This window comes from Salvelinus sp. IW2-2015, linkage group LG9, assembly GCF_002910315.2.
Source record: "Salvelinus sp. IW2-2015 linkage group LG9, ASM291031v2, whole genome shotgun sequence".
Taxonomy (NCBI): domain Eukaryota; kingdom Metazoa; phylum Chordata; class Actinopteri; order Salmoniformes; family Salmonidae; genus Salvelinus; species Salvelinus sp. IW2-2015.
The window spans coordinates 31,313,566-31,382,994 of NC_036849.1; the positions used below are offsets into that span (position 1 = coordinate 31,313,566).

Sequence of the window (69,429 nt, forward strand, 5' to 3'; positions counted from 1 at the left end):
AGAAACTTGGAGGAAAGGGGAAGAAAATTACTTTAGCAATGTGAAGCTCTTTACTAAACCGTTTGTTAAACCGACTCTTTACTAAACTGTTTGTTAAGCAGAAGAGTTACAATTATTTTGTAGAAGAAACGAGTAAGAAAGGAAAATTTAAGTTGTCATTGAGGTTGACATGGATTTTTTTTTTTTACCATTGCAGCAATTCTTCATGTGGATTGAGAGCAACTCCCCTGAGCTCTCCGTGCCCTACCTGTGGACAGAGGAGAAACAGTCAAGTGAGTCTTTCAATCCGATTTACATTGGGGGACGCATGGCAACCCATGAAGTTTAGAGGCTGCTATGCATTGTCGAGATCCCAATTTATGCTCTTGATAGAATTTGCATTAAAAATACAAAATGAATGTAGAGAAAATGGGTAGTTTGAGTGTTTGTGGTTCAGTGGTGGCGGTATAGAGTGCAGTCCCGACTGCAATGTAGTCAATGTCAAAAATGTACTTTGTCTGTCCTCGACAGCATCCATCGGTCAGGCAGTGCACCAGCTGCTCCTGATCCAAGCCTTCCGTCCGGACCGCATGCTGGCCATGGCCCACATCTTTGTATCTAAGGTCCTGGGAGACACCTTCATGGCCATCATCGAGCAGCCCCTTGACCTGGGCAACATCGTGGAGAGCGAGGTAACAGAGCATAGAAACAGAATCTACCATTGTAGTCATTTCATATCTATGGTACAGAAGTCTGGACATCCCTGAATCGACAATCATCTCAGTGTGTTATTTGTACAGTATGTTTTTAAGTGTTTTTAAGGGTCGCTGTTCRGCGTACCATTGCATATTACAACTGCTCATCTCCTCATGAAACGACTACTTGTTCTCCTACCCGCCTAGGTGAAACCCAGTACCCCTGTTCTGATGTGCTCCGTACCCGGGTACGACGCCAGCGGCCTGGTCCGGGACCTGGCAGCCGAGGAAAACAAACACATCACCTCCATCTCCATTGGTAGGTAGCCTACAGCGGGGTTTAATCAGTTCAGTTTGAAAACAGCCCAGGAGTAAGTATGAAACATCTACTGGCATCTTAGAAACCTGGTTCCTCCTCTCTCTCTCCCTCTCTCTCAGGTTCTGCTGAGGGCTTCAACAAGGCCGATCGCGACATCAACACCGCTGTCAAGTCCGGCAGGTGGGTGATGCTGGAGAACGTGCACCTGGCTCCTGGTTGGCTGATGCAGCTGGAGAAGAAGCTCCACTCCATGCAGCCCCACGCCAGCTTCCGTCTCTTCCTCACCATGGAGATCAACCCCAAGGTCACATTCCACTTTCAACTTCCTTAGAAAAATAAACAAGCTAGCGAGTATGACAGTGTTTTACACTCCGTATTGAGGACCATAAACACACAACAGTAATGAAAGGGATTTTTGAAGAAAGTTCAAGCTCACTCAATTGTTGATCAAAATAAAAAACTGATTAAAAAAAATATCCACGTTACTTGAAGTATAACTTATCACTGTGATTGGTTAACCTCAAGCTTTTTCTCGCCATGTGGCACAGTTATTGAATGTCTTGACTATTGAGAGATCTAAATGTGTTTTCTCTGTTCCTCTCAGGTGCCAGTGAACCTGCTGCGTGCTGGACGTATCTTTGTGTTTGAACCTCCTCCCGGTGTCAAGGCCAACATGTTGAGGACCTTCAGCAGCATCCCTGTGGCTCGCATGTGCAAGGTGACCAACACAACTATATATGAATACTGATTTCTCTCTCGCTCCTTCTTTTCTCTCCTGTCACTTTTTGCCTCTGTTCGTCTCACACCTTCGTCCTCCGTAAACTTGGATGAATGATTTCTTTTTACCTTGACTATTAAAGGGTCAATCTGTAATTGTGACTATCATTTTTGAACTTTTAAATGAATTATATATTTATATTATATACCCATAGATTCTTTAAGAATATAACTAAGGCCTATTGAGCTTAGTTTAAGTGTCCTACCCCATCAAGAAACCAAGATATAATCTTGTTTTACTCCATTGTTTGTAAACAATGTAATTGAAAACTAACGTTGTATAGTCTTGAAACAACATGGTTAAAACTATAATTTTAATATTGTGGATGGTCAGTCCTTGCATGCATAGCTCTGTCTGAATTTGAGAGCTCTAACCCCATTCCTCAGTTATTTATCAAAACAGTGGTGGGGTGGCCACTTTGTTTGAACTGCAGATTTCCCCTTTAAAAACAAACTCTTCTCCTTGTCTGTCATCCTCTGCAGGCACCCAACGAGCGTGCCCGCCTCTACTTCCTGTTGGCCTGGTTCCACGCCGTCATCCAGGAGCGTCTGCGCTATGCCCCGCTGGGCTGGTCCAAGAAGTACGAGTTCGGAGAGTCGGACTTGCGCTCGGCCTGCGACACCGTGGACACCTGGCTGGACGACACCGCTAAGGTCAGTCCACACGCTGTTGTCTCTTACGTTGGGTTCTTTCTGTATGCTGAACTTCTCTTACATTAGATGATGAATCTATCCCAAACCTGATTTCATGTGAATGAAACTCTTATACGGATCTGACTTCTGATATGCAATGCACACATAATATATACATTCTTGCAATTAAGAATGAAGTTGAAGGTCACTCAATAAAAACAAAAAATGACTAGTCTCTAAGTTGGATGTGCGTGGTGACAATAGAACAGGTATTTCTATGGTGATAACCTTCCATTCTCCTGTTCCTCCACATCCCCAGGGCCGTCAGAACATCTCCCCAGACAAGATCCCCTGGGCAGCGCTGAAGACCCTGATGGCCCAGTCCATCTACGGCGGCCGCATCGACAACGAGTTTGACCAGCGCCTGCTCAACACCTTCCTGGATCGCATCTTCACCACGGGCAGCTTCGACTCAGAGTTCAAACTGGCCTTCAAGGTGGACGGTCACAAGGACATCAAGATGCCCGATGGCATCCGGTCAGTGGCTGGGGTTGGGTGGTAGTTTTACTTTAATGTTATTACAAAAATATAAACGCACCAGGAGTATTTCTGTCAGAAAGCCCTTTTGTGGGGTAAAACGCATTCTGACTGACTGGACCTGGCTCCCTGCCCAGTCATGTGAAATCCATAGATAATGGCCTATGTATTGACTGATTTCCTTCTATGAACTGTAACGCAGTAAAATCTTTGAAATGGTTGCGTTTATTTTTTTCCTGTGTGTGTATCAACTGAAAACTGAGGTGTAGTATACAAAAAACTATATATTGTGATCAATTCTCAGTGAAATGTTTGTCATAAAGAAATTCAGGGGAAATGCACACATTTTAGGCGATTTTCTACCATTCTCCCTCTCAGTAAAACTTTTCTCTCTCCCTCCTCTCTCCTCCCTCCTCCCTCAGTAACACTGTTCTGTCTTTGGTTCCAGACGTGAGGAGTTCATGCACTGGGTGGAGATGCTGCCAGACACCCAGACCCCGTCCTGGCTGGGCCTGCCTAGCAACGCTGAGAAGGTCCTGCTCACCACTCAGGGTATGCTATTGGCTGCAGCTGCACTCAAGGGGCTTGTCCGGTTTTGTCTGTGGGATCCTTTGTCTGCAGCGAGGAGACTGCCGAAACTCATCACTCATCTTTGGTTTCTCTTCTCTCCATATCTGTTGTAACACATCTTATTTCCACAGGCCTCATTTCCACAAGCCTCATTCTCATCTAACTAGGGAAKTGACTACCGTTGGTGTAGAGCATATTCTAACTTGGGCAAGGATAGGCAACCCTGGTCCTGGAGGGGCCGCAGGCACCATGTTTTTGATTTAACCGACCTGGAAGACCAGGTGTGTTGAATTCAGGAAATCACTGATTTAATTACCTCCGTTGGTATTGTGTGGATCCTAGTTGGAACAAAGTCCTGCAGTACCAGTGGCACTCCAGGAACAGGGTTGCCTACCCCTGAACTACAGGAATGACTACCAGGGCCTAAAATGTACTTTTTGGTCCACCAGCCACTGTGGCAGGTTGGTCCACCAGCCACTTGTATTTTTTACCAGCCCAAATGTTTTTGTCACCTTAATGACATAAAAAACAAACTGATGACCATGTTTCTAAAACAAAAAGTGTATTAAGAAGTAATGTGGTATATTGCTCAATTATTWWWWWAAAWWWWWWWTTWWACCAAAATATCAGATGAGACAAAATATTCAGCTGCCCTTTTTAAGGGCGGGAGGTTAACGGGGTAACAGGGCCACTTGAGTCCTGTCTGTGTGCGTGAGAGAGAGATTTGGGATCTGACTAGGGCGTCTCTAAGCTATCAGTTGAAGCAGCAGACTCAAACTAACGTTGAAAAACAACCAAGCTTGTGAACAAAACAATTGAAATAGCCAAGAAACACAAGGACAAAGTCTCACCTTGTAGACTTTATAGTAAATTAGACAAACTTTGATGCCTGTGCACAGTGCCTCCTAAAATGAACATATCAGCACTTCACTCAGAGCGCACAGCTCTGACAGGTGTGATTTAGCAGCTATGAAACTAAATGGCAGCAGTACTTTGAAAACAGCTACTGCAGCATTTTTTTTTTGTGTTAAATCACAACCAGCACACGTGCTCCTACCCGCCAACGTGGCTAGTAAAATATATGTTCTTACCCACCAACACCTAGCTCTTCCTGCATAAGGCAGGTGTTCATTTTATGCCCTGATGACTACCATTTGATACAGAGCATATTCTCTCACTGCTTCCAGTAATGTGGTTGTAGGCCCCTTTCCTCTCCTTATTCCTTTCCTCATATCAGTTCCAGTGTTCTAACCGAAGGCCCCCGTGTGGTAGCCTTACCCATGTGAATGGGAGTGTTCTGTCCAGCAAGAGGGGTGTTCTCACCCTCCAGCAGCTGTATTTCACATTTATCGTGTCTCGCTTGGCTTCCAGTTCCAACTCCCAGCTGTTGATGCATCCATCCCTCCCCATCCACACCTCAATCCATTCACTCATCCCCTTCATCCATCCACTCATCCCCTTCATCCATCCTTTCCCCTTTGGTTACAGCTGATTTTTTTCTCAGAGAGCCCCAGAAAATGTTTTCACTTCTATATGTCCTCCTTTAAGAAATATTGCATGGTCTCCCTCCATTTTGTTGGTACTGACTTGTTTTTGTCAATGTTGACTTTTGTCGTCTGTCTGTCTTTGACTTTATGTTGTAATCCCTTGTTTTTGATTGTGAAACACAACAACCCTTTTATTAACACTTCTATGAGGATGAGGCAGTACAAGGCTATGTTCTTGGTCCACCGTTGATATCTTCTTCCCACACTCCTCCCCTGGGCTTGTCTCCCCTCCTCCTCTCCTACCCCTCTCCCCTACCCCTCTCCTGCTCCCCTTGCTGGCTGCTTCAGGCACTGACATGATGGGTAAGATGCTGAAAATGCAGATGCTGGAGGATGAGGATGATCTGGCCTACGAGAAGGAGACTAAGCGCGAGCGCACGGCGTCCACCTCGGCTGAAGCCCAGCCCGCATGGATGCGCACGCTGCTCACCACCGCCACCAACTGGCTGACGCTCATCCCGCAGGTGGTCAACCACCTGAAGCGCACCGTGGAGAACATTAAGGTAACGTCCCGGCAACGTCTCATTTGGTCAGCGTGACGCCTGGGATCTGATGGGCGTTGTGATGCCTTTTTCCTGACACTTCTATTTCCAACCTACACACTGCAATCTCTCTTACATAATGCTTTTTTCCCTTTATGCATTAAGTGATGAATCTATCCCAAACCTGATTTCATGTGAATGAAACTCATATGGATCTGACATCTGATATGCAATTCACAAACACTGTGGGTGTCTTCAAGGACTATACAGGTGAAAATATCTTGTTTAATCAACTTCTATACATTTAATCCCCCCCCACACACACACACAGGATCCTCTGTTCCGCTTCTTTGAGCGCGAGGTGAAGATGGGCGCCCGCATGCTGCAGGAAGTGCGTCAGGACCTGACTGATGTGGTGCAGGTGTGCGAGGGCAAGAAGAAACAGACCAACGACCTGCGCACCCTCATCAACGACCTCGTCAAAGGTTCTCCTCTCATTCTCTACACAAGATCATCTTCGTTTCACTATCTAATATGGTTACATAGTGACAATGTGTGAGGATTACAGTAGTAGTCAATGGCTCAAATTCTAATTTAAGATCCATGTGTGGTACTTTTTTGTTTTTATAGAAGTCTTCCATTGACATCAATGGATGTTTTTACTTAGTGGTCAAAAGTTAAACTCATGCAACTCGAGTTAGGAATTTGGCATGTAGTTTCTACAAGGCTTCCCAGTGCTAACGGTGTGTCTCGTCCAGGTATCCTGCCCCGTAGCTGGTGTCGCTACACCGTGCCTGCGTCCATGACTGTTATCCAGTGGGTGGCCGACTTCAGCGAGCGTGTCAAACAGCTGCAGGCCATCTCCCAGGGAGCCGCCAGCGGGGGCGCCAAGGAGCTCAAGGTGCCTTCATCTGACATCCTATATCAAAGGGAAAGGAAGACATAAGTGGATTTGGTGTTGCCTTAAAAGGATTCCATGAACATAGACAGCTGCTTTGCCTAATTCGTTAGGTTGGAATATTAGCATCCCATTGGATTTTATTCATTTAAGTCTGAATGACAAACTACTTTTAAGTCCATGAACAAGTTGTCACTTTTTAAGAGTTAAAAATAAAGCCACTTTGGAAGCAATCCCATTAATGGGTGATTTGCAATGAAATTATACCATAATTGGCCCCGGGAACTTGACATTAGACAAGGTATTGGACTCTAAGCAGTAGTGTTACCCATAACTCTCCACCAACTCTGAATCAGTGTCTTTTCCTGTCCAGAACATCCATGTGTGCCTAGGCAGCCTGTTTGTCCCCGAGGCCTACATCACGGCCACCCGTCAGTACGTGGCCCAGGCCAACAGCTGGTCCCTGGAGGAGCTGTGTCTGGAGGTCAACGTCACCACCGCCCAGGGGGCCGCGCTTGATGCCTGCAGCTTCGGCATCAAAGGTCAGCTCACCAGTATTAGTATACAGTACCAGACAGGGCATTGGGTATTCTCACCCAGAAAGCAAGAATTAAAACCAAAGCTACTTTTAATATAGTTATGGTCTGGCTGTGATCCTCCAGGGCTGGTTTCCTGGACCCATATTAAGTCTAGGCCTGGATTATTAAAATACATTCTCTATCCAATATACATGATCAACCTAAGTGTCCTTTACAAACCCCTCTTTCTCCCCGACAGGTCTGAAGCTGCAGGGAGCCACCCACGGTAACAACAAGCTGTCTCTCTCCAATGACATCTCCACAGAGTTGCCACTGACTCAGCTGCGTTGGGTGAAGCAATTGAGCGCAGAGAAGAAGCACATGGTACATCTGAGCCACATAGAATATCATGTACATGGGAATGCAGAAATGTGAAGCTTTCTTTAGAATTCAATATCCCCTCGGGGGTATTACATATCAATTTTCTCCACATAGACCAGACCTCCCAATTCCCTTCAATAGATGGTTCATAGAATGTTGGGAGCTAGTCATTCTCCAAATACCATGAACATTGTACTGTTAATGACAACTCGCTTGTATATCCGTCATTCCCACAGGTCACTCTCCCCGTGTACCTGAACTTCACCAGAGCTGATCTCATCTTCACCGTGGACTTTGACATCGCCACCAAGGAAGACCCTCACAACTTCTACGAGCGTGGAGTGGCAGTGCTCTGCACAGAGTAGACTCTGGAATTTGTTTTATTCATCATTCCTATTAATCACTTATTCCTAGTGTAGTCCACAGGGTAATGTAGTCAAGTAACTAGTGGGAGAAGTAACATTTAGTCATTGGTAAGTGGAAGAAAGTCTGAGTAATGTGGTCAGTTGGATTGTGAAAGGGAAGTTGGAAAGAGGTGAATACGTTTTTTTATGAAGGATTCTGTATGTTATGATGGCGTAAATGACTTGGAAAATAAAGTATCAATGGTTTAACATGGCTAACTGGGTACTTTTTTTCTTTTTTCTTTTTAAACTTTGGTCCATGATTTAACTGTTACATGCATGACTAAGAATAGCACAGCATTACCAAAGTGAGGTAACCATATTGCTGCTTATCCATCTCAGATATGAGGGACTAAACCAGAGCATTTTGCTTCCACTGTGGGATTAGATTCATCGTTCCGCTTTTTGTAGGCTGAATTACATGCACACTAGCCCCTTGTTGTAATGTGGAATTTTCTCCATAATAGCATAATTGTTCAATGCTTTCATTACAAAGAATCATCTGTAGATGTCTGCCATTCTTGTTTGGAATGCACCCAACGAATTGACATTGAGGGGAGCAGTCAGAACAGATGAAGAGATGCCTTATAATTAACGACCCGTCAATTTGATTTGGTAGAACCGCTTTATTTAATATTAGTCTAAAGCAAATCTGTCAACCACACAATAGAACTAGCAAATGCATGATTTATTCAGTCCGCCAAAATATACAGCACCATAGCAATGCAAATGAATATGGAATGTTATTCCTTACATGAGAATTAAGTTTTTCAAATTAGTGTTTAAAAAAAAAAAGTACATTAAGTAAAGAAATAACATTCATGTGTGACACATTCTCCTAGTAAACTTGAATAGCCACAGATTATCACCTAGTCAACTTGTTCTGCAGAAAAAGATGGTCAAAGGTGTCCCTGTTTTTCCACTGTCATGATCCTGCCCACCTGTGTAGATAAGCAGGTATAAGCAATAGTGTCTCTAGGCTAGGGGGTGTTTCTGGTCTTGGACCAACTCACCTCAGGAGGAGAATCCCCAGCCTCCATTTTGGTGACACACTGCTTCTTCCTGTGGCCACAATCTTGTAGTGCCTCTGCTCCTGGAAGACTTAACTTCCTTTTGAAGACACCCCTGAGGGGGATAGTACTGTCGGGAGATTTCTCTGGTATCTGGACAGAGGTTGCTGCCCCCACGAAAGTGGGAAACACCGGTGTGCAAGGTGAGTATTTAGTAGTGAGCACTCCAGAGTCTGCAGATGTCTCTGCCACAGGGCCCCGCCCCTTGCTGTGGCTACATGTCCATAGCTCAGAGTCACTTGCTGACCTCATCTGGACATCAATGAGATGAGGCTCTGTTGGCCCACCACTTTTGATCACTTCTTTGAGGATGACAGTGGGAGGGTGATTGTTCCTTCTTTGGCTCCTGCCCCAATACCTGCAGCTCCCCTGCCTCGGTCGCCTGGGACCAGCGATAGACTCGTCCGAATCTTCTGAGCTCCCGTCATATGGGTCCAAGGACTGAAGCGAGACAGGTATTTTATACTGTTAAGTATAGTATGAATGTAAGTGATTTGCTCATCAATGCTTGTGAATTGCAATCCTACTTACCAAAGAAAGCCACGAATAACGTCCCACCGGCTTGTGTGAACATGTTAGCATCCTTTGAATGGGTTGTCTGCTCTCTGGTGCACTACTTCCACATCCCTGATCAGAGTAACATTGTAGAAACTAGTTAAAATGTGCATAACATTGTAGAAACTAGTTACAATGTTATGCACATTTTAGAAACTAGTTAAAATGTGCATAACATTGTAGTTTGGTAACTTAAAATGTTATAAAAACAAAAAATTAAGGGTTTTTAACTTGTATCAAAAGGTGAGGGCATGTTAGTTCTTGGTCATGACTCCGTTCCATTACACAAGTCATTGCACAAAGGCATCTTCTGTACAAGGGCGTTTAAGAGCCCGATGCTCAATCTGAACATTAACATGAGTCACTTGCGGTACAATTTCTGGAAGCATAAGGAACTTGCATATCAGCAAGAAAAAAGTTAAATTGATACACATTGATAGGTTTAGTGTTCCCACACGGCCATATCTCCATGTTATTGCACTTGTTTACGGAAGACAAGAGGCCACCACCTGTGCTAATTAGCTATCTAATGTGCTCCGAACACTTGTGTGTCAGCGTAACTCAGAAAGTGTAGCGGAAGTCAATTTCGTGGATGAATGCTGCCTACTCATACAAAAAAACGTGTGTGTGTAACTGCAGTCTTTCATAAGGGTAGAGTTTGAGAGTTAAGGGCATGCATGCTCATAATTAATTGTAGACTATGCCTACCATAACATTTTACTGTCAGTCAAAAGGACATACAATGAGACTATTACCATGGTGCTGGTATCAGACCATCTTGGACTGACATCTGACTCGGAATCAGTACTGGACTCCACTTTACACAGCTCCTACAATAAAATAGGGGAAGAAAGAGAAAAGAGCTAATTACTCACCTCAAAGTTGTGGCACAATAATGTTTACCTAGGCGACTGGCGTTCACTTTAACTGTCTAGAATATACAAAATGTGCATACAACTGCATCTTTGAATTTCCTCACCATGTATTTGAATGCAAGCTTATCCACACTACTGGGGCCACCTTCAACAAGACTGTCATCAGGAAAACCTGTGAGTAAAATAAGTCCATGTATATTTTATAAAGGTAAATAATCAGTAGGCCTAATTAGAGTATTTTTTTTCTGTCATCACAATTAATAACGTGACCTCAATTGGCCTACTGTGATAAAAGGCCCACTTTTTTTTTTTTTTATCATTGGTTTTTCTGCAGAAACGCACGTCTATTCGGATGAAAACCTAAAGTATGTGCATAAGTCTGTATGCATTCGGTTTTCATTGCTCACTACCATCTGTAAACACTGACACTCAATTCACCCAAAATTACCTGGAAGTGAGTGTTGCTGCTGCCGGTTCGTTGTCGCCATGGTTCTTTGATTGACCACCAACTTCACAGATTTGGACAGGTGCGCCTTGTCAGCATCTCAGCTGACTGCTGTGAATTGATTGACTAGTTTATTCGTTTTCATTGGTTCATTTCAAACAGGTGATTTTACCTTCATGCCTCGTTTGCCAGTATTAAACTTCAATTGGAACAAAAACATTTTTTAATGGTTCTCATCTGTTCAACTCCTGTCCATTTGTATAGGTCACACTCACTGGCGCGAGTCGACTCCAAGTTACCCATGAACGGTGATGCGCATGCTCCATGCGTAAGATCCGGGCTCGAGGAAGGATGAATGTTATTGTTAATTTTAAAGATGGCGGCGGAGGGAGGAGGGAAGGAGTTGAACGAAATTAAAACTCAGTTCAATACACGGGAAGGCGTCTATAAACTCCTCACTCACTCCGAATATAGCCGCCCCAACAGGGTGCCTTTTAATTCCCAGGGTTCAAACCCCGTCAAAGTCTCCTTCGCCAACGTCAATGACCAGTCTGGTAACGGCGACCGAATCTGTTTTAATGTGGGCCGGGAGCTGTACTTCTACATCTACAAAGGCGTTAGAAAGGTAGGTAGCTAAACATTATTATAACAGCTTGCTTATAATTGATGTGTCTTAATTGATGACCACAGGTCAGTGTTGTCCAATTTTCATGGTTTAAGACTAATGCACAGCACTGTGTCCTATAGCACCACCAGTCTGTTCTGACTGCACAGAGTACCTCGTCCAAAAGTGTTGTGGTATGCACGGCGAGCCAGCTAGCAGACTGGCTAACTCTAATCTGACAGTCACAGTTAGGTTGTAACATCTATCAACGGACCACGGACATAGTGGACATTTTACTACAATATTGGCAGTGAATGCATGCTCGTGAAATCACAAGTGTGACCTCTATTTGTACTTCCACTTGGGTGATGACTTACAGTGCACGGATGCCCTGTCTGATGTGACCTAGGAAATCTAGCCTTGAAATGTGTAAAGCTAGCTACATGACTGCTTAAACGACAGTTGTGGACTCAAGAACAAGGTGTTGTTGTGAATGAATTTGCACAATAACTTGCAAATTCACATACATATGAAGATATTATATAACCTCAATCTAAATCTGCATACAAGATTTCCATTGAATGGTTTTGCATTAACTTCCAATGATGTGTTCGATGTGGTGACGTAGGAAGTACTTKATGGAGTTCAATCAGACAGAGGGGCATCTTAGTGAGTGAGTCGCTGTGAACTTTTGGACATGACARGTTGATAATGCAGGGCTACAGGTGCTTGATCCTATTTTCCTCAGTGTGGCAGATAGTAGACCAAATCTGTAGTTTTTCCATTTCTTCCAAGTGTGTAAACAGATCAAAACATCTACAATATTCACAAGGACTATACAGGTGCAAAAATTATATTTTGCCCTGTTTACCAAAACTTGTCAATWATCAACTGACTGGCTTTCTTGATGTCTATAGTATTCTCTCTGGTATGCAATCTGGTTTCTGCACAGGTTATGGATTGTGTCACTSCAACCTTAAATGTCCCTTAATGATGTCGTCATTGCCCTCGATTCTAAGCAGTTGTGCTGCTATTTTTATTGACTTTGATACGGTAGACCATTCCATTCTTGTGGGCCGGCTAAGGAGTGTTAGTGTATCTGAGAGAGGTAGTTAGTAAACCAAGCCAAAGATCCCTTGAAGAGTGCAGTGTATAAAGTCAGAACAGCTGCTGTCTCAGCCACTGCCTGTCACCAAGGGAGTACCCCAAGGCTCAATCCTAGGCCCGACACTATCCTCAATTTACATCAACAACATAGCTCAGGCAGTAGGAAACTCTTTCATCCATTTATATGCAGATGATAGTCTTACTCAGCTGGCCCCTCCCTGGATTTTGTGTTAAATGCTCTACAACAAAGTGTTTTTGGTGTCCAACAAGCTTTCTCTACCCTTAACCTTGTTTTGAACAGCTCCAAAACAAAGGTCATATGGTTTGATAAGAAGACTGCCCCTCTCCCCACCGGTGTGATTACTACCTCTGAGGGTTTAGAGCTTGAGGTAGTCACCTCATACAAGTACTTGGGAGCATGGCTAGATGGTACACTGTCCTTCTCTCAGCACATATCAAAGCTGCAGGCTAAGGTTGCATCTAGACTTGGTTTCCTCTATTGTAAWCCCTCCTCTTTCACCCCAGCTGCCAAACTAACCCTGATTCAGATGACCATCCTACCCATGCTAGATTACGGAGARGTAATTTATAGATCGGCAGGTAAGGCTGCTGTCGAGCGGCTAGATGTTCTTTACCATTCGGCCATCAGATTTTCCACCAATGCTCCTTATAGGACACATCACTGCACTCTATACTCCTCTGTAAACTGGTCATCTCTGTTTACCCATCGCAAGATCCACTGGTTGATGCTTATTTATAAAACCCTCTTAGGCCTCACTCCCCCCTATCTGAGATATCTACTGCAGCCCTCATCCTCCACATACAACACCCTTTCTGTSAGTCACATTCTGTTAAAGGTCCCCGAACCACACACATCCCTGGGTCGCTCSTCTTTTCAGTRCGCTGCAGCTAGCGACWGGAACGAGCTGCAACAAACACTCAAACTGGACKGTTTTATCTCCATCTCTTCATTCAAAGARTCAATCATGGACACTCTTACTGACAGTTGTGGTTGCTTTGCGTGATGTATTGTTGTCTCTACCTTCTTGCCCTTTGTGCTGTTGTCTGTGCCCAATAATATTTGTGCCATGTTTTGTGCTGCTGCCATGTTGTGTTGCTGCCTTGCTGTGTTGTCATGTGTTGCTGCCTTGCTATGTTGTTGTCATAGGTCTCTCTTTATGTAGTGTTGTCTCTCTTGTTGTGATGTGTGTTTTGTCCTATATTTTATTATTTAAAAAATAATAATCCCGTCCAGGCAGAAGGCCTTTTGCCTTTTGGTAGGCCCTCATTGTAAATAAGAATTTGTTCTGAACTGACTTGCCTAGTTAAATAAAGTAAAAATATATTTTTTAAATACTAAAGCGTGTACCTTTCTGACATTCCCTTGCTGGGATATACTATATGGGCCTATGGTTGGAATAGGCCTATGCAAAAAAACAGCTGAGCTGTCTGGAGACACAAGAAAACTTTCCACTCGAAAACTTTCCGATCTGCTGATGGTGTCAACCATTCACCAGTGCGACTGTTATGCTAGTAAACTCACTGTGCCCCTGAGGCATTTTTAATAAAGCACAAAGCCAAGACGCTAGAGTTGCATGCCCTGGTCTGATTCTTAATGTCAGTWTTGTTCATAACACACAGCATCAAGCCCCCTGAGACACTACATTGTCATGTAGGCCTTTTATTTCAGGAAGATATTTGTTAAGGGTGTCTTTTTGATGTCCTCTGATTATTACAATTGATTGTACTGTAATGCAATTGAACTATTGACTTCAAAGGCCACGTCATAGACCTAGTTACCACTTCAACAGGCTTTTCGTGTTTGCTGTTTATGTTCAAAGAATTCTGTGTCATCATGAGCACTCTACTCAAGTTGGCTTRGTTGCTTTTGCATGCCACCCTTGATGCTTTGATCTGCGATTTGATCAAGAGCCGAAAACACACAACACTGAAAAGGTTACTGCCCTAATCWTATCTCACTGGTTTTTTTTGTACTCTTCTCTTTCAGGCGGCTGACTTGAGCAAGCCTATCGACAAGAGGATATACAAGGGWACACAGCCCACATGTCATGACTTCAACCACCTGACGGCCACGGCGGACGGCGTCTCCCTGCTGGTGGGCTTRTCGGCAGGCCAAGTGCAGCTCATCGACCCCATCAAGAAGGAAACCAGTAAGCTCTTCAATGAGGAAGTAAGTTGTCATGAAAGTCTCAAAAGAAATGTAAAGCCACATAAAGCTGTGATTGGCTAAAACCACCATAGATTTGGGGTAGAGAGAAATGTCGTTTTGTTACTGACTTCAAATTGAATTTTTTGACATAACTCAATGAAAGCCATTGTTGCTTACATTTGAATGTTTTTTGTTCCTTGTCTCCCTCCTCCCTTTCTCTCCCAAAACGCTTTCCCCAGAGACTAATAGACAAATCCAGAGTGACTTGTGTAAAATGGGTGCCCGGCTTGGAGAGGTTGTTCCTAGTCGCTCATTCCAGTGGAAACATGTACTTGTACAACGTAGAAAACACGTGTGGCACCACGGCGCCTCACTACCAGTTGCTCAAACAGGGCAAGAACTACTCGGTGCACACATGTAAGAGCAAGTCCACGCGCAACCCTTTGCTCAAATGGACGGTGGGCGAGGGAGCGCTCAACGAGTTTGCCTTTTCACCTGACGGGAAGTTCCTGGCGTGTGTCAGCCAGGACGGCTTCCTTCGGGTCTTCAACTTTGACGCGGTGGAGCTGCACGGGACCATGAAAAGCTACTTTGGGGGTCTGCTGTGCATGTGCTGGAGTCCGGACGGAAAGTACATTGTCGCGGGGGGCGAGGATGATCTGGTGACCGTGTGGTCGTTTGTGGACTGCCGGGTTATCGCGCGCGGTCACGGACACAAATCATGGGTCAGCGTGGTGGCGTTTGACCACTACACAACCAGCGTGGAGGATGCAGACCCTATGGAGTTCAGCGGCAGCGARGAGGACTTCCAGGGTCTCCACTTTGGTCGCGACCGGGCCAACAGTACGCAGTCCCGGCTCTCCAAACGCAACTCCACGGACAGTCGGACAGTACACACCACGTACAGGTTTGGCTCAGTGGGCCAGGACACTCAGCTGTGCTTGTGGGACCTCACAGAAGATATCCTTTTCCCCCACCTCCCGCTTTCCCGGACAAGAACACACACCAATGTGATGAACGCTACCAGCCCCCCGGCGGGAGGTGGAGTCGCTGGTGACATGGTGAACAATGTGAGTAATAACCCTAGCYCGAACGACAGCGGCGCCAACACCCCCAGTAACTCCCTCTCCTCTCCCCTGCCACGCTCCAACAGCTTACCGCACTCGCCAGCTATGACTGCCAACAACAAGAGCAGTGCCGTCGCCTCGGGTGTCAGCAAGTTCGCCACGCTCTCCCTTCACGATCGCAAAGAGCAGCACCAGGAGACGGACCACAAACGGAACCACAGCATGGGTCACATTAGCAYCAAGAGCAGTGACAAGCTCAACATGCTCACCAAATCCAGAACAGACCCTGCAAAGACTCTGGGGACACTGCTCTGTCCCCGCATGGAAGACCTACCCCTACTAGAGCCTCTTATCTGTAAAAAGATAGCACATGAGAGACTGACTGTCTTAATATTTCTTGAGGACTGTATAGTGACAGCTTGTCAGGAGGGATTTATTTGGACATGGGCGAGGCCTGGAAAAGTGGTAAGTTCTTTTTGAATAGAATTTAAGTTTTGCATAATACCCATGCATTTCTCTTTGTGGTTAGTTTGGGCACTGCAAGGATCCATTTTGAAAACTTTAGTATAATTGTGGACATTTTGGACAGCATTGTGTTGGGATCTCCTACATGTCACATCTCAATCTGTCTGTATGTGTGTGTTTTGTGTTCATCTGCCACCCCGTGCAAAGCCCATACATTTTCAAAATATGAATAATGGTTAAGACGCTTGTATGTTATGTACAATCAAGTCCCCTGGTGGATAAGTAAGTGCACTTAGGCAGCACTCCTTATCASTGGAAAGAAGACATTGATCCCAACCGAGTGTGTTTGTGTGCATCGGCTCGAAAACACCCATATTGACTCGTTACCATCCCACAATGCACCGCAGCATAACCAAGCAAGACCTCTGCACGCTCACCCACTACACAGATTCTTTCAGCTTTCTACGTTAATGTATTATATTCACTGCATCATGCACTCACTAACTGCTGTGCAAAGGCCATTTGAATACAGGAAAGTGGGAGAAGGAAGATGAGGGGTGGTTCATTTGATGCTTTGAAAACTTTCCACAATGCCAAATCTCCTTGTTTTCCTTTCCAGGGTTTGTCATCCCAAAAGCAAGCCGTCTCTCCCAGTGGAACGATAATATAGCCAACACTATTTCTGCTGCTAAGAAACCTGCATTACACCAGAGCCCGGTGCTGCTCTTCACCCCACAATGCATTGCAAGTTTTTTCCTTTCTCTTGTTACTTTTTCTATTCTCTCTTTATTTTTTGGTTATCATTCACATGGCCTAGATGGTAGAAGTATTCAAATACAGAAATGGAAAGGGTGAGGAGACATTTTGGATAGTGATTCTAATGTATTTTCTGGACTTTTGAAATGTTTTTTTTWATTATTTGTKTTTTTTCGCTCCCACATCGCACTAGACTGTTTTCTGGACTTTGAGCTTGGCTTAGTTAGATGCAAACCAATCAAATTATGCTTYTGTTTGAAAATGAGAGTTCACCCAACTTTCATAATTCCTATGCAAGTGGTCCATGGACCATAGTCTAAAAACTGCACACAAAAATCAAGTCGTTTAGCCTTTATGATTTTGAAGATGTGCACTGTCAAAGGMTATTAAAGTTGCTAGAGTCCCAACTGTTTTCTTGACCTAGCTACAGACGATCGCAGGTTTTGATGTGCCTTGTCTTCCGTTCAGAAGACAGTCTCAGTCATCGTAGGTGTGGMTTTTTTCAGTCACTCCTGGCTCATAGGCTGCATTCAAGGTAAGAAAAAGATTAACAAATTAKATTTGAGTGAACTAACCCTTTAGCATCCAAGGATTTGCCTCTAACCAAATTCTTTACAAGTATTTTATTTTATAGAATCTCCCCATTGAGAACTTTGCACAGATTTTGTTACAGTGACTGCAAAAACCACACCTACGATGACTGAGACTGTCTTCTGAACGGAAGACAAGGCACATCAAAACCTGCGATCGTCTGTAGCTAGGTCAATACTAAACAAAAATATAAACACAACATAAAACAATTTCAACYATTTTAATGTGTTACAGTTCATACAAGGAAATCAGTCAATTTAAATAATTTCATTAGGCCCTAACATTACTGGGAATACAGACATGCATCTGTTGGTCAGATACCAACAAACAAAAAAAGTAGGGGCGTGTATCGGAAAACCAGTCGGTATCTGGTGTGACCACCATTTGCCTCATGCAGCGCGACACATCTCCTTCACATAGAGTTGATCAGGCTGTTGATTGTGGCCTGTGGAATGTTGTCCCTCAATGGCTGTGCGAAGTTGCTGGATATTGGCGGGAACTGGAACACGCTGTCGATCCAGAGCATCCCAAACGTGCTCAATGGGTGACATGTCTGGTGAGTAACACAACATGTTGGTCCCATTTTTAATGAGCTGAAATAAAAGATTCCAGAAATGTTCCATATGCACAAAAAGCTTATTTCTCTCAAATTTTGTGCYCAAATTAGTTTACATCCCAGTTAGTGAGCATTTCTCCTTTGCCAAGATAATCCATCCACCTGACAGGTGTGGCATATCAAGAAGCTGATTAAACAGCATGATCATTACACAGGTGCACCATGTACTGTGGACAGTAAAAGGCCACTTTAAAATGTGCAGATTTGTCACACACCACAATGCCACTGATGTCTCAAGTTTTGGGGGAGTGTGCGATTGGCATGCTGACTGCAGAAATGTCCAACAGAGCTGTTGCCAGAGAATGTAATGTTCATTTCTCTACCATGAGCCGCCTCCAACGTCTTTTAGAGCATTTGGCAGTACGTCTAACCAGCCTCACAACCGTAGGTCACGGAGCACGTGTAACCTCACCAGCCCAGGACATCCACATCCGGCTTCTTCACCTGTGGGATCGTCTGAGGAAGGGTGGGGGATTCTCAGAAGTATTTCTGTTTGTAATAAAACCCTTTTGTGGGGAAAAACATATTCTGATTGGCTGGGCCTGGCTCCCCAGTGTGTGGGCCTATGCCCACTGATGGCTGCGCCCCTATCCAGTCATGTGAAATCGATAGTTTAGAGCCTAATGAATGTATTTCAATTGACTGATTTCCTTCTATGAACTGTAACTCAGTAAAATACTTAAATTGTTGCATTTTATTTTTGTTCAGTATAGTTTATTAGAGGAAAATGGCTTTACATTTTGGGTGTGCAATAACTCTGACAGCTGTTAGGAGGAGAAATTATTACAAATCTTTTATATCGAGTAAAGGAACACTCTACCCGAAAACTATATTTTGTTATTTTTTTGTTATTGMTGATATAGTCCCAATGTTTTGCATGTCAGCAATCAAGTTTTCAAGATGTGTAACTTTTGAAATTCAATATACTGGCTGTATTTCTGTACTTTTGAGTTATACAGTACCAGTCAAAAGTTTAGACATCTACTCATTCAAGGGTTTTTCTTTTATTTTTTACTATTTTCTTCATTGTAGAATAATAGTAAAGACATAAACGATTACATAACACATGGAATCATATAGTAGCTAAAAAAGTGTAAAACAAATAAAATATTTGAGATTCTTCAAAGTAGCCACCCTTTGCCTTGATGACAGCTTTGCACACGCCTGGCATTCTCTCAACCAGCTTCACCGGGAATGCTTTTCCAACAGTCTTGAAGGAGTTCCCACATGCTGAGCACTTGTTGGCTGCTTCAGTTGGTTTGAGGTCGGGTTATTGTGGAGGCCAGGTCATCTGATGCAGCACTCCATCACTTTCCTTGTTGGTCGAATAGCCCTTACACAGTCTGGAGGTGTGTTGGGTCATTGTCCTGTTGAAAAACAAATGATAGTTCCACTAAGCACAAACCAGCTGGGATGGCGTATCACTGCAGAATGCTGTGGTAACCGTGCTGGTTACGTGTGCCTTAAATTCTAAATAAATTTGTGTCACCCGCAAAGCACCATCACACCACCTCCTCCATGCTTCACGGTGGGAACCACACATTCAGAGAAAATCCGATCACCTACTCTGCATCTCACAAAGACACGGCGGTTGGAACCAAAAATCTCCAATTTGGACTCATCAGACCAAAGGACAAATTTCCACCGGTCTAATGTCCATTGCTCGTGTTTCTTGGCCCAAGCAAGTCTCTTCTTCTTATTGGTGTACTTTAGTAGTGGTTTCTTTGCAGTAATTTGACCATGAAGGCCTGATTCACGTAATAAGGGGTGGCAGGTAGCCTAGTGGTTAGAGCGTTGGACCAGTAACCGAATCCTCGAGCTGACAAGGTAAAAAAAAATGTGTGGCAGATGGTAGACCCCCCCCCCCCCAAAAAAAAAATCTGTCGTTCTGCCCCTGAGGAAGGCAGTTAACCCACTGTTCCCTGGGTGCAGAAAACGTGGATGCCGATTTAAGGCAGCCCCCCCCGCTGATTTCAGAGGGTTTGGGTTAAATGCAGAAGGCACATTTCAGTTAAAGGCATTCCGTTGTACAACTGACTAGGTATTCCCCTTTCCCTAATGTTGATGTCTGTTACTTGAACTCTGTGAAGCATTTATTTGGCTGGTACAGTAAAACTGGTAACTCTAATGAACCTATCCTCTGCAGCAGAGGTAACTCTGGGTCTTCCTTTCCTGTGGCGGTCCTCATGAGAGCCAGTTTCATCACAGCACTTGATGGTTTTTGTGACTAAACTTYAAGAAAAGTTKRTGAAATGTTCCGTATTGACTTACCTTCATGTCTTAAGGTAATGTAATGATGTTTTATCTTTGCTTATTTGAGCTGTTCTTGCCATAATAAAGACTTCGCCCTATTTGGGAAAATACCATCTTCTGTATACCACCCCAACCTTGTCACAACACAACTGATTGGCTCAAARGCATTAAGAAGGAAAGAATTTCCACAAATTAACTTTTAACAAGGCACACCTGTTAATTGAAATGCATTCCAGATGACTACCTCATGAATCTGGTTGAGAGAATGCCAAGAGTGTGCAAAGCTGTCAAAGGCAAAGGGTGGCTACTTTGAAGAATCGCAAATATATTTTGATTTGTTTAACACTTTTTTTGGTTACTACATGATTCCATGTGTTATTTCATAGTTTTGATGTCTTCACTATTTTTCTACAATGTAGAAAATAGTAAAAAAATATATATAAAAACCCTGGAATGAGTAGGTGTGTCCAAACTTTTGACTGGTACTGTATATCTTAACTTGATTGCTGGACATGCAAAACWTTTTTGGACTATATCAACAATGGACTAATGAAACAAATACCAAAATATTGTTTTTGTGTAGGGTGTTCCTTTAAGCATTTATTGTAATTATTTCAAAWTAAAATCTGCTCTATCGTATTATTGGAATTCAGTGAGTGATCGGGGTAATAGCAAATTATTACTGTAGTGTAAGTTCTAATCGTTTAAGGAAATGGTTATATTTCTAATACAGAAAAATATACATTAATTATATTAAAATCTTGAGTATGCAGTTCTTTTCTCTTYTARKAAAWTKKWRCWGYWMMAWTTTMYTARACGAGATTAATGTATTAAATGCTCGAATTATACGCTTAAAATAATCACAATGTGCAGAAGTCAGACAAAGCAGCTGTCAACTTCACAAATATTATGACGCTCAGGAAGTCTTATAGACTAAGATAAAGAAAATTATATATTTTGCTTACCATCAGCAACACTTTTCTATGTGTCCCAAAAGACCCACAGTAGGACCTTGTTCCGTGTGACACCTATTTAAGGAGTTAAGTGACTCCACACTAACCACAGAAGGAACGAATGGTGAAGTGAATATATTTTTTGATTGTGGTTAACATTTGACACTTTTTTTATTCTTCATTAAAAAGGTATATATTCTATTACACTTGTATTGTTACTGATTTTGTTTGTCCATTTTATTGTGCYGATTGATTTTTATAAGTGCTTGGTGAAATGTTTTTACATTTGGGTTGTAAAGATAAGATACACGTCATGAAACACACTTTCACTTTGCTTGTTCCCATACAATACGTGCTGGGATAAGTATGGACGTACACTGTATATGCCTTTCATTGCATATGTACAATAATACCTCTGTCTCAAATTACTTCGATACAGTCTGTCACAGTATTGGAAAATCTTATGTCATTGAACAAAAGGCAAAAACATTCACAGAACTTAACTTACAAAATATGTTGCTTTTTCTCAATAGTTTATACATGTTAMACTCTTATGGCAATGCAGTAGTACAGGGGTAGGCAACCCTGTTCCTGATGGAACTGGAGGATTTTGTTCCAACTAGGCACCACACCTGATCAACTGAGGTAATTGATCAGTTTAGTGATAAATTCAACCCACCTGGTCTTCCGGGTTGGTTAAATCAAAAACATGACGTGCCTACGGCCCTCCAGGCCCAGAGGGCGATACTAAAACACATTGAGAGTTTATGGAGTTGGTTACTTTTGTAATTGTCATGTACTCGACTATTGCTTTGGAAGTCGCAGGTGGTCTAGGAAATCTACTATTTTGATTATATCAAAAAGATATACTCTGTGGAGCAAAAAAGAGAGAATTTCCAAAAATCTGATTTTATCTAGCACTGGGATACAATGTACTGTGCTGAATCAATGAACTTACCAAGGAACTAACACCTGATCTTTCATCATTTTATTAAATACACTGAGTGTACAAAACATTAGGAACATATTGAGTTGCACCCCCTGCTTTTGCCCTCAGAACAGCCTCATATTTCTCATTGAATGGACTCTACAAGTTGTTGGAAGTGTTTTGCAAGGATGCTGTCCCATGTTGACTTTAATGCTTCCCACAGTTGTGTCAAGTTGGGATGGATGTCCTTTSGGTGGTGGACCATTCTTGATACACACGGGAAACTGTTGAGCATGGGAAAACCCAGCATTGTTGCAGTTGCTGACACAATCAAACTGGTGCGCCTGGCACCTACTACCATATCCCGTTCAAAGGCACTTAAATATTTTGTTTTGCCCCTTCACCCACTGAATGGCACACATACACAATCCATGTCTCAAGGCTTAAAAATCCTTCTTTAACCTGTCTCCTCCCCTTCATCTACACTGATTGAAGTGGATTTAACAAGTGACATCAATAAGGGATCATAGCTTTCACCTGGATTCACCTGGTCAGTCTGTCATGGAAAGAGCAGGTGTTCCTAATGTTTTGTACATTCAGTGTATATCAGAGCTCGTCCTTGAAGTTCTGCGTTGCATGCGAGTAGTCATTAGCTCACTTTTGAGCAAATTTATCAACAACRGTTAATAACATGACACACCTAGTTAGGAAATGGTTGGGTTATTAACGGTCAATAGGCATCTTCTCATTTGCCTAACACTGATGACAGAGTCAAATATACTTTGGGGATCATGTTGTATTTCATCTGCCGGAATGATGACTTATACAAATTAACCCTGGTAATTATTGCTATGGGACATTCCTTTGTCCAACACCATGTTAGCATTGCTCACAAGAAAGCATCAGGCTTTGAAGTAGCTAAGTAGCTTTGTTCAACAATGTCTAACCAAAAAAAAAAAAATCTAATCCGAGTAGGTACAACAGGTCTGTTGAACAGCAACAGTTCTTAAGAATTGGGGCTCTCAGTAGCCACCAGGTTTCCTATCCAGAGGAGGCATGTAGTAGGTCTTGAAAGCAGAGCAGTGGGATTCATCCCTTGGCTGTTGGGTAAAGAGGAGAAAAAAGGGGTTAACAGAAAAATATGAACAACACGCTATTCTACTGAGTACTGAGGCTGTAAATCAAGGGTCTCAGAGTAGGAATGTTGATCTAGGATGTGTGTTGCTTTTTAGATCATAATGAATAAGATTACATGGACGGATGGGGTCTGATCCTAGACCAGCACTCCTACTCTGAGATTCTTGACACATACAGCCTCAGATGTTATTTAAGATGTGCACTAAAGTCATGTCTGTACAGGACATTTTGTCYTCGGGAGTAGCCATACTAGTGATTAGAGCGTTGGGGCCAGTAACCGAAAGGTTGCTGGATCGAATCCCCGAGCTGACAAAGTAAGAAAATTTTAAAAAGTCGTTCTGCAAGACAGTTAACACACTGTTCCCCGGGCGCCGAAGACGTGGATGTCGATTAAGGCAGCCCCCCGCATCTCTCTGATTCAGAGGGGTTGGGTTAAATGCAAAAGACACATTTCAGTTGAAGGCATTCAGTTGTACAACTGACTACGTATCCCCCTTTCCCATATGGATGTCCTAAAATGTACACTGTAATACAGTCTGTTTACCTTAGCCAACCGCGAGTGGCACTTTTTTGATGTGATGGCTGGGAGGGACCCACGGTGAGTGATGGTGAGAACTGGCACTGTGCTAACAGGGTAGGTCATCTGGGGTGCAGGCACTACCACATTGAGCTTTGGTAATTCCACCTGTGGGGCGTTGCGTCTGATCAGAGGCTCGGCAACGTGCTTAATGTTGTGCTGCAAAACAGAAGAATATTATGCCATCATAAGAGACTAGCCCCATCATAGTAGGGCAAAGTACATCCAAATTATGGAATATTTTGTCATTTTTCCAGTATGTAGCATATTAAGACATTTTATCCTACCCTTTGTAATGTGGTTGATTACTCATAAAATGTGATGTAGGGTCAACTTTTTTAAGAGATGTGTCTGTCTCTTACCTGCCTCCTGCKCTGTCTGGCCATGCGCCGCAGGTGATCCACAGAGTTGGGGGTGCCACTGCTCTCTCCTCCCTCTACAGTCACAATGGCCCTGCGCAGACTATCAGCTCTCCTCTCCGCCAGCCTGAGACAAGGACAGGAGGAGGGAAGATAGCATTTACCATATGAATTCAATTAAATACTTTATCTCTCACACTACACATACTACAATAATAAATCACAGTATGTCTATGTATTTGTTATACAGTACAGTTTGTGTGCTTACCGTAGCTCTCTAAAAAAGATGTGCTGTAGCGCCGCTCTTGCGCCAATGCGCTCCTCTGGGTCGTAGGTCAGCATCTGGTAGAGCAACGACAGACTGGGTCCTGAACAGTTTGGGATGAGCTGAGATATTCCACTGCCTTTCCGCAGAGGGAAGTCAAAACGCATCGCCCTAGACCTGTCAAAAAATGTATGTACAACACTGTCACTGAGGACAATGATTTCCACTGAACATACTGTAAGTCATTGGTCTTCATTACATGATAAGCGTATCTAACAAACGTACTGAGGGAATTTTTGAAGGAGACTGTTGTCAGGTGTACCCAAAACATCATGGATCTTGGTCACCTGATCCAACTCACTGGTTCCCGGAAACAGAGGGCTGAGACTGAAATACACAAACATGATGGTCTGTGATGTCATCAAGGCTATTTTACACGACAGCAGCTGTTCACGAATGTCTGTGGCTTCGGCCGTAGAGGAACACAACGCTAAGGCCATAACCAAAGTCTCCTACTAGAATGGACATAAYCAGTTCTGTATCTAATTTGATGATAGATGAAAGGTACCTGATGATCTCGTAGAAAACACATCCTACACTCCACATGTCCATCTTGTGGGAGTAATAGCCATCTGTGAGGAGGCACTCTGGGGCTCTGTACCAGCGGGTGGAGATGTATTCTGTGTGGGGGGGCTTGGAGTGCAAACTCCTGCATGAGCCAAAGTCTCCAAGTTTGAGCACGTCGTGCTATGGAAGCAACCAACCAAGTCATGGACAACATATGGTAAACAATGTAACAGTAACAGTTCTGATTTACCAATCAACAGGCAAGGTTTTCAGCATCATAATTATTATTATTATTATTWTTTTWWTTTTTWTTAACTTACTTTGATTAGAATGTTCTCTGGCTTAATGTCCCGGTGAAAGATCCCGTTGCTGTACGAAAATAACAATAGGGTACAACTGTTTAGTTTTAGGGGAAGAAAAAAAAAACAGACCCTTAAAACCCCCCTCTGTGCCAGTGAAAGGTCTGTAGGAAATGTATTTATACATGGACTAGATCCCATCTCCATATTTTCATTCTTACCTATGCATATGATCGAGTGACTTGCAAAGTTGGTACATGTAGTGTCTGATTTTACTTTCTGGCAAAGGTTGCTGCCTCCCTGCAAGTGAGACAAGTTAGCAATGCACAAGATAACTGAATGGGGAATAGTATTTGATGTGCTGTAGTTACAGTTGTGGTAGACGTTTTATGTCATTCACAGTAGCAGTTTCACTGTGTGTCTGACCTCGTATGAACTCATAGATGTTCATCTCCATCAGCTCACATACCAAGGACAGAGTCCCTGACTCTTTGTCACTGTAACACATTGAATGAATCAGACAAAATGATCATGTTATTATTCGGTTGAGGCTTCACACAAACAATTCAAAAGACAGGGACAAACATTGTACTCACAATATCAATTCATGCAGCTGAATGATGTTTGGGTGAGGGTTCAGTATTTTCATGGCCTGGACTTCTCGCAGGTTGTTGGCCTGTTCCAGGCTGAACAACAAACAAAAAAACATGTAGCGAAACCTGTTATTAACTCTGTAACAGACTGATAACCACCAACACATGTTAAATTAACTTTCTTTATATTGTAGAGAACATGTATCATGTCATGACTTCTTTTCAAAGACGATTCACAAAATTGAGAGTTAGAGTAGTTAACTATATATGTTAAACGTTAATGTACAGACTTAGAAAAATCTGTTCTAAAAAGCAACATTGTCCCTAACCGAACTCAACCTCACTAGGTCACAGTTAGGGTATGTTGACAGTGACTTCCAGTTGGATAGGCAGGGGTGTCATGCTGCTAGCTCAAGTTTCAAGGCAAGGGTCCACACACACAGAGGACGTAGAGCACCTCAAGGCAAACAGCAGGCAGAACAATTATAAGGCAGCATACCTGATAGTTAGTTACCTGCTGAGTGACTGCTTCATCGTTTTACACGCATAATATTTCCCATCTTTCAGGTTTTGAGCCTTCACCACTTCTGAAAATGTCCCTTCTCCAATTTTGTTGATTATCTTGTAATCTGCATAACAAAACAGAGTTTAGACATGTAGCTAACGTTACTCTTGTAATAATTAAGAAAAAAAACATGCAGCTCTAGCTAGCAGCTATCTAGCTGTATAAATATATGAGAATATGAAAAGTTGCCTGGAACAGAATTTGACATGCCACGATATTTCCTAGCCAATGTAAGGTTAGCTAACGATAGCTAGTAACGTAGTACAGGCAAGCAAGCGATCAACGTACTATCCATTCTTCAAAGTGTTCACTGCACAGAAGTAGATTATCCATACTAGTCCTATATTTAAATAACACATTGCGATAAATTCATGGAACAGCCGTGTTGTGGCAAGATTGCTAGTTGGCTGATCTAGCTAGCTCCTCCAAGATTGAAAGCCTGGAGAGAAAAAAACGTCTTGCTGCTCTAGCTAGCCATGTTAGCTGGGCCGTCACCTTGGTAACCAGGCACGCCTCACCCTCAACTCTCTGACCAAAAAGGTGGATGATTGAAAACAATACATTTGTCTCGTTACAATAGCYCAATAGTTACGCCTCGATCACACCGACATTACTAAAATGGTACGCAGCACAATTTGGATATGTGTGCAACAAAAGTTCAACATTAACCTTCTGCTACCATCTCTGTCAAACCGTCTACGTATATGTTAGCTAAATCCAACGTATGCACCACACAGAACGTACTATTTGGGCCTCTGTAACGCAATAGTGCAAGGCACACGCAGCGTTCCATTGGAAATTAATGTACTTCTGGTATATCAAAATGTCTGACTTAATCGGTGTGATTGAGGCGTTACAGTGGCTGGCTGGGTGGCTATCTATGCAGAACAAAAATATAAACGCAACTTGCAACAATTGGGTGGGCATAGGCCTACCCAGTTGGGAGCTAGGCCGACCCACTGGAGAGCCGGGCCCAGCCAATAAGAAAACGTTTTTCCCCACATAAGGGCTTTATTACAGACAGAAATACTCCTAGGTTTCATCAGCTGTCTGGGTGGCTGGCACGATCCAGCAGGTGAAGAAGCCGGATGTGGAGGTCCTGGGCTGGCATGGTCTGCGGTTGTGAGGCCGGTTGGACATACTGCCAAATTCTCTAAAACAACGTTGGAGGTGGCTTACGGTATAAAAATAAACATTAAATTATCCGGCAACAGCTCTGATGGATATTGCTGCAGTCAGCATGACAATTGCACACTCCCTCAAAACTAAAGACATATGTGGCTTTGTGTGACAAAACTGCCCATTTTAGTGGCCTTTTGTCCCCAGCACAAGGTGCACCTGTGTAATGATCATGCTGTTTAATCAGTTTTTGTGCTATTTCTGGGCTATTTTATTTCAGCTTATTAAACATGGGACCAACACATTACATATTGCATTTATATTTTATATTTTTGTTCAGTGTGTGTATATATATATATATATGTGTATATATATATACAGTTGATATATACAGTTGATATATATACAGTTGAAGTCGGAAGTTTACATATACTTAGGTTGAAGTCATTAAAACTCGTTTTTCAACCACTCCACACATTTCTTGTTAACAAACTATAGTTTTGGCAAGTCGGTTAGGACATCTACTGTGTGCATGACACAAGTAATTTTTCCAACAATAGTTTACAGACAGATCTTTTATTTTTTTTTATCACACTTGTGATTCACTGTATCACAATTCCAGTGGGTCAGAAGTTTACATACACTAAGTTGACTGTGCCTTTAAACAGCTTGGAAATTTTCAGAAAATGATGTCATGGCTTTAGAAGCTTCTGATAGGCTAATTGACACTATTTGAGTCAATTGGAGGTGTACCTTTTGATGTATTTGAAGGCCTACCTTCAAACTCAGTGCCTCTTTGCTTGACATCATGGGAAAATCAAAAGAAATCAGCCAAGACCTCAGAAAAAAAATTGTAGATCTCCACAAATCTGGTTCATCATTGGGAGCAATTTCCAAACGCCTGAAGGTACCACGTTCATTTGTACAAACAATAGTACGCAAGTATAAACACCATGGGACCACGCAATCGTCATTCCGCTCAGGAAGAAGACACATTCTGTCTCCTAGAGATGAACYTACTTTGGTGCGAAAAGTGCAAATCAATCTCAGAACAACAGCAAAGGACCTTGTGAAGATGCTGGAGGAAACGGGTACAAAAATATCTATATCCACAGTAAAACGAGTCCTATATCGACATAACCTGAAAGGCCGCTCAGCAAGGAAGAAGCTACTGCTCGAAAACCGCCATAAAAAAAGCCAGACTACGGTTTGCAACTCCACATTGGGACAAGGATCATACTTTTTGGAGAAATGTCCTCTGGTCTGATGAAGCTGTTTGGCCATAGTTATGTTTGGAGGAAAAAGGGGGAGGCTTGCAAGCCAAAGAACACCATCCCAACCGTGAAGCACGGGGGTGGCAGTATCATGTTGTGGGGGTGCTTTGCTGCACAGGGGACTGGTGCACTTCACAAAATTGATGCCTTCATGAGGAAGGAAAATTATGTGGATATTATTATTATACCTTTATTTCAACAAGGAACACAGACTGAGACCAAGGTCTCTTTTACAGCTGGGCCCTGCGTATACATGTTTACACATACAGTTTAGGTACAATGATTTAAGAAACAAAACAAAACGATCACAGACAACACAAAAAAATATAGCAGCAGATTATTACATTTACACATAGGGGAATAACCTAACAGCACAAGAACTTGCATTACCCGAAGCAGTTACAAGCAATATAACAATCCTCCAATAAATGTTTAAAATGGACGACAAGTCTCAACTTTAAGTTTAGTCTGCAGGCTATTCCATAGGCAAGGAGCATCACAGGAAAAGACAGCCATACCCAACTCTGTGGAAATCGCATGGGCCTCAAGTGTAATCCATGCTTGAGACCTGGTTTAAGGAATTCTAATGATGGGTGATGACAAGAAGGTAGTTTCTTCAGAAGTGCTTTATAGACAAACACAAGAGCATGTTYTTCTCGTCTCATGGACAGCGAAGTCCAACCCACATTTTGAGATAAAACACAGTGGTGAGTTCTGTAGCTAGCACTCGTAATAAACCTAAGTGCCAAATGAAAAGTAGCATCCAGCGATTTAAGTATTGATGCCGTAGCATGCATGTAGATAATATCCCCATAATCTATAACAGACATAAAAGTAGCTTGCATAATGTGTCTTCTATTTGTAGGGGACAAACATGTCCTGMTTCTATATATTGAAACAACATCTCAAGACATCAGTCYGGAAGTTAAAGCTTGGTCGCAAATGGATCTTCCAAATGGACAATGACCCCAAGCATACTTCCAAAGTTGTGGCAAAATGGCTTAAGGACAACAAAGTCAAGGTATTGGAGTTTCCATCACAAAGCCCTGACCTCAAGCCTACAGCAAATTTGTGGACAGAACTGAAAAAGCGTGTGCGAGCAAGGAGGCCTACAAACCTGACTCAGTTACACCAGCTCTGTGAGGAGGAATGGGCCAAAATTCACCCAACTTATTGTGGTAAGCCTGTGGAAGGCTACCCGAAACATTTAACCCAAGTTAAACAATTTACAGGCAATGCTACCAAATACAAATTGAGTGTATGTAAACTTCTGGCCCACTGGGAATGTGATGAAAGAAATACAATCCGAAATAAATCTTCTCTACTATTATTCTGACATTTCACATTCTTAAAATAAAGTGGTGATCCTAACTGACCTAAAACAGGGTATTTTTACTAGGATTAAATGTCAGGAACTGTGAAAAACTGAGTTTAAATGTATTTGGCTCAGGTGTATGTAAACTTCTGACTTCAATTGTATATATATAGTAAATCATACAAATTCACCTCAGTCTTATTCTGTCAGTCTGGAATATTTAAGCAAGCACCTTGGCCATATGAATGACTGCTTAGTCACTTAACATTAACCATCCATGAGTGTGAAAAGGGAACTGTGGTTTTAACATCCTTTTATCGCTCATTTCAGGATATGGATTTATCTAGAAACATCCACGGCAATGTTAAAGTATCAGTGCCTAATCTGCTGGCAGCCAAATAATAAATGGCTCTATAGAATGAATTGGACATGGGATTTCTTCCCATCTGGACAGTATCGTGATACAAAGGAAAACCAGAGACAATGAGTCAACCCATCCCTTAATAGGACCATGCTGACTTAATTGATGCCTTCAATTGACCGATAATATGCAAATGAATATATGGATGACAGGAAAAGCCTTCATTTCCCTCAGTTGTTTCACAGATTTTTACATTCATCATTCAAGATAGTGTGTATGTAAAAGAAAAGATTCAGATCTGGCATATTTGTCTGGTTTATTTTCTTGATTCAAAATTACACATTTTAAATGTTTTTTTTTTTTACAATATATTTCATAATAAAAATGTCAAGGGAAAGCTGTGCAGATCAGACAAGAATAATACCAAACAAGTAACTTCTTGATAATGAAATTCAGTGCAATGTGGCTCCAATGTAACTGGTATTACCTGATTAAAAACAGACAAAATGCTACACGAGCCTCTTCTGACTAACATGGTCTAAGGTATGCCACCTCTCCAGCAGGGTTGAATACATGGTACTTTTACTTAAAAAAATATACATTTTTTTTTTTTAACACGGGCACAACAAATCCACACATATATATGCAATACAATACAATATATACATCATAAAAGTAAGCACTCAGAATTAGGATAATGAACGTTGCCATGGTTGCTGATTGACTGGCCTAAGGGATTTACCAACACTAGTCCCTACAAAAGCCTCTATTTCTCTAAATGATTTACATTAATTTACTTTGTTTTTCCCGAAACCACTCCTCATGACACTTGGTGACAAGATCAGGTGAGCTGTCCTCTTCGTTCAGCTAGCAGCAAGGCCATGGCAGTCAACCATCTCAAACACACTCAACCCTACCACCCCAAAGAACGTGGTGGTATAATGGCTCTTATGAGCCCAGGGCGTTGATGCCTCCCATCCGCTGTCTGAGAGTGTGTAGCAGATGTTTAGGCAGGCAGTCCCAGGACCCAGACAACAATTCTCTGTGCTGCAGCGCTGCTTCCATACAGAACCTAGAACAAATCAGGCAATATTTAACTTACCACTTCGCATGGGAAGGCAAGTTTTAGGTTGACCACAAGATGTACTGTATCAAAGTTGACGTYTTCATTAGGCAGAAGAAAACTGACTGAAACAGGGACCTGGACTTTGGGTTGTGTTCACTAGGGCATGCAACAAAAAATAGTATTTCGGTGTATGGGCCATATTGTSTGAGTTCTGTTTCTACTCACCGGACAAGTGACTTGGGTTGAACTGTGAAGACCAGCAACTCTTTGCTGTGAGCCTGTTGAAAAGGAAATCGAATAACATTTCCATGCATTCAAACTATACTTGGTAGTAAAACTGGTTATCAATCTGTTTGTTGATCTAATTTCAAGTGACACCAAGAAAGGTCTAGTAGTTTATGACTGAGTGGTGTGTCCTAACCGTACTCACCGCTCGCTGATGGGACAACAGGTTGTTGGCACAGCCACCGAACACAAACACCTCCCCGCCAGGACCGGAACAGGCCGTGTGCCAGAGCCTGACACACACACAAAATCAGAGAAAAATCACCACTGACTCATAACACAAACAATGTACACAGTGAGACAAACAGCTTCTTTTCCTAACCACTTATTTGGTGATATTGTCATGAAGATGAATTGGTTTATCTCTATGGAGWTATTACCTGGGGCTCTCTGTGTGATTGTGCTTGAACTGCTGCCACTCGTTCTTGCTGACACAGTACAGCCAAGCATCACCTGTATACATGACAAATAGATAGAGGAATTAATTGTGGTCGAGCCATGGACTCTAAAGGAAAATGAAATATTCTTCACTCACTGAGCGTCTCTCGGGAAGTTGTGAAGCCTCCGAACAGGAATATGTGGTCAGGTGACACAGGGGTTAAGGAGTGCCATGAGCGTCCCACAGGACCCTGCTGAGGAACACTCCTGCAGAAGGCCAAGGAGAGGTGGAGGGAGAGATGGGACCAGGAGAGGTGGAGATGGGACCAGGAGAGGTGGAGGGGGAGATGGGACCAGGAGAGGTGGAGGGGAAGTGGGCCCGGGAGAGATGGGACCGGGGGAGGGGAGATGTGACCGGGGGAGGTGGAGGGGAGCATGGGGAGGTGGAGGGGGAGAGGGTTAAGAGTTGTTAGTACCATCATAGTGAACACACAGGGACATCCATGGGTAAGAGCACAACATCCTCCCATAAACATGTTTTTTTAAATGGATGCGTATAACACTATAACATGCATGAAGACATTTTGGATAAGTTGGCATAGCGTACATTTCATGCCACTCCCAGGAGTCCATGTCGATGTAGTACATGTCGTTCAGGCGGTAATCCTGTTGCGAAAGAGTCAAGCCTTACTCATATGGAGGAAGAGCATCAAACATTTAGAACACAATATCCTTTATAATCTATGATGTAACAAGGCATAACAATATGTAAATCATATAAATTAACACCGTGAAGCCCTAAATCTCTGTCTACAGGCCAGTGATATTGTTTTACATTAGACAGCATGACCGTAAACTCAGCAGGAACTTGAGTAAGCTCTATTTTCAAAGAACATTCCTACTTACCCTGTAACGCCCCCCAAACACGTAGCCTCGGTTGCCCACCTTGGCACAGGCATGCGCTGCCCGGGGAGAGGGGGCGTTGCCCTTTTGCCAGGAGAGGGAGGGAAAGGAGAGGTGAGAATGGGGCTCCCAATGAGACAGCTGTACAAAATGGCTTCCAACACAAAGTCGTGACCGGATTTATGGGAATGGCGTTACCTTGGTGACTGGCTGGCTCCAAGTGGACGTCTCCAGGTCTAAGATGTGAATGTGGTTATTCCAGCCCCGCCCCGGATTATCTCCCTGTTACAACATACAGTGAAGGGGTTGTGTTCATTAGGCCATGCAACAGAAGAAAAAAAAAATTCTACAAAACACCAAAATTGTCAACTCTTATTGGACAAGTCCAGGTTGTCCCTCCCTGTTTCAGTCCATTTTCTTCCGTTTGGTGCCTAATGAACACGACCAAGGATTTACCCTTTTTGTCGACTCCCTTTGCTGCAGACTAATAGACTAAACAGACCATTGTTTTTATACTGCCATTAAAAAGCAGCTGCAGAGTTGTAGAATGAATTGACAATACCATGAATGAAGTTTCATCGTATTCAAATGTCCCTCGGTGAGCTCCTTGTGCCATATAGCCGTAGCCCCCGAAGAATACTAGCCTGTCGACACACAGAGCAGTTCATTGAGAAACATTCAACAAAATAAACATCTCTTTCTTTAGAGGCAATATGTAATGGAGCAACAACAATATGTAATGGCGCAATGAGTTAGACCTATAATCTCACTCACTGCCTGCCAATCGGCCACCTCACCTGTTRTTGTGGACCCAGCAGCCCAGTTTGTCCTTGCAGGACGGGGCCAGGCCCTTGAGATCCTTCATCTCCTCCCAGCAGAGGGCCGGTGTTCGGAGAGGGAGCCGGAAGACCTGAAGGCCGCAGAACAGGGACAACGTTGAGATGGTATGAAATCAAAAAAGTTACAACATCATAAGTTTCGTAAGGGACATTAACATTTAAATGGTTTGTTGGAAAACAGGCTTCTGAGGTGAGATGGAGATAAATAAATACATCCTGCCGTGGTGAATTAACATTGATGCTGAAAGTGGGGATTTTAACCAAAAATTTCTCGAAAACATAGTTCTTAGCGTGCAGCACATAAAATATTTTTGTAAACAACGTTTCTGGAAAGGGAGGGACTGGACACAGCCTTAGGTGCCAAGATTCTACAAGACATAACAGTCCACGCACACYCGGTATATTCTCACCCGGTCAGTGTTTCCCCTGGCATGGTGGCCTCCAAACAGATAGAGGACGCCATCCACACACACTCCACAGCTGCCAGACATGGAGGTATGCAGGTTACCCGCAGTCATCTGCTTCTTCCTGCAAATACAGACGGTAGATATAAGGGCTCTGGTCAAAKGTAAGGCACTATATAGGGAGCCATATAATTTGAGACACGCTAGACACTAACAAAAGGCCGTTTAAAATCATTATTACCATCGTTCTGTCTCCATGTTGTAGATCCAGATTTCATTCCTTGGCAAGTATAAGTCAAAGAAGCCAGTGGTCTGGGAATTCTAATGACAAGACAAACGAGGTTAGTCAATGGATTTAAATCATCTGTAAACATGTCGGCTGGAGTTCGGCTGTTATCTCTGGCAAAGTGGACTGTGGCAAATGGTATCATAGGTCAAAGTCGACGGCAAATCTTCCAATAAAAACTATAATTGATTGAAGACTCATTGATTCAATCATTGATTAAAATGGTATAGTTCCAAATWAAATTATTTAGATACACTATCATATAAACAAAAGTCTATTCAYAATGCCTGTCATACTTGTTTACCTTATATCCTCCCCAAACATACATGTAGTGTCCATCCACCGCTGCTATGTGGCCACTGCGCTCAGCTGGCTGCTCCAACTCGAAGGGCTCTGCTTCTGTGTCCAGAACAACTACATCCTCATCATCCTCATCGAGTTCATCAGCCTCGTCCACCACCCAGTCAAATTCTCCCTCCTCTTCATCCCTCTCCAACTCCTCATCTTCCTCAACAGGCAAGCGGTCAGGAATGTCCTCCTCTATTTCTGCCATGATCACCTGGATGGGAGAAGAGAGCTACATCGTTTTGCATACACAGGGATTCAGAGTAGAGGAGTATGAGAAGTATTGGAACAATACAGACATTCACTATAGTTAAGAAGTCTCATCCCAACATGCAGCTAGCTATAGGATATAGCTAAGCAGGTAGCTCAGCTACCAATGGGCTGTGTTATGAACAGGGTTAGTATGCCTAKAAAGAGAATACGTTTTACAGTATGAATTCTAAGAGATTTATAAATAATTTTGTAAAATAATTGTAAAATGTCTTCTCTTTTTAAGTCAAATATAGCGCGTTAGCTGTTACTGGGTAGGACTAGAATTGTTGTTGCCAGCTAAGTAAGTTAATATCAACAGCTGGCAACTGTTTCAGTGCCACCATGACTGATGGTTGGTGCACTGACTGTTGGTTTACATGGAAACACAAGTCATGATGTTGGCTACCATATTTCTTAGCCTACACCGACTCAACGTGACACCAAAAGCTACCTAGCCAACGTTAGCAAACTTAGCTGTGTCTGCAAGCTAGCTAACGTACTACAGTTCGCCCTATCAACCAATTTAACAGCGTTTTAACGCCACCTAAACTTTGAAAAAAAAGGAACTATGCAACCTTGCAGCAACAACAAAAAATCCACTTACGTAGTCTMCTTTAAATAGTCCACGTCTGCTTTGGCCTTCAGTGTGAAACGTTAAGTTTTTGTTCAGTGATTATTATGCGACATCTGGTTGAAGTCGTCAATTACAAGATGCCTGACCGGAATTAACCAATAACTTCTTATTTCCGCCATCTTTGTGAGGTCAAATAAAATKATTTGATTTATGCAAGTACAGAGGAGTAACACAATTCTTATTTGCTTTATTGTCCAACATTAACAAGTCAAGTAAAAAAAGCACAAAGATGACAATTCAATGACAGTGAACCTTTATTCTCCATTATACAAAAGGTACATACAAATAAAATAAAAAGGGATTTAGCAAAAGTATTTTTAGACATATTTTACAAAAACATTTTACACAACCATAACAGCCGATCCCTCCGTCCAAAATAATCCTTATGGTCTTTAGAGGCTTTGAAGTTTGCTGTGAGGAAAAATAAAGAATATTTAGATCAGSAAAGAGAAACGAAGACCGACATGGAAACCAAGTTGACTCTCAATATACTAGTTACCATATTGCCAGTAAAGCAATGATTAGCACCAAGTGAATTATGTGTAGAGCATGCATAAACAAAGAGTAAAAAACATTTCTCACCTGTCCTCAACGGTCCTGTTGGATGGGTAATATACCTTAAAAGTGAAGCCACTTTTTGGGAAGGAGCCCTGCAAGAACAGAATGACAATACATAAAAATAAAACTTTCTTAAATTAAGAATATAAGATCTCATCATAATATAGTTCGAAACCCAAGTCCAACATCTCATACCGAGTCTCATAATAAAACAAAATGGTGGAAATCTAGGAATAAGCYTAACGTACCGGGTTGATGCAGAGGCAGTCTGTGTTGGAGATGTTGAAAGGGTCATATTTGTCCGCAAAGATGATGACATCAGGCACGGGGTAAACCCGTAAAGCATAGTCATAGGCCCAGAACACTGGACTGACATACAGCGGCAGGGGAGTCAGGTGGCCCTGAGACAAGATGGTCTTCACAAACTGGAGAAAGAGAGTTTATTGGTGATTGTCAGACATTTTCATGCCGTTATCATTCATGAAGAATAAATTCAACTACAGGACAAATATTCACACAAAGCACCTCAGAGTAGGAGTGCTGATCTAGGTGTGTGTGTGTGTGTGGGGGTGGGGGGCTGATCCGCTTTGTGAATATGGGCCAAATTAACTAGCTAAGTTTATATAATGTACAGTACCAGTCAAAAGTTTGGACACATCTACTCATTCAAGAGCATTGCTTTATTTTTACTATTTTATACGTTGTAGAATAATGGTGAAGATATCAACACTATGAAATAACACATATGAAATCATGTAGTAACCAAAAAAAGTGTTAAATGAAATAGATTTTAGATCCTTCAAAGTAGCCACCCGTTGCCTTGATAGATTTGCATACTCTTGGCATTCTCTCAACCAGCATCACCGGGAATGCTTTTCCAACAGTCTTGAATGAGTTCCCACATATGCTGAGCACCTGTTGGCTGCTTTTCCTTCACTCTGCYGTCCAACTCATCCCAAAACATCTCAATTTGGTTGAGGTCAGGTGATTGTGAAGGCCAGGTCATCTGATGCAGCACTCCATCACTCTCCTTCTTGGTCAAATAGCCCTTACACAGTAGAGGTCTGTTGGGTCATTGTCCTGTTGAAAAACAAATGATAGTCCCACTAAGCACAAACCAGATGGGATGGTGTATTGCTGCAGAATGCTGTGGTAGTCATGCTGGTTGTGTGCCTTGAATTCTAAATAAATCACTGACGGTGTCACCAGCAAAGCACCCCCACACAATCACATCTCCTCCTCCATGCTTCACGGTGGGAACCACACATGCAGAGAAAATCCAATTACCTACTCTATGTCTTACAAAGACACGGCGGTTGGAACKAAAAATATCAATTTGGACTCAGACAAAAAAGGACAGATTTCCATCGGTCTAATGTCGTCCATTGCTTGTGTTTCTTGGCCCAAACAAGTCTCTTCTTCTTATTCGAGTCCTTTAGTAGTGGATTATTTGCAGCAATTCGACCATGAAGGCCTGATTCACGCAGTCTCCTCAACAGTTGATGTTGAGATGTGTCCGTTACTTGAACTCTGTGAAGCATTTATTTGGGCTGCAATTTCTGAGGCTGGTAACTCTAATGAACGTATCCTCTGCAGCAGAGGTAACTCTGGGTAATCCTTTCCAGAGGCGGTCCTCATGAGAGCCAGTTTCATCATAGCGCTTGCTGGTTTTTGCAACTGCARTTGAAAAAAACGTTCAAAGTTCTTGACATTTTCCGGATTGACTGACCTTCATGTCTTAAAGTATTGATGGACTGTTTCTCTTTGCTTATTTGAGCTGTTCTTGACATAATATGGACTTGGTCTTTTACCAAATAGGGTCATCTTCTGTATACCACCCCTACCTTGCCACAACACAACTGATTGGCTCAAATGCATTAAGGAGGAAAGAAATCACACAAATTAACAAGACACACCTGTTAATTGAAATGCAGTCCAGGTGACTACCTCATGAAGCTGGTTGTGAGAATGCCAAGTGTGCAAAGCTGTCATCAAAGCAAAGGGTGGCTACTTTGAAGAATCTCAAATAAAATAGGATAAACCGTTTTGGTTACTACATGWTTCCATATGTGTTATTTCATAGTTTTGATGTCTTCACTATTARTCTACAATGTAGAAAATAGTAAAAATAAAGAAYATCCCTGGAATAAGTAGTTGTGCCCAAACTTTTGACTGGTACTATAGGTAATTGTACTAGTTGAGGTTGGGTATGTCATAACTGAGGAGCTAAGACTCACATGATTTGGAATGTCGAGGTTGCTGCTAGGCAGTCGGACACAATTTCTGCACATCTTGTTCACCAGGTCTTCTCTGATGACAACAATCTCCTGGCTGCAGTACTGYATTCTGACATAGGAACATTTGATTCACAGGTTGTGAGATGTTAAAAGATGACATTTACAAAATGCAGGCAAAACAAAGACTACATGCAATCACAAAACKTGTGAAAAGTAACTGTCAAAGAATGGTCAATTGTTATCACAGAAAGTTGGTGGCATCTTAACGGTGGAGGAAGGGCTTGTGGTAATGGCTGGAGCGGAATAGGTGGAATGGTATTAAGTGCATCAAACACATGGTTTTAATGTGTTTGATGCCATTCCATTTGCTCCGTTCCAGCCATTATTATGAGCCGTCCTCCCCACAGCAGCCTTGACTGTTTGTTATAATGAGCAAATAGAGCCAAATGTATTTGACAACAATGTTAAAAATATTAGCCATTACGTGCACATTTTTTCATAGGAACTTCAACAGATGGGCTTCGTTGCCAAAATCCCGAACTTTTATCCACTTCCTCAGAGTCAGATGAACTGGATACCATTTTTATGTCTCTCTGATCTTAAACATGTGGAGATGGGAGAACCTTCCAGAAGGACAACCATCTCTGCAGCACTCCACCAATGAGACCTTTACGGTASAGTGGCCAGACGGAAGCCACTCCTCAGTAAAGGCACATGACAGCCCACTTAAGAGTTCGCCAAAAGGCACCTAAAGGACTCTCAGACCATGAAAAACAAGATTCTCTGGCCTGATGAAACCAAGATTAAACTCTTTGGCCTGAATGCCAAGTGTCAGGTCTGGAGGAAACCTGGCACCATCCCTACGGTGAAGCATGGTGGTGGCAGCATCATGCTGTGGGGATGTTTTCAGWGGCAGGGACTGGGAGAATAGTCAGGATCGAGGGAAAGATGAACGGAGCAAAGTGTAGAGAGATCCTTGATGAAAACCTGCTCCAGAGCACTCCGGACCTCAGACTGGGGTGAAGGTTCACCTACGCAGGAGTGGCTTCGGGAAAAGTCTCTGAATGTCCTTAAGTGGCCCAGCCAGAGTCTGGACTTGAACCCAATCGAACATCTAGGGAAAGACCTGAAAATAGCTGTACAGCGATGCTCACGTTCCAACCTAACAGAGCTCGGGAGGATCRGTAGACAAGAATGGGAGAAACTCCCCAAATACAGGTGTGCCAAGCTTTTAGCGTCATACCCAAGAACATGCAAGGCTGTAATCGTTGCCAAAGGTGCTTCAACAAAGCACTGAGTAAAGYGTCTGAATACTTATGTAAATGTMAATTCATTTTTTATATATATAAATTTGCAAAACATTCTAAAACACAGTTTTACTTTGTCATTATGGGGCATTGTTTGTATATTGATAAGGGAAAAAACCTATTTAATCCATTTTAGAATAAGGCTGTAACAAAATGTGGATAAAGTCAAGGGGTCTGAATACTTTCCGAATGCACTGTATATCCCTTTAATAAAGCTCAAGAGACATCCCTTTAATAAAGCTCAAGAGACATCCCTTTAAGACAAATTCCTGAAAATAGAATAAATCAACAAATGTTATATTTCCAAGCTGATTCACATCCGGCCGTGATTGGGAGTCCCATCGGGCGYCGCACKATTGGCCCAGCGTCGTCTGGGTTTGCCCATGGTAGGCCGTCATTGTAAATACATGTTTTCTTAACTGACTTGCCTAGTTAAATAAAGGTTAAATACATTTWAAAAATACATATATTTCAGTCACCTGCATGGGTTGGTAGTGAACACAGAGAATGGCACCCTCTGTCTGAACTCCTCAGTGATGTGGTCTGCCAATGGGGGCCTGAGGACATAAGCATTTATATAAAGTACAGTACATCAGAGGACTACAGTCATATCAWGAGCAACACAACAGAGGAATAACAGGTCTCTTGTTTTTCAACTCTCACCTGGGTAGAATTGTACTCGGACCAGGGTCTTCAGGACCGGGGACGAACACGAAGCGACTACTGCAGTTTTGAAAGGATGCATTCAGTTAGACAAGTAAACACAACAATTTCCTGTAGAAGACCCATAATGCAGCATGGTGAATATTTCCCAAACAGTTTGTCACCCTGGATGCAACAATGTAGTACTGTTGAAATTGTTTCCTGGAATATCAGACTTTCAGGTCAACCAAGTGGTTTTCCTCCCTCACACGTTACCTGTTGTGGATGCTGGGATATTCACAGATTGCATCGGCAAGAACTTTCAACGACTCTGGGGGGAAAAAATAAAATACTTCAATTGTGTACTAATGCTTCTGTCATTACCCATTTGAACACATTTGCCAGGTCAGTATATCTTCACAAGCAGGGCATTACATTTGTTTTTTTTTGTTTTTTTAAATACTCAAAATCTTTCTTACCTTTGAGTGATTTGATTTGTGTTTTTCCATAGGGGGCCGAGGAGAAGTTGCCGCAGAAGATGAAGCAGGTAGGAGGCATGGCTGCGTATCCTACAATGGGCACATGTTAAGGTTGTTTCAGACCATACTATTAAGCAGTAGAGATAGAAATTGAGCACACTGATGGAGACTTCAAAATCTGTCAGAGATGGACAATGAAACACATGACAATATCCATCAATGTCAACTTTAATACGACTTGCATAAATGCTTGAATCAATCAATCAACCRAATTGTATCTATAAACCCCTTTTWACATAAACAGTTGTCACAAAGTGCTTTACAGTAACCTGGTAAATACCCCCATACGAGCTCTTCRGTCAGTGACGTTATGGGTGGAACGAACCTGAGAACATAAGGTGTATCTTCTCCAGCACCTCCACGCTGTCCAGCCACACGTCGGAGACCACCACAAACATGGCGTCCTCGTTCTCTTCCTCCAGCTGCTTTAGCTTGGCCGAGGCTTTCACCGACGTGGTGGACGGCCCACCGAAGAAGTTCACGTTGCCGTAGTAGGCCCTAAAAACCAGAGTCCATTCTCATCCGCTGTTTTATTTATTTGTTTATGTGTGTATATATATATATATATATATAATATATTATAATATATTATATAATTATTATATATACACACACACATATATATACATACATACAGGGGAAAGGAAAATATATTTTTAAATGCCAACTGTAGAGTAAAAAACAATACATTGGAATTTAAAATAACTTTRGACCTTCTCAGTAGGCCTACTGATTTTCAGAGGAAAAGGCATTATGTAGTTAATGTCCATTTCTAAATGAAGGCAACACCGATAGGTCAGCAACATTGTAATCTATTGACCTTGTGGTGGATGATGGCTCAGTCGGCGGGAATCCAAATGCGTTGACATGGAAGACTGAGTCCTCATACCAGCCTATGGGGGGGAAAGAGGACTGGACTACTAAGTCATTGAATAACACAATAAGGTAATAGTACATCTCCTTCGATGTCCATTAACATGGATGAAGAAGATCAATTATTTTACCTTCTGCCAAAACAAAGCAGGACTCTGTGTAAAGTCCACTGTGGAACTGGTGAGGACAAGGTTAAAGAAAACATGCATGATCTGAAATACAATCAACATTGACTATATTCAAGACTTTAATTGGCCCCTTGAATTATGTAAGAGAACATTTGTATCATTCGCTCCCCATCACCACCACAGTGAAAGGATATTGCCTTTGAGAGGTTCAGCTGTACTGTACCACTGGGGTCTTCCAGATAGAATTTCCCCTGAAAAAAAAAAAAAACATTCCAGGTGAAGCTGGTTGAGAGAATCCCAAGAGTGTGCAAAACTGTCATCAAGGCAAAGGGTGGCTACTTTGAACAATCTCAAATATATTTTGATTTGTTTAACACTTTTTTGGTTACTGCATGATTCCATATCTGTTATTTCATAGTTTTGATGTATTCACTATTATTCTACAATGTAGAAGATAGTAAAAATAAAGAAAAACCCTGGAATGAGTAGGTGTGTCCAAACTTTTGACTGGCACTGTATATCATCTATAGATATTACTATATTTTCCAATTAAAAAGTCCTTAACATGAATTTTAGCTGCTCACCTCTTTAAGCTGTGTGACCATCCCCAAAACAATGACCTCTCCTAGCTTAGCCGTACTACCTAAAAGTGCTTCAACAGTCTGAAGCTGAAAACAAGAACAGAGCAAGATCAGGGCAATCAATGTTCAACATGAGAACTTCCTCTTAGCTTATATCAAATCCATTAAACATGTTTAAGTGTGTTTTCGGTTATGACAGTTATTACCTGAAATTTGTTTCTGCCTTCTTCTGCAGCGGCCCCTATTACAGGTGGGGTGAAGAGTTCATGCCGATGTGTACGCTACAGAAATGGGGTAACTGTCAATGTTGATCTGGGTACATTTATTTTTCACTGATTTAACTTTCATTTATCAAGTGGATTGGGAACACATTCTCTTTACAACGACCTCACAGAGAGCAGCGTCTCAGGAAAGATTTATTTTTTTAAAGTAACTGTCCAGTGAAAATCTCACTTTTAAAAGTTAATATTCTGTTAACCCATACCCAAATAATGTTGATGACTCATCCTACACTCGTATGTGGCCAAAGCATAAATTGAAAAATAAATAAAAACTTTTTAAAAAACACCTCAAACTTGTATCTCAAACAGACCGTTTAAAAAAATGCTTGCTATTTCCTCATAAAGGATGATGTCATCCTGGCCAATCAGGGAAGATAAAGGAAGATGAGCTGGCCAATCAGTGGTCTGCTCTCGTGAACATTTTTAATGACCGGTAAATGCCCACACCATTCCAACACAGAAAATATGATTTTAAACATCCTGTTCTTAATTACACATTTTTAGAAGGAAAACTTTTCACTCATATTGTAATTACATATAGGTAATATTATGTCAGAGAGGTCTGGAAACACTACAGTTGCTTTAAGGCCAAAATATACAAAGACCATCAAACTATGATGGATTCAGAGGGCAAAGAAATGTAGCCTACTGACCTGCTGTAGGAGTGTGTAGCGTTCCCTAAAGAGCTCTGCCTTGTCCCTGGCTGAGCCACAGAGACTTGGGGCAGAGTGGGTGGTCATGTTGAGGCTGGGTGAAGAACAAACAACGGTTTCACTGATGGATGTCTTCATATGTTGGTTTCAATAGAAAGATAATTTATTCTATTTTTTTTTTATATAACATTTGGACCATGTAGACTAGATGGGGTCAACCTATAGTAGTAGTTGTTTTATTACCTTGCATGTTGCCAGTACTTGGCAGCTAAAAGCTGAATCAAGTACACAGCACATACAAGTAATTAAACAAGTAAACAAACAGTAAAACATCAGGAAGTCAAGGTTTATACATTAATACTTACGGTACAAACTTCTTCCTCTCTGTGCTGTAGATATATCTTGGCACGTCAAAAGCACCAATTATGTTGAAAACATTATCTCTGAAAATAATCAAATAGTTCACATGAATAAGTCAAATTTGAGTATTACTATCTAGAGAATGTGTATGAAATTGGTTATTGTGAGACTGACACCTTTCCCAACTTACATGGTTTCATCACATGACTGGCTGCAGTCCTGCACAGCAGTCTCCACCACAGCCAGCTCAATCATACTGGAGGACACTGTCCAGGAGAAGAGAGGAATAGCTACATCATTCACAAGCATTGAATATTCTTGAAATAACTTTTGAGGCGACAGGTAGCCTAGTGGTTAGAGCATTGGACTAGTAACCGAAAGGTTGCAAGATCGAATCCCCGAGCTGACAAGGTAAAAATCTGTCGTTCTGCCCCTGAACAAGGCAGTTAACCCACTGTTCCTAGGCCGTCATTGAAAATAAGAATTTGTTCTTAACTGACTTGCCTAGTTAAATAAAAGGTAAAATAAATAAAAAATAGCCAACACAACTGACTATTGATTTTAGTAGCTTGTTATGATCGAAGAAGACGTACATGGCTGCTTCTCCACAGCATCCATGACCCTCTCGATGACATCATCCAGTTCAAGCTCATCGACAGACTCCAACACCTCCACCAGGTACCTGCTGGCTTCCCTGGAGGACAACAACAACAACATAACGAACACATCTGAGGGGTATACTACAAAGCTGGATCAAGGAGTTAGCCAGCTAACTTGTCTGAATATRCTGAAATAACTTTTTTTAGTAAGATATGCTTTAAATGGGCATGGTCTAATTGACTTAACAACCAAACACATATCTATGTTTAGCTAACTTTCAAATCAATTGTTATTTCTGGTTGTTTATCAAAGTTTGCTGGCTAACTGATTGATGCTGCTTTGTAGTGTACCTCTGACTGCCAGARATCAATCCCATCATTCCTATTAAAAACATACATTTGCATTAGTTTCTATTGATTAATTGCTTAAATATGCATAGTATACTACTAAAATGTCTAGCTAGCTGTCCATGTAATTTACTGTAGCTAAGCTAACCTTAGCCTCCTAGTTTCTTTCTTGGTATCACTGACACAAGACAGATTTAGCTATTAACTAGCAATGCAGCCATTACATTTACTCTAAACCAAATATCAGGTCAAGAACAACATGATTGACAAATGATAGCGTACGGTCGAAGCATAAGTCCCCTCATCTTGAAGCCAGCAGATACTTTCGTCTTCACTCTGCGAACCTCCATGTTCAATCTTTCTTCAACAATCAACATTTGGCGCTAAATGTTAACTTCCGCCTATATGTTTCGTCACTTCCTTCAAAGCAAAGATTCTACACAACAAGCTTCACTACTGCACGATTCTGCCGATATTTGCTGTTTGAAGTCAGCAAAAACTGTCAAACAAATGGAAGAGTTTGAAGAAAGTTTACTAGCAAATATCGTTACAAACATTGCCAATGGATAGTCTTGAATTTATGTTAAGCATTTCAATATTTCACTAATATGTTGTTAGGGATATACAAAATTATTCAATGTAGTTATGCAATAAAATAAAAAAATTCTCCATACAGTATTGATGAATATGCAAAGATAGAATTTAAGAATGTAAAGCAACGTATTCCATCTTCCCATTCAGTAATAAACAAATATTTACTTTTACGTTTCAATTGTTTTCTGCAGTCAATTGCTGATGATGATTTTTCTGCCAAATTATGAAGTCTGGTTTTATGATTTAGAAAGGGGTGTATGGTAAGAATATTAATCTAATTATAACAAATTGTATTTTTGTATATGGGAAGTATATAGATTAACACATTTCAAAGATTGTGAATTAATAAATTGATGTAATAAAACAGTTTGGATCCTTGGAAAAAACTACATTCTAAACATTTWAAAAAATCGAATCTACCCATGAAAAAAAGAATATGCAACAATTTACTCAAAGATTGCATTTAAACCAACTGGCAGACTTTGTAAACACGACAGGTCATAATTTGTAAACTCTGCATTGCATGTCAGAGGTGTTAGGCCTACTACATAGTTACTKAAATGTTATTACATTGACACAGTGGAATATTGGTTTTTAGAGAGTTTTTGAATTTTGAATTGTGTTAAAATTCTAGACTAAATTCTAAAATTCAGGGAGCGTTTGTAAATTCACTCCGTAGTGTCAGAGTGTACCCAGTGGGCGCTSTGAGCATTCGTAAATTCATATCGTTGTCAGATTGTCCTATCATAAATTCAGAGCGTTTCTCTCTATGAATGGGCACACTAGATGCTCTGGCCGAGGAGTAGCGTTTGTAAATTCACTCTGGATATCTACTCTGATTTCAGAGCACTCTCGTCTGTGTGTGTCAGAGTGCAGAATAACTATGACCAGTGTCGTCAGTAAACATCGGCAAAAAAAAACGTAATTCAATTGTTGCCATAACACAGTTAGAGTCACTAACCCTCGTGATAACATGAAAACACTAACCAACTCTGCTAGGGCGAGTAAAATGGTCAGAGTGAGGTGTTCTCTCTTATGTCTGGAAGTAGCTTTCAAGCTAGCCAACGTTAGGCAGATAGCTTGGGTGCTTTACTGCCGTCGTGAGGTCAGAACGCTCGGATCAACCCTAATTACTCCTCMGCCAGAGCGTCCAGTGTGCGCTCTGAATTTACGAACGGACAATCTGATAACGCTCTGAATTTACGAACGCACAATCTGATAACGCTCTGAATTTACGAACGCACAATCTGATAACGCTTCTGAATTTACGAACGACAATTGATAACGCTCTGATTTACGAAGGACAATCTGATACCGCTCTGATACATATCGAAACGGACAATCTGATAACGCTCTGAAATTTAACGAAACCCCACCTATGCCACAGGCCACGGGGCCGGAAGTGGAGAGGTGTGAGGGGGGTTCAGTAAGCCTTCAAGGTTGGCGATGCAAGACAATCACCTGAGCACTTCCTGAAGTGGTACTCACACCCACCGACCCGGGTGAAGGACAGGACGGAGGCCAACAGCGACACCTTAACAGAAAAACTCCTCGAGGTGCTGAGAACATCAGTCACTGGCCCTAGAGCCCGACGCTTTCTACACACGATCCACTATAACTGAGAGTATTTACTATTTTCTTATCCCGAATTCCGGCGGCCCGGAGACAATCTGAAAACGCTCTGAATTTAACGAACGGACAATCTGATAACACTCTGAATTTACGAACGGACAATCTGAATAACGCTCTGAATTTACGAACGGACAATCTGATAACGCTCTGAATTTACGAACGGACACATCTGACAACGCTCTGAATTTACGAACGGACAATCTGATAACGCTCGTAATTTACGAACGCCCAGAGCACACTCTGGCACTCCAGATTGAATTTACGAACAACCCCTTTACAACGACAGTCAACCACCCACGCCAACTGCATAAAGAGTTGGCTAGGTTGCTAGGTAGCTACTTCCGACACTAATGAGAAAACACCTAATTCTGAACATTTTACTCGCCCAGGCAGAGCTGGCATAGCTTCTTGAGTGTTGTCATGTTATCAAGAGGATTCGTGACTGTAACTGAGTTACTGACAACAATTTAATAAAAAATTCGTCGATGTTTACTTACACCTGTCACAAACAACCAAGTTTAGGGCGTTCGAAAATTCCTCAATTATCTCTGTGCTCTGGCACTCAAACCAGAGCACTCTGAATAGAGTAGGTTGCTAGGTGGAATTTACGAACATACAATTACATAGCATGGTTTAAATATTCCCCATCTAATGTTAATGGAGAGCTAACATGGCTGCCATCGAATGTTGAAGTGTCATGTAAATGCTTCATAATGCAGAAACCCCATTGGCTCAACTCTCTAAATATATCTGGTTAATGTTATGTTTTATGTGCAATGTGTGTTCTGGAATGATTTAGCTGCAGAACTGAATCCTCATTTCCCTGTTCTGTTTGTTTATTGTTTGTTTGTTCTCCAATCTGAAGGGAAATGTGTCAAATGTCTGGAGAGGTCCCATCCCCAATGTCAGGCACCTGTGGCTGCTCTCTGAATGGAGACATGTACATATTTGGGGGATGCAATGACAACGGACAGACCAATCAGGTAACCCAGAAAAAGGGCTCCAGAGCATGTATTTACAAAGTGCTCGGAGTAAGAGTACTGATGTATGATTCGTTTTTTCCTTTTAGATCATAATGAATAAGATTACATGGGCAGGGTGGACCTGATCCTAGATCAGCACTCCTACTCTGAGACACTTGATGAAAATGAGCCCTGATGGTACAGTACACATTGACAGGGAAGTGTGAAAATCCTCAATAGTTTACAAAGCCTTATATTGTTTTGTTCACATTTACATGCTGAAATGCCTGTGTTTGCAGCTTTACTGTGTCAACCTCCTGGATGGGAAATATAGCTGGAGGAAAGTGAACCATAAGAGTGGCTCCTCTCCCTCACCCAGAGATAAGCTCTCTTGTTGGGTTTTCAATGGCAGGTAAACATTCTTTATGTAAATAGAAAGATTGTCAGGGTTGGGATTACACCTTTACTATTAGGGGTGGTCTAAATAAATAGTGTGCTGGCCCAACTAAAGTCTTTCCTACACTTATGGGGGTTCCTAGCTCCCCTGTAATATGAATCCCTTGTGATTGGAAGATGTTTTGGTATTTCTGTAGTAATATGAATCCCTAGTGATTGGAAGATGTTTTGGTATTTCTGTAGTAATATGAACCCCTTGTGATTGGAAGATGTTTTAGTATTTCTGTAGTAATATGAATCCTTGTGATTGGAAGATGTTTTAGTATTTCTGTAGTAATATGAATCCCTTGTGATTGGAAGATGTTTTGGTATTTCTGTAGTATATGAACCCCTTGTGATTGGAAGATGTTTTGGTATTTCTGTAGTAATATGACCCCTTGTGATTGGAAAATGTTTTGGTATTTCTGTAGTAATATGAACCCTTGTGATTGGAAGATGTTTTGGTATTTCTGTAGTGATATGAATCCCTTGTGATTGGAAGATGTTTTGGTATTTCTGTAGTAATATGAACCCCTTGTGATTGGAAGATGTTTTAGTATTTCTGTAGGCTCATCTACTTCGCTGGATATGGTCATAAGCAACTTGATGACATCAGTAACAATAGAAGCTTCCTTATGGATGAGGCATCAAGGGTAATGTTTGCTTCCGGGTGCAATTATGTCCAAAGGTATACATTCATTTACTATTAACTTTCCTTATTGTATGGATTAGTAATATTGTGCTTTGCAGGTAGATGACATCTATTGGGGATGGAACAATGAAGTCCATATGTTTGACCCAACATCGGCCAGTTGGAGTGAACCACATACCAGTGTAAGACAGAGGTTAAATTGTGTTTACATATATAATAAAGCAATTCATTTAGTGGATATACAAAAACATGGTGTTGTCATAGCATATTATTAACAGTATAGCATATAAGGCAAGACACTTAAAATATGATAGTTTCTTTGTGGATATCTAGCTACACTGTAAATGTTGTTTTTGTCTAAAGGGTCATGCCCCTGACCCCAGAGCTGCCCATGCCAGTGCAACACTTGGCAACAAAGGATACGTATGTGGAGGCAGAATAAGGGTGAAAAACGATGCATCTCAACTCCTCTCTCGTGTTTTTTCATTGACACAGACAACCTAAAGTGTCACAACGATTCATGAGATTGTGTCTTCTGCTGAACATTAATGAAACATAGGACTTTTGACTCTGTTTTTTTTTTGCGCTTGTTTGGAATAAGCTCTTCTGTTTTTCTTTTCACTTTTAGGAATCCAGGACAAGTGACATTTATTGTCTAGATCTAGAATCATGGACATGGTCCGAAATGTACGTATTTACACTCTTTCAAATGCTCAGCTTAAAATGGTTACTGTTCTGTACTATACTGTTTTCACATCACACTTGATTTAGGGGTTGAATACTTATTGACTCAAGACATTTCAGATTCGAATAATTTTTCATTAGTAAAAATTCCCAATAAATAATTTCACTTTGATATTATGGGGTATTGGGTGCAGGCCAGTGACAAAAACTCTACATTTAATCAATTTTAAATGCAGGCTGTAACACAATAGAATGTGGAAAAAGTCAAAGGGTGTGAATACTTTCTGAAAGCACTGTAGTCTATAGCCTATACTGTAAGTAAGCCATTTATTTTAATGCAGTCATCTGCAGTTTTCATTTGAAACATATTCTTATTTATCCTTTGCTTGGTTGTTACAATTGCATAGACAACTTTGTATTTCTAGTCAACTTTGAAGTTCACTACAAATCACAGAGAGGAGGATTAACACTGTTTAGCAGAGATCCTCTGTGTATACAGTGACGCAGGAGGGCAAAAAAAACGCATTACCGCTTTGGACATACCGACAGAGTCATTGCGCAAAATAGTATGCAGCATCATCTGGAAATGAATGTGAATGTTGAACAAAAGTTTTTTTTCACAGGATATGTGAGGATTACATAGCCAAGAATGTGAAGAACTGCAAGCTGCTTCAAAAACAGCTTCCATGTATGCCCCCAAAACTACTGCCAGCTGTACAGAGGAGAATGTCCTTTTTTCAGACATCTAGGAAAATATAGCATTTTCATATGTAAATATTAGAGGGAAATTATCAATAGTAGACTACAGTAAATTGATAATGCAGAGTTCATAGTTCATACTCTATGTTCCACGTATTACTGTTGATAAGGCCTTCAGGGTATGTGGGAAGATTTGTCTTTCAAAAGAGTGTAGTTAATTATCATTATGTATCCATATATATCTTTTTTATGTTTTACAGTTTATTTTATATTATGACTGTGAATGGGTGTGTTTTCTGCCTGCAAACAAGACTGTTGTAATGTTTGATATCATAATTTTTTACAACTACAACTTTGCTTTGGCCACCACTGTATAATAACAACATTCTATATGCAACTTTTCACTAACTTTTCACTAAAGTTGTGTTATGGCTTTGGAATGACTATTACACGAACGCCACGCGATTGGACGAGTCCTCTCCAGTACCTGGCTGCTGCGCTGCCTTGTTGCCATGGTTTCGTCAACATACAAGACACTTGGCAGCTTGCTCCTACGTTAACGCCACAACTCCGTGGTAACCTATTCTACAAGCAACTCAAAAGTACTGAGAAACTTTACTTTTGGCAGGTTGCGAATGATTTGCTGTATAATATCGGTTCATATTTCGTGTAACACCTTAAAATTACTGTAGTAAAGTTGTTGTTTTGTGCTGGGATAGCAAGCTAGCTACAAGAGTGAAAAGACTTTGTGGCTAACGTTACAGTAGCTAAGTTAGCTTATCGCACCAATATGGAGTTCGGTTCCAAGCTCAAGGACCTGAATATTACACCGGATGAAATAGGCCGCTTTACCAAGGCTTTTCAAAATGAGGAATTCAGAAAGATGCTGCACGAATACGCAGAGGAAATATCAAAGCCAGAGAACAAGAAGAAATATGAGGAAGAAATCAAGTTGTTAGAACAAGAGAGGGGCGTGGACATTCAATTTGTCCACCCTGAACCTTACCGAGCCCTGAAGACGAGTATGGACGGTAGGCAGAAGTGCTTCATCAATGTCTGCAGCAATGACATGATTCGTAAACCTGAGTTTAGGAGGGTAGACGAGGCTGGCAGAGTAGGGCAGCATTGGTCACTACCCCACAGCTTGACACCTGGAACGCCAGACAGGGATACAAAGGGGAATAAGTACACAATCTATGATGTTGTGTTTCATCCAGACACTATTCACATGGCTGGAAACAACCCGAGATTTATGGAAATGGTCGACAAAACTGCTGTTGAGGCTGTCGAGAATGGGGGCAGAGTGAAGCTAGACAAAAACAATGTAAGAGTTTTGAAAATCAAATACAAAGGGACACCACACGCTGCCGTCATGCGCAAGCCCTTACCTGGTCAACCTGCCAAGGAAAAACCTTCACCACTTGACGATCACCTCTCGTTCCCCTACCCCGACGAAAAACAACCAGACACGGCAACAAATCAAAAGGAGAGCCGTAAACCGAAGGCCGAGATTCAGTCCCACACCCAGATCAGCCAGAGACAACAAAACGCCAATTCACCCAAGGAGCCAACGAAACCACATTACACTCTAAAATACAGATCATTCATTGATTTGCAAGACTTCAGGTGTTCCAGAGATTCAGCTCAGAGCCCACGCCCTAAAGAGATTGTCATCACTATTGATTTGCCTTTGCTTAGATCTGTTGCGGATGCTGATCTAGACGTGACTGAAAGACTTGTTAGTTTGGAATCCAAGAAACCAGCTTACAGACTAGAGGTGCCGATGGCATATCCAGTGGATGAAAACAAGGGAGAGGCAAAGTTCAACAAGCAAAAGAAACAACTGGTTGTTACTTTACCTGTTCTACCTCTGAAGGAGCCAACAGTCGCTGAAGTGTCTGGCCGGCAGCTTGTCAATGATGATGGTGAAGAGGATTTTGAGAATAGTTATGCAGCGCAGTCGGAAGACGCAACACGTGGCAAAGAAGATACCCCCGACCACAGCGGACGTGGCAAAGAAGATACCCCCGACCACAGCGGACGTGGCAAAGAAGATACCCCCGGCCACAGCGGACGTGGCAAAGAAGATACCCCCGGCCACAGCGGACGTGGCAAAGAAGATACCCCGACCACAGCGGACGTGGCAAAGAAGATACCCCCGACCACAGCGGACGTGGCAAAGAAGATACCCCGGCCACAGCGGACGTGGCAAAGAAGATACCCCGGCACCAGCGGACGTGGCAAAGAAGATACCCCCGACCACAGCGGACGTGGCAAAGAAGATACCCCCGACCACAGCGGACGTGGCAAAGAAGATACTCCCGACCACAGCGGTTGCATTGAAGAGGACAGCTCAGAAGACGTTCACTGTGAAAATGCTACATCACTCCGGTCTGAAAATCAACTCATCTCAGTCCTGGATGACAAGATAGAGTTTTCTGAACAGTCTGGTGACATTGAGGAGGACAAGCAACACAAACTGAGAAGTGGTGAATCACACCGAGCTAAAGCTTCAGAGCCCACTGAGTTTGATGGCAAGACTGGGTGCTCTGACCAGAATGATGGACAGTCAGATGACAATAATTTACATGAGGTGAGCCATCATCTTTAGGTTAACATTCATTCAGTAGAAGAAAAAAGTACTATTATAGTGTATGTCTAGCAAAAGCTGACCCTGTTGTAGGCTTCTGTTCATCAGTGCTGTTACTAACCCCAACATCCACTGTGACAATTACTTTTCTTTTAGGTGGAAACAGACCCCTCATCCCTGAGCGAGAGAATAGATGACCCATCTAATACTGCAGCAATGGTCATCCCATCCAATCTTGACAACAATAACCAGGCCAAAGACTGCTCATCCCCCAAGATAGAAGAGATCGTTGAAAGTCAAGCTCCAACTAAGGATAAACAGAAGACTGTGCGATTCAGTGAGCATGTGGAGGTGGCTCAGTCTCAGGAGGAAGATGACCTGCCTGTTGAGCAGACCTTTCAGGACTGTGATATGAGACCACAGCAAGCTCTGCTGACAGAAATTAACCAGGATGGACAAGAGGTGGTCATTAGTGATCATACTACATCTGCTGGTTTCGTTTTTCAAAACTCCTATATCTATGACCTGGACTGAGTCTCATGTCAAGGGACTTGCTCCGTCACAAAGATACTATATGAAGTCTGTTGCTGATTCAATTAGTTGAGGTCTTGCGTGAAAACCTAAAATCATTTTATTCAATTGAGGGCAATAGGAAAAAGTATTTAAAAAGTTTATCTGAATGAGTGAATCAGTAAGACTCCCATGTCTTCAGTATTAATTTCAGAGTTCTCATTTTGAAACAATGTTCATAAGTTATTTCCCATATACTTCTTTCTACAAAAGGGAGGAAAGTTTACATCTAGTATGTTTAAGCAATAAAGGCAGAGGGGGTGTGGTATATGGCCACGGGCTGTTCTTATGCATGACGTAATGCGGAGTGCCTGGATACAGCCCGTAGCCGTGGTATATTGGCCATATACCACAAACCCCCGAGGTGCGTTATTGCTATTATAAACTGGTTACCAATGTAATAAGAGCAGTAAAAATAAATGCTTTGTCATACCCGTGGTATACGGTCTGATATACCATGGCTGTCAGCCAATCAGCATTCAGTGGAGTACTCACCCAGTTTATAATTAGTTTTATACTTACCATTTGCTATTGGGCCTACATGTTGAGGGTGTGGAGAAGCTCACCATTTGAGCGACGCTTCAACAACTGTAAAATGCTGTACTCAGACCATGCCACAAGGTTCAAGTCTGCTTGACATATCAAATGATGCATTAGTCACACCACAAATACTAACATTTCAAATAATTGTTTTACTGTTATAATTTTCTTGTACATTGTGTATTACTACAAGATGGAGCTACCTGGGGAGGCAGGTAGCCTAGTGGTTAGAGCATTGGACTAGTAACTGAAAGGTTGCCAGATCAAGTCCCCGAGCTGACAAGATAAAAATGTCATTCTGCCCCTGAACAAGGCAGTTAACCCACTGTTCCTAGGCCGTCATTGAAAATAAGAATTTGTTCTTAACTGACTTGCCTAGTTAAATAAAGTTATATGGAAACAGATGACAAATATAATTTTAAACCTTCAGAAACAAATTGAGACAATGATAGATATGGATAGTTTCTTTAATTTCCTTTCAAACTTGTACCAATACAGTAAAAATAAATAAATGTTTTGAATTCCACAAACATATAAAAATGTTTCATATACACAAACACACCTTGCTTAAACAGATATAAACTACTACTTGTCATTTTAGGTTTCTCAATCTGTAACACTGATTGGGAAACACACTTGAAGACAAAATGTCTGAACGTCAGCATATGTCCAATCAGTGGTCACATAAGCAGTTCTGAGATGCGTGTTGGGTCCAATGTACAAAGAGTCCATACTGCCCTTTACATTACAGTCTACACTGGCTGGTCACCATTGCCTTCAGAATAATACCAAAAGCATTAACCACGTTTCCATCCGACCATTTCATGCAGATTAATTATCTAACTCATGAAAAAGTTACAACTGGGCTGATGGAAACAGGAAATGCTGTTTATAAATACCAACAGATTATTTGTTTGTTCGACATGGTGGGATCTTTTTGTGTCTAAAATTAATTACGCGAGAAATTACGGTGGAAACGCCTTTATGTGCAAATATTGATATAATAACCATCACATCGAAGTAAACTCGGGAGTCACGTGATATTTTGTGTGGTCCTCCCACTACAACCCGGGAAACCATGCAGTTTTATTAAACTACAGATGAACTTCACAGGGTGGTGAAAGAGCACGGTGATGAGCTTGAAGTATTGAGGGTCTTATTCTGGTGACATGATGATCGATGCTTGGCTGCCATTTGACAAATAATATCACTGTGCTCTATAATAAAATCTCATCATGTAGGTAGCCTACCTGGACTGTATCTGCCAGCTGTTGGCTAGAGAGCACGTGTCAAGACCAGAGTGGGTACATTTGCTGTATAAAGCAACAGTTGTGACAAAACCCATCAGTAGAGTTGACAATACGATGGAAACCCACTTAACTTGTATTTTCACATTCGGTACATGGGAATTTAACAATTAAAAGTTATGTTTATGTGCACTACGTCATCACACACAGCATTTATCCACAAAAAGTAAATTTAATGGAAACATATCTGGTGGGAAAATGCGCATATTTTTTTTTTTAAATGCAGATTTCAGAATATTCGCATGAAAATCTGTCGCAAATTGGATGGAAACCTAGCTACTGTACTGATTGCCGTGGAACAGTTGAGGGACTTAAATCATCTCAGGCCTCGCTGAAGGCATTGGTCTAGGAACTCAGAGTAACATGATAGGGAGCAAAAGTGACGCTGCACCGGTGCATCTGTTCCTCCCATGTCATCTACCAAAACCACAGTGTGAGAGACCAGATGCAGATTCATGCTGACTGCTGTTTTGATGTAGTAGTTCACACAGGTACAGCCACAGTCACAGGTCTTGGCAACCTCCAGGTCTTGACAAAGGTGGGCAGGGATGAGATGAGGCCCGTAAGGGATTCTATGTGGTGTAAACACAAAACATAACTTAGGCTCAAATATTAAAACTTTACGTGATACTACACGTTTACACTTCCAAACAAGGTAAAAGCACGTAAATGGGTGAAATGTTGAAAGGAATAATTGAACTAACCTGAGGTTGGCCACAGCCCTGGCGGCCATCTCCTGCAGAGTCAGGGGGAAGGTGAGCTGGATGGTGTGGTCCAGGGGGTTGGGATGGGCGAACGGATTACCAAACAGGTCCAGGTTCTCCAGAGTTAACTTTCGGAAGTCCCCTGGCAGCAGGGCCAGCTGGTTGTGTGCAGCAGACAAAAAGCGCAGCTTGGAGAGATGGCTGATGCGAAAGGGCAAACACACCAGTCCGTTGTTGTCCATCTTGAGGTTGATCAGCTCTCGCAGCTGGCAGAAATGAGGCGGCAGGGCCTGCAGGCGGTTCTGACTCAGGTCGAGGTGTTGAAGTGTGCGCTGGAGGCTGGACAGACAGAGGGCTTCACTAAAGGTCTCTAAGTGGTTGCTGTGGAGAATAAGCTCAGCCAGGCAGCCCAAGTCTCCGATAGTGTCAGGAAGTTTTTTAATGTTGTTATTACTGAGGTCCAGTCTGCGCAGTGCCTTGAGGGAGAGCATTCGCATGTCTACCCGTGAGAGCTTGCAGTAGGACACCTGGAGCTGCTCTAATGAGTAGGGAAAATTGGAGGTCAATGGATAGTCCTTCTTGGATACAATAGTCAGCTTCTTCTTGGGCTTCTCCACATCCCTGGCTCGGACGGGTGTCAGTGTAGAGAGCGGCAGGCTGTCCGTGTCATTTCCTCTGTGAGCCAACCGAGCAGCCGAGAGGAAGTTCTTCAAGCTGTTAGCATCAGCCTGAAACCCAAAAGAAGACCGATGTCACTAGTGGTTAACAGTCAATACAACAGCTCTTATCGTACCTGCTATCAAACAGCGTTACATAAGACGGATTGCATTATTTATAAATCCCTCCATATCAAACAAGTTAACACATTTCCTATCTATCCTTCAGATTGAGAAACATTCACGATGGTGGAAAAGTGCTTGGCCTATAATAAGACACGTAAAATGCATAATTAAGCAATAAGGCATGAGGGGATGTGGTATATGGCCAATATACCACGGCTAAAGGCTGTTCTTACGCACGACACATCGCAGAGTGCCTGGACACAGCCCTTAGCCGTGGTATATTGGCCATATACCACACCCCCTCATACCTTATTGCTTAATTATGCATTTTACGTGTCTTATTATAGGCCAAGCCCTATTGCTATTATAAACTGGTTACTAATGTACTTAGAGCAGTAAAAATAACTTGTAATACACGTGGTATACAGTCTGATATACCACGGCTGTCAGCCAATCAGCATTCAGGGCTCGAACCACCCAGTTTATAACGTAAACTAACAACCCAAGGACTTCCTCATATTGTATTAGGCCTACATTTGTTCCCATGACACAGATTTCTTTGGTCTTAGTTGTGCTAGCACAAGATGAAACATTTAATTACAAAAAGATTACAATACACATGAGATGTTATTAACATAAGTCACACAAAGGATTGCCTAGTGAGTCCTTCTCACAATGCTAGCCTGGTTTCATTTGTGTATCACCATAGCTGCACGCACCACAGCCTGTCTGTGTGTGTGATGGGTTGAAAATGTGTTTCAAGATCTAGGGGAAAGGTCAACACTGCCCTAACACAGCCTAGAGCCATTGTCACCCATTGGAGGAAACAGTCGCTCATTTACAGAACATGCTCCCCACATTCAGACAAGTCTGGCTAATGCATAAATATCAAACTAAGATACACACGGAGTGTACAAAACATTAGGAACAGCTGCTCTTTCCATGACAGACTGACCAGGTGAATCCAGGCGAAAGTGGTGGATTGATGTCACTTGTTAAATCCACTTAAATCAATGTAGATGAAGGGGAGGAGACATTTTAAAGAAGGATTTTTAAGCCTTGAGACAAGATTGTGTATGTGTGCAATTCAGAGGGTGGGCAAGACAACATATTTAAGTGCCTTTGAGCTGGGTATGGTAGTAAGTGCCAGGCGCACCAGTTTGAGTGTCAAGAACTGCAATGATGCTGGGTTTTTCACGCTCAACAGTTTCTCGTGTGTATAAAGAATAGGCCACCACCCAAAGGACATCCGGCCAACTTGACAAGTGTGGAAAGCATTGGAGTCAACATGGGCCAGCATCCCTGTGGAACGCTTTCGACGCCTTGTAGAGTCCATGGGCCGACGAATTGAGGCCGTTCTGAGGGGCAAAAGGGGGTGCAACTCAAGGTGTTCCTAATGTTTTGTACACTCAGTGTATTATGCAATGATTCTTTTAAGCATCGGATTATTGAAAATCCTAATTAGGGCTGGGAGGATACAGCAATGTAACGTTCTATATGTTGGGTCATGTTAACTGATTAATATGCATGCCCTAAAATTATTTATTTCAGTGTAAGCGCTCTACTTTTCCAGCAGAAATGTAAGTAGCATGTGAACCTGAAGGCCAAATTATATATATATATATATATTTTTTTTAATTCTCCTTTTTCTTTGGAGATCAGATTCCGCCATACAGAAATGTCTAGATCCATACCTTGCTCAAGCAGATGTCAACAGCGGGCTCCTTCAGTCTCACAGTGGCTTTGCCCTCCTCAACAAACCTGGTGAAGAATGTTTCAATGTTTTCTTTTAGCTGTAGAGGAAGTAGGTACACACATTAGAGTAAGACGTGGAACAAAAAACAAAGTGATGGTGGATTCGTTACCTAGCATTTCTGGTGACTCGTTCATGCAAGACCAAACACGATATTAAATGTCCACATTAAAGGGAAAATCCACTCAAACTATATTTAGGCATTTTTATCTTTAGTTCATGTTACAGATTTTGCATCATCATGATGATGTGGCTGGTGACACTTTGGTTCTTGAAAGTCTAATATACTGAAAACGTGTCTGCTGACATGCAAAATATTTTGGGACTGTATCAACTAGTAATGGGGGGGGGGGTAAACAAAAGTACAATTACATATCGCAATATTATTTCTGACAATATATCATATTGTTCGCAATATTATTTTTATGCTAGTTGGCTGTATCTGCACCAAAACTCCAGTATTTGTCCTTCATAGCTTGTTATCCAGCTTATTTTTTAAATAGGGAGCCAATTAGTTTTCATCACTTTTATTTCAGTAATTGATCAATACTCATTCTCATGGCTCTCTTGTCCATCTGCAGCAGACATATGGTGAGCATATCGAATTGCAATACATGTGATTTCGGCACCAAAGTATAGTGATAATATCGTATCGAGGTCCCTGGCAATTTCCTGCCCTAGTATTAACAGTGGACTAAGGGAAAAAAATACCCAAAATAGTTTAACACAAACGAACAAGGGTTTCTTCCAAGTTATCTGAGATAATGGATTTCAATCAAATGCAACTCATTCATTCCACAATGAAGTCATCATACATTTGAAAAGTAGCTATACCAATTAACAAGGACAAGAAGTTGGATGATTCATCCTGTGTACTTGGGGTACACCTGTAAAACATAGAATACATAGCTAGACAACTGGCCAAGTAGTTAAATAAACAAATATCTAGATACTAACCTTATATTTTGAGCCTGTCCTATCCTTTGCTGTACAGATCATTAGATAAATGTTGTGGTGTTGTGTGGTCTTGTCCACATGTCTCCCAATAGACAGCACAGCCCTTGCTCCCTTTCCTCTGTTTTTCATCCCATACGTGGGAAGCATCCGGCTCACGACTTCGACGTCGCACTGAAGCTTCATTGCTCGAGGTGTATAAATAAATGCGTGACCTGTGTTAGTTCTGTAAATATATCCCAATAAATGAATGTTCAAACAAGTTTTTCCAAACCAAACGGGCAGTTTGACCCCATGTATGATTTTGGTTTAACACAACCTGCTGGCATACAAAAAGGTAACGTTAGCCCTTGTCACGCCACTAAGTTACTTTGCTAGCAAGACATGTCAACCTTAGCTACAAACTAGCTATAAAAACCCCTAAGTCAAATACAAGGACATCTGCTATCTGCTAGCACACTCAGCCAGACAACGAACATAGCTAGATAGCTAACCTCGTTACCTTAGCTGACTAGGTTAGTTGCTAAAAAAGGTAGCACAACATAATATACACTTACGTTGGCAAACTGCAAGTTATGACAACAGAACTAACGAAATGGTTCAAACGCTTTACCGGACCGCTATGGAATACAAGAGTTGACGACAAAAAAAAAGCATGCAAACTAAATTGTCAACATGGACCCAAAGAATAACAAGGAAACGTCGCTACCAAGATGATCGAACAGCCTCAATTTCGCGCGCGCGAAGAGAACTGATAAACGTACATGCGCAGACGTGATTTTGTTTGAGAATCTTTTCTTTGGTTGTGGCAAGAAGGGTGCAGCTTTTGTCAAATGAACGTCAAAAGTCGATTTTTTTTGTGAATTTTAGTTTACCCTAACCCCTTTCTTAACCGTAACCTAATTCTCCTAACCTGCTACGAAGTCAAATCTGACTTTCATTTGACAAAACCTAGAACCCTTTTAGCCATGACAATTTTTTTCTTAGTACCTACCTCCGGTTCTCACCATTCTGTGAAATTTCTAAATAAAAGTAATGATCGGTATGAATGCCATTAAATTGGTTGAATGGCGCTTCTTTCGGATGATTAACACTGAAGTCCCAAATGCAACCAGGTCAGACAATAATTGTGTATGATCTGTGTAGAAAATAACACCATAATTGCTTTCAATAGCTAGATTTCCATCCAATTGTCGGCAGATTTAATGTGAATATTCTCAAATCCGCATTTTCCCAACAGAGGTGTTTCTTTCAAACTGACTAGGGTGTTAATGTGTAAATAAACATTGTTTTTAGAGCTAAACTGAGCATACCAAATTATACAGACTATCAGAAGCACAGTGCACTTTGTTTCATGTCTGTAGGCTTTACCATTAACTTTTTTTTTTAAATAACTAAGGTTTAAATAAATATAACTAGGCAAGTCAGTTAAGAAAAAATTCTTATTTACAATGACGGCCTACCAGAAGGCAAAAGGCCTCCTGCGGGGACGGGGGCTGGGATTAAAAATATAGGACAAAACACACATCACTAGATAATGAGGGACTTAAGACAACATAGTATGGCAGCAACACATAACACAGCATGGTAGCAGCACAAACATGGTAAACATTATTGGGCACAGACAACAGCATAAAGGGCAAGAAGGTAGACAATACATCACGTGAAGCAGCCACAACTGTCAGTAAGCGTGTCCATGATTGGGTCTTTGAACGAAGAGATGGAGATAAAACTGGACAGTGAGTGTTTTTTGCAGCCGTTCCAGTAGCTAGCTACAGCAAACTGAAAAGACGAGCGACCCAGGGATGTGTGTGCTTTTGGGACATTTAACATAACGTGACTGGCAGAACTGGTGTTGTATGTGGAGGATGAGGGCTGCAGTAGGTATCTCAGATAGGGGGGAGTGAGGCCTAAAATGGTTTTATAAATAAGCATAAACTAGTGGATCTTGCGACGGGTATACAGAGATGACCAGTTTACAGAGGAGTATAGAGTGCAGTCATGTGTCCTATAAGGAGCATTGGTGGCAAATCTGATGGCCGAATGGTAAAGAACATCTAGCCGCTCGAGAGCACCCTTACCTGCCGATCAATAAATTACGTCTCCGTAATCTAGCATGGGTAGGATGTCATCTGATTCCGGGTTAGTTTGGCAGCTGGGGTGAAAGAGGAACGATTACAATGGAGGAAACCAAGTCTTGATTTAACCTTAGCCTGTAAATTTTTATTTATTTTACCTTTATTTAACCAGGTAGGCTAGTTGAGAACAAGTTCTCATTTGCAACTGCGACCTGGCCAAGATAAAGCATAGCACTTCGACACACAACAACACAGAGTTACACATGGAATAAACAAAACATACAGTCAATAATACAGTAGAACAAAAGAAAACAAAATGTCGATATACAGTGAGTGCAATGAGGTAAGTTAAGGCAATAAATAGGCCATGGTGGCGAAGTAATTACAATATAGCAATTAAACACTGGAATGGTAGATGTGCAGAAGATGAAGGTGCAAGTAGAGATACTGGGGTGCAAAGGAGCAAGATAAATAAATACAGTATGGGGATGAGGTAGGTAGATAGATGGGCTGTTTACAGATGGGCTATGTACAGGTGCAGTGATCTGTGAGCTGCTCTGACAGCTGGTGCTTAAAGCTAGTGAGGGGGATAAGTGTTTCCAGCTTCAGAGATTGTTGCAGTTTGTTCCAGTCATTGGCAGCAGAGAACTGGAAGGAAAGACGACCAAAGGAGGAATTGGCTTTGGGGGTGACCAGTGAGATATACCTGCTGGAGCGCGTGCTACGAGTGGGTGCTGCTATGGTGACCAGTGAGATATACCTGCTGGAGCGAGTGCTACGAGTAGGTGCTGCTATGGTGACCAGTGAGCTGAGATAAGGCAGGGCTTTACCTAGCAGAGACTTGTAGATAACATGTAGCCAGTGGGTTTGGCTACGAGTATGAAGCGAGGGCCAACCAACGAGAGCGTACAGGTTGCAATGGTGGGTAGTGTATGGGGCTTTGGTGACAAAATGGATGGCAATGTGATAGACTGCATCCAGTTTGTTGAGTAGAGTGTTGGAGGCTATTTTATAGATGACATCACCGAAGTCGAGGATCGGTAGGATGGTCAGTTTTACGAGGATATGTTTGGCAGCATGAGTGAAGGATGCTTTGTTGCGATATAGGAAGCCGATTCTAGATTTCATTTTGGATTGGAGATGCTTAATGTGAGTCTGGAAGGAGAGTTTACAGTCTAACCAGACACCCAGGTATTTGTAGTTGTCGACGTATTCTAGATATAGGTCTGTAGCAGTTTGGGTTTAGAGTGTCACCCCCTTTGAAGAGGGGGATGACCGCGGCAGCTTTCCAATCTTTGAGAATCTCAGACGATACAAAAGAGAGGTTGAACAGGCTAGTAATAGGGGTTGCAACAATTTCGGCAGATCATTTTAGAAAGAGAGGGTCCAGATTGTCAAGCCCGGCTGATTTGTATGGGTCCAGATTTTGCAGCTCTTTCAGAACATCAGCTATCTGGATTTGGGTGAAGGCAAAATGGTGGGGGCATTGGCGGGTTGCTGTGGAGGGTGCCGGGCAGTTGACCGGGGTAGGGGTAGCCAGGTGGAAAGCATGGCCAGCTGTAGAGAAATGCTTATGGAAATTCTCAATTATAGTGGATTTATCGGTGGTAACAGTGTTTCCTAGCCTCAGAGCAGTGGGCAGCTGGGAGGAGGTGCTCTTATTCTCCATGGACTTTACAGTGTCCCAGAACTATTTGTAGTTAGTACTACAGGATGCAAATTTCTGTTTGAAAAAGCTAGCCTTAGCTTTTCTAACTGCCTGTGTATATTTGTTCCTAACTTCCCTGAAAAGTTGCATATCACGGGGGCTATTCGATGCTAATGCAGAARGCCACAGGATGTTTTTGTGCTGGTCTAGGGCAGACAGGTCTGGAGTGAACCAAGTACTATATCTATTCCTAGTTCAAAATTTGAGTGGGGCATGCTTATTTAAGATGGCGAGGAAGACACTTAAAGAATAGCCAGGCATCATCTACTGACGGGATGAGGTCAATGTCATTCCAGGATACCCCGGCCAGGTCGATTAGAAAGGCCTGCTCGCAGAAGTGTTTTTGGGAGCGTTTGACAGTGATGAGGGGTGGTCGTTTGGTCGCAGACCCATTACGGATGCAGGCAATGAGGCAGTGATCACTGAGATCTTGATTGAAAACAGCAGAGGTGTATTTGGAGGGCAAGCAATGCAGATACAGAAGCATGGTGGCTAGGAAAAACTCCCTAGAAAGGCAGGAACCTAGGAAGAAACCTAGAGAGGAACCAGTCTGAGGGGTGACCTGTCCTCTTCTGGTTGTGCCAGTTGGAGATAAGAGTACATGGCCATTAAGGCTAGATTGTTCTTCAAGATGTTCAAACATTCATGGATGACTAGCAGGATCAAATAATAATCACAGTGGTTGAGGATGCAACAGGTCCGTAAATGTCCGTTTGCTTTTCATAGCCGAGCATTCAGAGGTCAAGACAGCAGGTGCGAGAGAGAGAGAGTCGAAAACAGCAGGACCAGGACAAGGTAGCGCGTCCAGTGAACAGGTCACGGTTTCATAGCCACAGGCAGAACAGTTGGAACTGGAGCAGCAGCACAACAAGGTGGACAGGGGAGCCAGGAGTCATCAGCCCAGATAGTCCTGAGGCATGGTCCTAGGACTCAGGTCCTCCGGGAGGGGAGGGAGAGGGGGAGAGCGAGAATTAGAAGGAGCATACTTAAATTCACACGGGACACCAGATAAGACAGGATAATTACACCAGATAACAGATTGAACCTAGCCCCCGGCACAGACTTTTGCAGCATAGATACTGGAAGCTGAGGTAGGGGACACTGTGTCTGACGATACCCCAGGACAGGGCCAAACAGGCAGGATATAACCTCACACCAAGAGGGATATCAACAGACCACCAACTTACTACCCTGAGACAAGGCTCAGTATAGCCCAAGAAGATCACCTCCACTGCACGAGCCTGACACAGGTGGACTAAGATGAACAGAAACTCAAATATCAAGATAGGAACGTCCTATCAACATGACATTTTTTATACACATAAAATATATGCAAATTCATGTGCATATTTCATGTTGTACACAGTAAATCGTTGACAAATGAGTAACCACCCAAGTTATTTATTTTTGAACTACTAATTCAATTAGTCGCACACATGCTACTGAACTAACCAGTGGTAATTCTTTCAGGATTTGTGTGCTTGTAACAGATAAACACTTACGTAATTCGACTCAAAATACTCTTCATATTTCTCTTCTGCCCACCCCAGCTCTAAACCCTTTAAGCTAGACACCAAATAACCTTACAAGCTGCTTCAGATTACATTACATAACATCTTTTGATACTATTTCTACTTTTTAAACCATAGCAATATACAATTCAATGCATTCCAATGGCCATACACTTTCAACTGGTAATTCACATCCGCAGCTCCTCCAACACCTTCTATGCTAGACTCACCAAACCTTTACCCTTCCGACAGAGTGTGTGTGTGTACACTGGCAGTAAAAGCTGAGTGCGGAGAGAGACACAGGCACCAAGCAATGTTTCTCTCTCCTGTGTGTAAGAGAGAGACAGGCACCAAGCAATGTTTCTCTCTCCTGTGTGTAAGAGAGAGACAGGCACCAAGCAATGTTTCTCTCCCACTCAACTACAGACTTGCTAAAGACATCTTGGCACCTCAGTGGTTTATCGCTGGTCGCATCTGCAATTCTAAATGAAGTCTCAATGGCTGCATATCAAATTGTTACTAAGAACTTGAGGTTTAAACGTATTCAAGTTTGTTTTCATCAAATCGAGAGAGCGAGACAGAACGCAGTGAGAGAAAGCATCTCTACCGTAGCCATGCATAACACCCCACTCTCCCTCAGAGACATGCTCACAAACGGTTTATCAGACATTGACACTTACATACACACATTATTCACAATATATTAAGGAAGTTATTTCATACAATTGATCAAAATATTATGATTTATGAAGTGAGCACCTGAGTCAAACAGCATAAATCTCGCTCAGCGTCAAGATGTTATCACGTGACCTAACCACTGAGCTATAATAAGAACTAGAGACAGCCTCCAAGATGCCGACCACTGTTTTCAACGTAATAAACTCACGCTCGCATAAACCGATTCGTATATAATTTTAAAAAAGCTTGGTTTATATCATACCTGCAAACGTTTTTAGAAATGTTTTCAATAACATTAAAACAAGTCGTGATTGTTGTGATTGTATTGTGTAAACAGAACATATCATACTACGGTCACCTGAGGTGCACAGAGCAAGCACAGTCCTCTTAGTCCTGAATAACTTAACACAAAATGTTCTTCATGTTTCCATTGGTTCTGTGGTGGTGCTTCCTGACTGCATATTTCCCTTCCCCATTGTCTGAACAGAACATATTATACTGTCACCTGATGTGCAGATAGAGCAAGCACAGTGTGTGTGATGGATATGTCACACACAAGCTACATGGCCAAAAGTATGTGGACACCGCTTGGAATTAGTGGATTCGGCTATTTCAGCCACAACCGTATAAAATCGAGTACACCGTCATGAAATCTCCATAGACAAACATTGGCAGTAGAATGGCCCATACTGAAGAGCTCAGTGACTTTCAACGTGGCACTGTCATAGGATGCCACCTTTCCAACAAGTCAGTCAAATTTCTGCCCTGCTAAAGGTGCTCCAGTCAACTGTTAGTGCTGTTATTGTGAAGTCGAAACGTCTAGGGGCCACAACGGCTCAGCCGTAAAGTGGTAGGCCACACTTTGCCTTAACAGCTTTACACGCTCTTGGCATTCTCTCAACCAGCTTCATGAGGTAGTCACCTGGAATGCATTTCAATTAACAGGTGTGCCTTGTTAAAAGTTAATTTGGGGAAATTCTTTCCTTCTTAATGCATTTGAGCCAATCAGTTGTGTTGTGACAAGGTATGGGGAATATACAGAATATAGCCCTATTTGGTAAAAGACCAAGTCCATATTAGGGCAAGAACAGCTCAAATAAGCAAAGAGAAACGACAGTCCATCGTTACTTAAATAGCAGCGGTTGATTACCTGAAAGTCAGACAAAGCTATGTAGGCTTTGTCCTTATTAAGGCCAGACTAACACCCCAGCCAGAGCTCACCATTCCAAGACTGGAGCTGTGTTGGCCGTGGAGATCGCCAAACTCAGTGGAAGAAATAGACATGAAATTAGACGCAATCAGATTCTACACTGACAGTAAAGTTGTATAACAATACATACACGTGTACGCGAATAACCGCGTGCAGCAAATCAAGCAGTCAACTCAACTAGATCAGTGTGCTTACGTTCCTACAGAACTCAATCCAGTAGACCATGGTTGTCCGTCTGTCCCAGCAGCTCACGTGACAAGTACAACATGGCTGTCTGGACCAGCTTTCTTCAGCAACCGTGAAAGTTCAGTCTCTGAAGACCAAGAATCATTCGACCATGTCAATCTGGAGTCTGATCCCGAGATCTATTCTACAGCGGCGGCCTTCACTACCCAAGTCTCAGAGAGCCAACTGTGGCCTCAAAGTACTTTGAGCCTTTCTCAGACTGGAGATGTCTCACAAAGGCCCACCTTCTTCCCAATGCTTCACTCACCCTTCAGACTGCAGTGACTGTGTCGGCTGGCACATGTGCAAGAAAGGCTTCTCTGAGGTGGAGTTTTCCAATGCCAAGCACATCGTGATCAGAAGTGTTCAACACAAGGTCAAGTCCGATGAATTCAAAACGTGCCCTTCCTACGAACAGTCCGCTCTGTGATCTCCACCCCGTCATGGACAGCGAAGGCTTACTAAGAGTAGGTGGATGCATTAACCAATCAAAAAGTTTCAGAAGAGCGAGACCAACCCTTTCAATATCCCAAGCCATCATCATGTGGCAATCCTGCTTGTCCACCACAATCAACGTGTAAAACACCAAGGAAGACACCTCACCGAGGGTGCCATCCGGGCAATTGGTTTATGGATGGTTGGAGGACAAAACGGCTATGTAGCTAGCTTCATAGCCGTCTTTGTATCAAAGATAATTGTGTAGTTTAGAGTAATTAGAGTAATTATCGAGGTTAGCTAGCCAGCTTTTTTCGTCCTTCTAACGTAGTCAACACTGCTAGCTAGCCAGCTAGCCAACTTCTACCGAATAGCAGCACTGTAGAAACTATTACATTACAACGGAACGACTTGATTAGTGTAGTGTTAGCTAGCTACATAGTTGTCTTTGCTGTCTTTGTATCTAAGATAATTGTGTATGTATTAGAGAATATCGAGGTTAGCTAGCCAGCTATTTTTTCGTCCGCCGCGCCGCCGTTCTCCTCCACCCTAGTCAACACTGCTAGCTAGCCAGCTAGCCAAACTTCTACCGAATAAGCAGCACTGTAGAAACTATTACATTACAACGGAACGACCTGAATTAGTGATAGTTGTTAGCTAGCTACATAGTTGTCTTTGCTGTCTTGTGCTATCCAAGATAATTGTGTAGTTTAGAGTAATTATCGAGGTTATCGAGGTTACCTAGCCAGTTATCGAGGGGTTACCTAGCCTGCACACTTTTCAAACAAAGTCAACAACGCAGCCACTGCTAGCTAGCCTACTTCACCAGCCAGCAGTACTGTATCATTTAGTTAATAAGATTTTTGCAACGTAAGCTTAACTTTCTGAACATTCGAGACGTGTAGTCCACTTGTCATTCCAATCTCCTTGCATAGCGTAGCCTCTTTCTAGCCTGTCAACTTTATGCTGTCTGGTCTATCCCCTCTTCTCTCCTCTCTGCACAGACCATACAAACGCTTCACACCCCGTACCGCTTGCCACTCTAACCTGGTGGTCCCAGCGCGCACGACCCACGTGCGAGTTCCAGGTCTCCGGCAAGCCTCTGGAACTCGCATCTGCGGCCAACAAGGCAGAGTTCATTCTCAGCCTATGCTTCCCTCCAGTCCCTCGAGCTTCTTGGCACTGACGGAAACATGGATTACCACAGATACACTGTGCTACTCCTACTGCTCCTCTCCCCGTCTGCCCACGTGTTCTCGCAACACCCCGAGAGACTTCTGGTCAGCGGGGGTGGTGCCACTGGATCCTCATCTTCCCCAAGGGACATTCTCTCTTTCTCCCCTGACCCATTCTGTCTATCGCCTACCTTTTGAATTCCATGCTGTCACAGTTACCAGCCCTTTCAAGCTTAACATCCTTATCATTTATCGCCCTCCAGGTTCCCTTGGAGAGTTCATCAATGAGCTTGACGCCTTGATAAGTTCCTTTCCTGAGGATGGCTCACCTCTCACAGTTCTGGGTGACTTTAAACCTCCCCACGTCTACCTTTGACTCATTCCTCTCTGCCTCCTTCTTTCACTCCTCTCCTCTTTTGACCTCACC

At 42.2% G+C, this 69,429-nt stretch overlaps 8 protein-coding genes and 2 non-coding genes across 12 annotated transcripts in view; 5 read left to right on the forward strand and 5 right to left on the reverse strand.

Moving 5' to 3' along the window:
* Positions 1–7,959, forward strand: part of dync1h1 (dynein, cytoplasmic 1, heavy chain 1) — a 48,325-nt gene extending 40,366 nt beyond the window's left edge. The window contains exons 62-75 of the mRNA XM_023994920.2: positions 197–272; positions 511–671; positions 882–993; positions 1,113–1,297; positions 1,598–1,711; positions 2,254–2,424; positions 2,723–2,940; positions 3,389–3,492; positions 5,346–5,560; positions 5,871–6,024; positions 6,298–6,440; positions 6,811–6,979; positions 7,215–7,339; positions 7,573–7,959. Coding sequence (XP_023850688.1) covers positions 197–272; positions 511–671; positions 882–993; positions 1,113–1,297; positions 1,598–1,711; positions 2,254–2,424; positions 2,723–2,940; positions 3,389–3,492; positions 5,346–5,560; positions 5,871–6,024; positions 6,298–6,440; positions 6,811–6,979; positions 7,215–7,339; positions 7,573–7,701 — 2,076 coding nt within the window. The 3' untranslated portion in view covers positions 7,702–7,959. The remainder of the gene's footprint in view (positions 1–196; positions 273–510; positions 672–881; positions 994–1,112; positions 1,298–1,597; positions 1,712–2,253; positions 2,425–2,722; positions 2,941–3,388; positions 3,493–5,345; positions 5,561–5,870; positions 6,025–6,297; positions 6,441–6,810; positions 6,980–7,214; positions 7,340–7,572) is intronic.
* On the forward strand, positions 2,486–2,557 carry LOC111969062 (small nucleolar RNA SNORD50). Its single transcript, XR_002877947.1, has one exon. It is a non-coding gene; the product is annotated as a small nucleolar RNA SNORD50 (small nucleolar RNA).
* On the forward strand, positions 5,699–5,768 carry LOC111969065 (small nucleolar RNA SNORD50). The gene has a single exon (XR_002877950.1). It is a non-coding gene; the product is annotated as a small nucleolar RNA SNORD50 (small nucleolar RNA).
* A 451-nt stretch (positions 7,960–8,410) lies between the features above and the next one.
* LOC111968943 (uncharacterized) lies at positions 8,411–11,023 on the reverse strand. The gene is made up of 6 exons (XM_023994925.1): positions 10,961–11,023; positions 10,689–10,796; positions 10,345–10,412; positions 10,121–10,195; positions 9,342–9,437; positions 8,411–9,251 (listed from the first exon to the last, which is right to left on the reverse strand). The coding sequence occupies exons 2-6, from the start codon at positions 10,726–10,728 to the stop codon at positions 8,721–8,723; spliced, it is 810 nt and encodes a 269-aa protein (XP_023850693.1). The 5' UTR covers positions 10,729–10,796; positions 10,961–11,023; the 3' UTR covers positions 8,411–8,720.
* Positions 11,004–21,468, forward strand: LOC111968942 (WD repeat-containing protein 20). Its single transcript, XM_023994924.3, has 4 exons — positions 11,004–11,310; positions 14,405–14,587; positions 14,806–16,098; positions 16,718–21,468. The coding sequence occupies exons 1-4, from the start codon at positions 11,041–11,043 to the stop codon at positions 16,766–16,768; spliced, it is 1,797 nt and encodes a 598-aa protein (XP_023850692.1). The 5' UTR covers positions 11,004–11,040; the 3' UTR covers positions 16,769–21,468.
* LOC111968944 (MAPK/MAK/MRK overlapping kinase) lies at positions 21,420–27,040 on the reverse strand. Of its 2 annotated transcripts, none has more exons than XM_023994926.3 (12): positions 26,846–27,040; positions 26,507–26,621; positions 25,996–26,085; positions 25,826–25,896; positions 25,621–25,699; positions 25,421–25,469; positions 25,102–25,280; positions 24,819–24,920; positions 24,537–24,710; positions 24,272–24,395; positions 23,877–24,068; positions 21,420–23,295 (listed from the first exon to the last, which is right to left on the reverse strand). In XM_023994926.3, the coding sequence occupies exons 1-12, from the start codon at positions 26,850–26,852 to the stop codon at positions 23,218–23,220; spliced, it is 1,260 nt and encodes a 419-aa protein (XP_023850694.1). In that variant the 5' UTR covers positions 26,853–27,040; the 3' UTR covers positions 21,420–23,217. The 2 variants fall into 2 exon arrangements, with proteins under 2 accessions (XP_023850694.1, XP_023850695.1); XM_023994927.3 differs by having other exon boundaries at positions 26,492–26,621.
* A 4,175-nt stretch (positions 27,041–31,215) lies between these two features.
* LOC111968946 (kelch domain-containing protein 2) lies at positions 31,216–36,076 on the reverse strand. Its single transcript, XM_023994929.3, has 14 exons — positions 35,989–36,076; positions 35,092–35,346; positions 34,743–34,822; positions 34,508–34,625; positions 34,056–34,168; positions 33,821–33,902; positions 33,457–33,540; positions 33,262–33,342; positions 32,963–33,021; positions 32,513–32,622; positions 32,358–32,430; positions 32,123–32,210; positions 31,918–31,970; positions 31,216–31,698 (listed from the first exon to the last, which is right to left on the reverse strand). Exons 2-14 carry the CDS (start codon positions 35,338–35,340, stop codon positions 31,575–31,577), a joined length of 1,314 nt encoding a protein of 437 aa, XP_023850697.1. The 5' UTR covers positions 35,341–35,346; positions 35,989–36,076; the 3' UTR covers positions 31,216–31,574.
* Positions 36,077–36,254: 178 nt separating this feature from the next.
* Positions 36,255–45,512, reverse strand: pole2 (polymerase (DNA directed), epsilon 2). Its single transcript, XM_023994928.2, has 19 exons — positions 45,407–45,512; positions 44,771–44,871; positions 44,368–44,443; positions 44,183–44,260; positions 43,818–43,911; positions 43,090–43,164; positions 42,887–42,970; positions 42,497–42,553; positions 42,306–42,354; positions 42,122–42,194; positions 41,627–41,799; positions 41,242–41,331; positions 41,039–41,093; positions 40,784–40,843; positions 40,600–40,677; positions 38,814–38,922; positions 36,825–37,001; positions 36,601–36,668; positions 36,255–36,429 (listed from the first exon to the last, which is right to left on the reverse strand). Exons 1-19 carry the CDS (start codon positions 45,499–45,501, stop codon positions 36,411–36,413), a joined length of 1,611 nt encoding a protein of 536 aa, XP_023850696.1. The 5' UTR covers positions 45,502–45,512; the 3' UTR covers positions 36,255–36,410.
* A 396-nt stretch (positions 45,513–45,908) lies between these two features.
* dnaaf2 (dynein axonemal assembly factor 2) lies at positions 45,909–54,376 on the forward strand. Of its 2 annotated transcripts, XM_023993884.2 has the most exons (9): positions 45,909–45,978; positions 48,216–48,333; positions 48,612–48,724; positions 49,305–49,400; positions 49,498–49,581; positions 49,763–49,843; positions 50,028–50,086; positions 50,707–53,375; positions 53,529–54,376. In XM_023993884.2, the coding sequence occupies exons 8-9, from the start codon at positions 51,573–51,575 to the stop codon at positions 53,904–53,906; spliced, it is 2,181 nt and encodes a 726-aa protein (XP_023849652.1). In that variant the 5' UTR covers positions 45,909–45,978; positions 48,216–48,333; positions 48,612–48,724; positions 49,305–49,400; positions 49,498–49,581; positions 49,763–49,843; positions 50,028–50,086; positions 50,707–51,572; the 3' UTR covers positions 53,907–54,376. The 2 variants fall into 2 exon arrangements, with proteins under 2 accessions (XP_023849652.1, XP_070301364.1); XM_070445263.1 differs by having other exon boundaries at positions 49,763–50,086.
* A 557-nt stretch (positions 54,377–54,933) lies between these two features.
* lrr1 (leucine rich repeat protein 1) lies at positions 54,934–60,733 on the reverse strand. Its single transcript, XM_023994931.2, has 5 exons — positions 60,540–60,733; positions 59,986–60,208; positions 58,970–59,068; positions 56,494–57,221; positions 54,934–56,361 (listed from the first exon to the last, which is right to left on the reverse strand). Exons 2-5 carry the CDS (start codon positions 60,166–60,168, stop codon positions 56,106–56,108), a joined length of 1,266 nt encoding a protein of 421 aa, XP_023850699.1. The 5' UTR covers positions 60,169–60,208; positions 60,540–60,733; the 3' UTR covers positions 54,934–56,105.
* Positions 60,734–69,429: the final 8,696 nt, after the last annotated feature.

Bases quoted from the DNA above. Each gene is read 5' to 3' on its own strand.
- LOC111968943 (XM_023994925.1), bottom strand. From the start codon at position 10,728: ATGGCGACAACGAACCGGCAGCAGCAACACTCACTTCCAG. The intron at 9,438-10,120 runs GTAATAGTCTCA...TACTCTGATCAG, and splicing joins GGTCTGATACCAGCACCATG to GGATGTGGAAGTAGTGCACC. The intron at 9,252-9,341 runs GTAAGTAGGATT...GTCTCGCTTCAG, and splicing joins GTTATTCGTGGCTTTCTTTG to TCCTTGGACCCATATGACGG.
- lrr1 (XM_023994931.2), bottom strand. From the start codon at position 60,168: ATGAAGCTTCAGTGCGACGTCGAAGTCGTGAGCCGGATGCTTCCCACG. The intron at 57,222-58,969 runs GTATGGATCTAG...TTTGGGTTTCAG, and splicing joins TTGACATCTGCTTGAGCAAG to GCTGATGCTAACAGCTTGAA. The intron at 56,362-56,493 runs GTTAGTTCAATT...TACACCACATAG, and splicing joins AGGGCTGTGGCCAACCTCAG to AATCCCTTACGGGCCTCATC.
- dnaaf2 (XM_070445263.1), top strand. From the start codon at position 51,573: ATGGAGTTCGGTTCCAAGCTCAAGGACCTGAATATTACACCGGATGAA. The intron at 53,376-53,528 runs GTGAGCCATCAT...CTTTTCTTTTAG, and splicing joins ATGACAATAATTTACATGAG to GTGGAAACAGACCCCTCATC.